This window comes from Dufourea novaeangliae, unplaced genomic scaffold (assembly GCF_001272555.1).
Source record: "Dufourea novaeangliae isolate 0120121106 unplaced genomic scaffold, ASM127255v1 scaffold23, whole genome shotgun sequence".
Classification (NCBI taxonomy): Eukaryota; Metazoa; Arthropoda; class Insecta; order Hymenoptera; family Halictidae; genus Dufourea; species Dufourea novaeangliae.
This window is the reverse complement of record NW_015373894.1, coordinates 370815-442903: the sequence shown is the minus strand read 5'-3', so window position 1 is coordinate 442903 and position 72089 is coordinate 370815. Positions and strand designations below refer to the sequence as shown.

The 72089-nt window shown below is 41.1% G+C and overlaps 1 protein-coding gene across 1 annotated transcript; it reads left to right on the top strand.

Annotated features, from left to right (window-relative positions):
* Positions 1 to 23337: 23337 nt before the first annotated feature.
* LOC107189520 (rho GTPase-activating protein 100F) lies at positions 23338 to 65309 on the top strand. The gene is made up of 19 exons (XM_015578076.1): positions 23338 to 23556; positions 51160 to 51273; positions 51913 to 52095; positions 53176 to 53334; positions 54494 to 54723; positions 54811 to 55069; positions 56314 to 56566; positions 56644 to 56904; positions 56988 to 57146; positions 57535 to 57698; positions 58201 to 58549; positions 58631 to 58855; positions 59134 to 59522; positions 60601 to 60733; positions 60822 to 60941; positions 61025 to 61185; positions 61271 to 61463; positions 61607 to 61860; positions 65031 to 65309. The coding sequence occupies exons 1-19, from the start codon at positions 23338 to 23340 to the stop codon at positions 65307 to 65309; spliced, it is 4104 nt and encodes a 1367-aa protein (XP_015433562.1).
* Positions 65310 to 72089: the final 6780 nt, after the last annotated feature.

Below are 72089 nucleotides of genomic sequence, written 5' to 3'. Positions count from 1 at the left end.
ATGGCCCGCGATGTAGGATAAGAATTAGTGATACAATTGTCGCTTCAAGCAAACGTTATTTCGACAAACATTAGAAAAATGATCATTTTCTATACTCCTGAAAACATTCAAGGATATACATTTTAAGTTTTTATTAGAGCTACATGTCTGACAGATAAACGGTCATTATCGAACACAGCAACCGAAATTCTTTTCGATAATCGATTTTTCAACAACATTTTCGATGTTCACGTTTCGTAACAATCATCGACGAATAAAACGTTCATTCATTCTGCATGTAAAATGCAACGTTAAATACATGTAATTTCCCGTGAAATACGACCCAGATTAACGTAAAAGTCACTGGGAACAATGATACATTTAAGGAACAATAGTCGTGTACTACCACAAAATGACTTTTTTAATTGCATCTGGCCCTCATTGTAACAGTCCCATTTCACAGTTTCAAGCAGGAAACCATTCGGAGAAGCTGGCAACAATAGAGACTTTCGTGTACAAGGTGCAAAAAGCAACGTCCCTAATATTAAACGGAGACGAAAAATCTACCCGAGACCAGCACAGATTCAAAATACCAAAATAATCATTACCGAAACATTCTCAGGATGCTTTCCCCATAATGGTAGAGGGTCAACCCCTGATGAAAACGTGACTCAGCGAATCATAGCTACCACACACATCGCGCAAATCTTACGCTGGTAAATGCCCAAGCCCTGGAGGATTCATTTCGGTGTGAGAGATTCAAGTTTCTAAGGTGAATTGAAGACTCCCGTAAATTAAGGTCGAAGAATCGGATTCCTCGCGCCGGTGGTTTACGTGGGGGATTTCGAGGGGGTGGGGGAGGGGGCGCTGTTAAAGAAGCGTGTTCTGATGAATGAACGAATGGATAAACGGCGGCTGGGTAGGGGTGGTTAAAAGAAGAGACGGACTGCGCCCCTGCGGGTCCGAAGTCTGCCGCCTGGGTTCGGTGGTGAGGGTAAGGATGGTATAGGACGAGTCGGCGTGGGGGGTGGCAGGGAAGGGGGAGGGGGAGACTGGGCTGGCTTAATTGCACCGCATCACAGAACGTAGTATTTCGTAGTACGTGGTGGTGGGGGTGTAATGCGTCCTCGTTCTCGTCGAGGCGTCGTTATTCGTATGTAAGCTGCACGCTCACCCGGCATCGACGTATGCGTACCAGTGACGTACCTAGACCGTCCCACAATAGGGGCCACCTTTAATTTAGGAAAATTCGCTGGAAGTTGAAATTGTCGATACTTGGGGAAATATAAATTTCGTGAACTGATTTACAGTAACTGGAATCGAATGAAGAAGAAAAATATTGCATTTTACTCAACTTATTAATCGAGGTTGTTTAATGCGAATAGTGTGACGTACCTAGATTGTCCCACAATAGGGACCACCTTTAATTTAGGAAAATTCGCTGGAAGTTGAAATTGTCGATACTTGGGGAAATATAAATTTCGTGAACTGATTTACAGTAACTGGAATTGAATGAAAAAAAAAAAATTGCATTTTACTCGACATTTAGTATACGTTACTGTGAATGGACTTAAATGCGTCTTAGACGTAAAATAGCCGTAAAATGGGTACTATCTGAGTACATTACAAAATTCTTTGTTTAGCTTAGAGATTCCTTTGTAAAAAAAAAAAACTATTTTAAACTGTTCATGTCTGGACGAACATTAAATTATTTTGTTATTGCGTTTTATTCGACTTTTTAGTATACTTTGCTATGAATAATCCACAGGTTCTTGTGTATATCCGCAATGTGAGGAATTATTTCTAAATTATTGGGTTTAGCTTGGTGATTCATTTATAAAAATAAAATATAAACAACAGTAAACAAAATTTTTTTAAATTTTAACAAAATCCGAACAGTTTGTATCTAGACCAATAATTAAATTATTTTGTTGTTACAAATATTGCATTTTACTCAACCGTTTAATGTATTTTACTATCAACACAGGTTCTTCTGTAAGTTCTCAGTGAATGGAATTGTTTCGCAATTTTTAGCTTGGTGATTCGTTTGTAAAAAACAATTTTGAATAGTTTATACCTAGACCAGCATTTGAATTACTTTGTTGTTTGTGGTAAACAGCGACGGTAATTCTAGTATTCTATAACTGATTTCACTAGGATCTGGTACAAAGGTCGCAGGATTACCGTTGAATATTGAAAGAGGCGTTTTAGTATTCTGGTGGGTGTCTTACCGGAGCTCCTAATTTTGGACAATATACGGCCAAGTGGCTTTTGTTAGCCGCAAGTAGGGGTCGGAATCGCCGGAGCAACGATAATACGAACCAATCGGCAGGACGTACGACACCGACGTAATAATCGATCGATCGAGACGTTTGACACACTTTTCGAGGCGGACGACGATTAATTTTCGACGATGCAATCCTGGTCCCGGGGTAGATACGCGATGCTTCCGTGGAAATAGCTTTCCAAGAACGAACCCCTGTATCGTAATAAACAATCGATATTATTATCGACTGTAATTAAAAAAAAAAAACAGTTTTTCAGACCGTTGAAATTGGTACATTGTGTATTTCGAAATGCACCCTCGACAAAAATGAAAAATCCTGTTCTCGACTTTTGTCAAGGACTTCCATGTTCTGTATTACAATAAATTTTTACATAAAAAGAATGAAATAATACTTAAAAACATACACGAAAATAATGCACTAAAAAATATAAAATAATTTTTATAGTTATCCGAACATTTTTGGTTATATATGACTGAAAATAAAATCGTGGAGCGCCCAGAAATGAATTATATTGGATAGTGACCATGATGGACGGTCCATGATTTTATTTTTAGTCACATACGACCAAGAATCTTGTTATAGCTATAAAAATAATTTACCAACCTAAATAAAACCGTGTAATAATAAAAAAAATGTAAAAATATGTATTTAATATCATAATATACTGTATCAAATTGTCTATAAATTAAGAACGTGAACTACATATATATATTACTGTGTCAGGCGAATAAATCACATCATTATAATTGCCTGAATTGTTTATGATATTCAATAATACTCCAAGTTTTTCCATTCTAATTGCGTTCTTACCTTTTGTAAAAGTAACTTCTCCAAACTTGACAAAGACATAAAAAATATTTTTCTTATGTTTCTTGTTTTTGAGGATTACGTTAAAAATGTAGCTAACTTGGGGATAAGAAGAGGGTGAAATGACTTATCCTTCAATCTTGGTGAATATATGACAGAATATTTTTGAAAAGAATATTTTATTTGTAGAGTATAATAATAATAAATCTAATTGGGATCTTATTTTTTGTAAAAATAACTTCTCCAAACTTGACGAAGACAAAAAATATCTTATATGTTTCTTGTTTTTGAGGATTATGTTAAAAATGTAGCTAACTTGGGGACAAGAAGAGGGTCAAATGACTTCAATCTTGGTGGATATATGACACAGAATATTTTTGAAAAGAATATTTTATTTCTAGAGTATTATAATAATACCCCAAATTTTTCGAATCTAATTGGGATCTTATTTTTTGTAAAAATAACTTCTCCAAACTTGACGAAGACATAAAAAATATTTTTCTTATATGTTTCTTGTTTTTGAGGATTATGTTAAAAATGTAGCTAACTTGGGGATAAGAAGAGGGTCAAATGACTTATCCTTCAATCTTGGTGAATATATGACAGAATATTTTTGAAAAGAATATTTTATTTGTAGAGTATAATAATAATAAATCTAATTGGGATCTTATTTTTTGTAAAAATAACTTCTCCAAACTTGACGAAGACAAAAAATATCTTATATGTTTCTTGTTTTTGAGGATTATGTTAAAAATGTAGCTAACTTGGGGACAAGAAGAGGGTCAAATGACTTCAATCTTGGTGGATATATGACACAGAATATTTTTGAAAAGAATATTTTATTTCTAGAGTATTATAATAATACCCCAAATTTTTCGAATCTAATTGGGATCTTATTTTTTGTAAAAATAACTTCTCCAAACTTGACGAAGACATAAAAAATAGTTTTCTTATATGTTTCTTGTTTTTGAGGATTACGTTAAAAATGTAGCTAACTTGGGGATAAGAAGAGGGTCAAATGACTTATCCTTCAATCCTGGTGGATATATGACACAGGGCAGTGGAGAAAAGAATATTTTATTTATAGAAGATCTAAGTATATCCAGTTCGTCTTGCAGTTCTGAAGGAATATAAAGACACACTGGTCACGAGAATGGGGGATATAGGATGATCGTGACGGCCCTGCCCGTTTGTGTGCGTGACGTGGAACCGACACGCGAGCGCAGGCTCGCGTGTCACCACCGTCGTAACCCTCGAGTACATCGGGAGATCCACGATGGACAGGGGAGGTCGTGGCTGAAAGGAAGGGGCTGAAAAAAGGTGTGAATGCCGTATGGCATTCATTCAAATGCCGTCCAATCACAGCACCGTACTCCAGGTCGAGTGGCAGGGCCGGCATACACCGGGAATTATTAATTCCTTGCTGGCTCTCTGTTGCGTTAACGAGGCGAGGTTAACCCGAATATTGGACGAAAGGCACAGACGTTTTGCCCCGTTCAAAAGACGAGCTGAAAAAACAGCTGGACTTCATCGATCTGGAACTGGATACACTTTTGGATTCAGATTCCAAAGCACCGTGAAGAACCTCTGATCCCCTAGACCTGTGATGATAGCAATTAGGGGCTAAATGTGGAGGTCAGAGTCTTGTATAGAATGGTGAAACGGTACCAATTGGGGATAAATGTCTGGAAATAGATTCTACTCGGAGGACCGACTGGAATGATCTGAAATTTTGTAGCGTAATTTCAGCTTCATCGACCTGGACCTGGACACCCATTTTGCCACAAAAAAAACAATACTTCTTTTCTGGAGGATTTGCAAAGGCAGAGGATCTATGAAGGGATTCAGTAGGTCTGGAAATAAATTCGACTTTATTGATCTGGACCTGGTCACCTATTTGGATTCAGGTTACAAAGTACCTTAAACAACCTCTGATCCCATAGACCTCAGTGATGACAGGAATTAGGGGCTAAATGTGGAGGCCAGAGTCTTCTATAGAATTGTAAAACGGTACCTATTTGGGATAAATATCTCGAAATAGATTCTATTTCGGAGGGTTTACTTGTACTGGTCCGAAATTCGACAGCGTGAATTCCGGCCCGGGTAATTCAAGTCATAGTTACAGACCGTCCTGAAATTTATGAGCCGACGGACGATCTCGTTCCTCGACGTAGAATCGACGCGACGTCTTTCTGCCGAGTGTTTTTGACACGGAGGCAGTCTCGCCAATCGATCGAGGCCAGAATAGCCGAACCGGAAGTAGGACGTTTAGGCTCGACGGGAATGACAACGGGGAGAGAGAGATCGAGTGACTTAACTTTCGATTCCCTTTTCTCTCGGGACTCAAACCGTCTCTCGTTCCGAGTAGATCAGTTGAGCTTGTGTCGTTGTTTCGACGCCAGGCTGGCCACCCTAGAAAAAACGATCATCTTCTGATTTCCAAGAAATCCCTTGATCCTGGTGCAAGTGTTCAGAATCACCTATAATCCAAAGCCAAACCATTTACTTTTAATAATTTCTTGCGCTAAGAATCTAGATACAGTAAATCCTCGATGTGTGTTCGAAGGCTCTTCGACACTTAAAGGAGAGGTCCCCAGGCGTACCGCTGACTAATCAATGAGCTTCAGTACAGTAATAGACCCTGGAATTCTGAAGCAAATTATATCTATTCCAGCCCCATACGACTATTAGTTTATGAAATATTTAATGTTCAGTGCAGAGGAGTCTTCGAGCACTCATCGAGGATTCACTGTACTCAGAACTATTTTCTACAATAGGCCCAAGTTTAGAGAAGAAATAAGGATACAATTAGGTTGAATGAAAGTCTAGAAGACTACAGGGGGCTAATAATTATAAACAAATGAAGTCACTATTTATAATTGACTCGACTAACATAGTATTAAATCAGAGTAGCCGTTTCAGTGATCTTCAATCCCGAATTTTAACGATTCAATTAAGCTACAACCCCCCGAATTACCTCGTCGATAAATCCCCCCCCCCCCCCCTCCTCTCCCGGAAGTAGATCTTCTGACTGTTCGTTCCACCGCGGGACGATTTCTCGACGGTCACGATCGACTATTATGGTTTTCCCCGAAATCCACGTAGCGGTAATCACCGTGTTTTACGAGCTGCCACGAGGTGCAGACTATTAGATCGATACAATCGGCCTAGCCTAGTGGTGCTTCTGAGACACGCTGATTGCGGCGTCCGTCGCTAATTTTTTTTCCCTCCAACTCCCCCCCAGCCCTCTCTGTCCCTCGAGTAAAAGATCGCAATCAGCTGGTGATTGTCATACGACGGTCGCGGAGGACTTTGTAGTTCGGATTCTAGCGCGCAAAGTGCTAAGTAGATGCGGACGGTTTTAGTCAGACGGCCAATCTACACTTGGGTGGCTCTTATACAGGGTGAGTCAATAAGAACTATCTAAAACCACTAATTACCTGTTGGGTGTATCAAAAAACGTTTCAATTAATTTTATATGGTTTTAAGAAATGCATGAAACGGATATAATTTGATTTATTTTTTCTTTTAGATATCAAGGTGACCTTGAGCTTTTTTAAGATCAATGCATTTTTTTTAATACCAGGATGCTGCAGGTCGTTGATTTCGTCCGTATATTGGCAACAACTTGTTATTAAAAAACATGCATTGATCTTGAAAATACTCAAGGTTACCTTGATATCTCAAAAAAAAAATCCAATTGTATCCATCCGATGCATCCCTTCGAATGCTATATAATTTGTTAAAACGTTTTCTGATACAGTCACTTTTTAAAAAATTTTTTAAATAAGAAAATAGTCTGAGAAGTTTAAGGTCGATTAGATAAGGGAAAGGGTGCTCGTGTGCCCCTAATATTTAAATAAGTAAACACACACAAAGACGATTTTATTCGATTGTCCTCTGAATTATTGTTTATACAAAGAAATACGGCAAATAAAAGTTGTAGATCTAGACAAGTAGCATTTTTTATATTCTACTACCTTATTCCGCGCGATAAACGGTTTTCGAAAAAAATAAAGAAAAGTAGAAAAGTTTACAAAAAATATTACTTCATTTTGAACATTGAAATGTGCCTTGATCATATTTTATCAATAACTGGAAGTATTCTGGGGTGCCCCGAAAAGAATCTTAAAAGAAAAATTTCGTCAAAACTAAATAACAGCTACCGTACTGTTCACCGTGGCGGTACAATATTTCCTGGCGGATCAAAGAAAAAATTCATATACCGATAAAATTACTCCCGCACCGAATTTCATCGAGGAGCCCGACAAAAAAAAAAAAAAAATACTCGTGATTTCGGCGATTCAATAAACGTGACCACTTTGTCGACGGCCGCGATGTAAAATAAACGCCGGCACCATCCACCGATCAGGGAACATTAATAACACCGTGAAACGGCGGTCGAATCTCTCGGACGTGCAATAAAATTTCCGGTGAATGGCTTTCAAATTTATTCGGGTCCCAGCAATTAAACGCAAAAACGAGAGGATCCCCCACCCCCTGCCAGAGGGGGATGAACTGGAGGGGAGGGGATCACCGAAAAAGATCGATGAAAGTTACTTGTCTTTCAGCCAGTGTATCGGTTTCACGCGTGTACACTGAACGTGAAACAGGATACAGTGGCCCGACTCGGATATAAGGTTCTTGCCTCGTCGGAATCCTGCGACCCAGTACGCTTCCCTTCAATTGGATAGCTCAGAATGTCAGGTTTTCTCAACTGACACGATAAACAGAAATATTTAGTATTGTATTGGCCACCAGTAAGTAGTATACAACTAATTATACAGTGATCTATTACTCTGTACAGTAAATCCTCGATGAGTGCTCGATGGCTTCTCTGGACTGAACATGAAATATTTCATAAACTAATGGGGCTAGAATAAACATCATTGGCTTCAGAATTCCAAGCTCTATCACGGTGCTAAAGTTCATTAAAAAGTCAGCGTTACACCTGGAGACCTCTCCTTTGAGTGTCGAAGAGCCATCGAACACTCATCGAGGATTTACTGTATCTAGATTCTTAGTGCAAGAAATTATTGAAAGTGGATGATTTGGCTTTGAACCTGTGGTCCTCTCCTTTAAGTGTCGAAGAGCTTTCGAACATTCATCAAGGATTTACTGTATAGTTAACACGGGGTTTGGATGTAGGTCAAATAACTTGTCCTTGAATCTTCGATGACATATGACCGCTGGAAAAAGAGACAATACTTCTTTTCTGGAGGATCTGCTAAGACAGAGGATCTATGAAGGGATTCAGTAGCTCTGGATATAGATTCTACTCGCAGGACCGACTGGAATGATCTGAAATTTCGTGGCGTAAATTCGACTTTATTGACCTGGAATTGGTCAGCCATTTGGATTCAGGTTCCAAAGCACCCTGAACAACTTCTGATCCCCTAGACCTCAGTGATGACAGGAATTAGGGGTTAAACGTGGGACTTTTACAGAATGGTAAAATGGTATCCATTTGGGATAAATATCTGGAAATAGATTCTACTCTGAGGACCAACTATAACGATCTGAAATTTCGTAGCGTAAATTCGGCTTCATCGACCTGGACCTAGACACCCGTTTTGCTACAAAACAAAAAGAATACTTTTTTTCTGAAGGATCTGCAAAGACAGAGGATCTACGAAGGGATTCTGTGGGGATCCAAGAGGATTCCAACGGCTTTGTCCGCTTGTCACAGCGTGACAGGGGGCCCAGTTTAAGAAATACGTTTCAAAGTGTACTTAGGAAACTGCATAAGTACACCAAAAACGGTCAGGTTCTTCCGGTTAACCCAGAAAACGGAGCAGAACGAGAATACCAAGGAAGCTCCGGGTATATCTAAGATGTTTGATAAGTATCGTTCCGGTATGAGAAAACTATTTACCGAATGGCAAGAAACGTAATAAAACTCAGACAAGTCGATGGGGGGAACCGATGTAGCCCGGGTTGCATACCCTTCTTCGCTGTACCCGTCAGCCAAAGGGGTGGAGGGAAACGGGCAGAGAGAGAAATTTCGACGTCTGCGTGCGAGGGTTCGACAGCCTCGGAAACGAGGAAAAGAAGCTAGGATATACGGAATCGAGGACGACTCACAGGATGGCATAGAATCAATTTTCTCGACGGTCCTATATTTTATTTAATCGGTTCAGCCAGCCTTCAAGATAACTTCCTTGTTCCTCTATACTCAGTAAAACATTCGAACGCAAACTAGTACAGTAAATCCTCGATGAGTGTTCGGAGGCTCCGCGGCACTGACAAGGAGATTCCTTCAGGTGTAATGATGACTTTTCAATAAGAATTTTCACAGTGATAGAGTTTGGAATTCTGAAGGCAATTATATTTGTTTCAGTACATGGTCATTAGTTTACGAAATATTTAATGTTCAATGCCGAGGAGCCTTCGAACACTCATCGAGGATTTACTGTACTTTGGTGAATCTTCTAATATCTACTTCCCTAAGTATGTAAATGATCGTACCAAAAGCGATTGTCTATAAAGACACTATCCTAGAAAAGGAAACATCATTCAAATAGGATATATTTTATGTTCTCATTAACGTCATCTTCATCTCCCCTAAGGGTAGCTACAGATCCATCCGAAACAAAGGCCCCACCGAATCCCCTTGCAATAACCTGTTGCGTCCGAATTCAAAAAATATTCTTGAAAGAAACCTAGGTCGCCTAAATCCATTAAAGCTCCCAGGATCCCAACTCTCGTGTCCAGATACCTCATAAATATACATCTACAAGGTATTTCACGTAACTTGACCACCTTAAATATATCGCTTATTTTGTATGATAGAAAATATATCAGGGGAGAAAAATATTCTGTTCGAAGGCGCCAATACGGTGATGGGCCGAATTTTTTTTCTCAAGGTCATTTTTTTCGAGAATTCAAGGTCATCGAATTTTTTTTTAATAGGACTACATATTTTCACTACAACACTCTTATAGCATATAAAAAAACAAATCCAACGAGGTGCAATATCTTGACCTTCACGTGACCTTTAGCGAAAAAATCATGAAATGTTTGTCAGTAAGCTCAGTACGCGTTCGGGGACGGTAAATGAAGGAATTTCAATTTCATTGGAACAGTCTTTAGTTAAATCTTTATTTTAGAAGGTGTTCAAAATGTGCACCATGAACCTGGATACATTTTTGGAGGCGGTAAATAAATTCTTGCTGTACATTTTTAAGTTGCTCTGCAGTAATTGATCTAGATTCGTGTAGAACCCTTTGTCGCATGTTTTCTGCCGATGAAAGGAGAATACGAATGTCTGTTTACAAGCACCAGGGACAATTACACGGTACACTGTTCCAATGAAATTGAAATTCCTTCATTTACCGTCCCCGAACGCGTACTGAGCTTACTGACAAACATTTCATGATTTTTTCGCTAAAGGTCACGTGAAGGTCAACATACTGCACCTCGTTGGATTTGTTTTTTTATATGCTATAAGAGTATTGTACTGAAAATATGTAGTCCCATTAAAAAAAAATTCGATGACCTTGAAATCTCGAAAAAAAATGACCCTGAGAAAAAAATTCGGCCCATCACCGTATTGGCGCCTTCGAACAGAATATTTTTCTCCCCTGATATTTTTTCTATCATACAAAATAAGCGATATATTTAAGGTGGTCAAGTTACGTGAAATACCCTGTAGTATAGTACAGACAAGTATAGATAAGTATAGATAACAATACCCAGGAGCCATTGTCCGAAACAGAGGTCCCATCGAATCCCCTTACAATAACCTGTTGCGTCCGAATTAAAAAAACCCCAAAACAGGTTCTAGATCCCTTAAATCCATTAATCGTGGGGCCCACCCTTTACCAAAGCCTCTACCAAGTCCCCTGATCCAGGGTCCTCCGTCGTTCCAGCGCCAGGGCCTCGATAAAGGGTAACCGTCGAGGAACCGTGGTCTCTCTCTGAACCGCCAGAAAAATTGATTCCATGGCCGGTGGTTCTCGAGGGCCGACCCCCGTGGAGGCCCTACGCATCGCGGCGAAAAAGTGCGCCGGGGGCTGGCGGCGGCGGCTACGGCGGCGGCGGCGCATGCGCAGTACCGGCGTCCAACATGTCCGCCCGGGTGCTTCAGGTAGTCGTGGTTTTGCGGCGCGGTGCGTTGGACACCGTCGTCAGGCGAATCCCCGGTGTTCGTGCTGCGTCCGTACGTCTCGGCCGGTGTGTCACGTAGGGGTCTGGGCTGTCATCGTTCCTCTCGAGGGGTCGAAACCCCGTCGCGCAGGTGTCCACACCTGGGGGTGGTGAAGGAAAGCCGGTACCCCTACGGCTTGCTGCTCCACGAGGTCTGGGCGTGTGGTAAGACAGGATCGTGTGTGGCTGGTGACGCTCTAGGACCAGGTTACAGTGCCGCAACTGGAGTCCAGGGTGAGAAGAAGACACCCCATTTGGCTGGGCCGTGGAGTATAGTAAGGGCGGAGAAGAAACGATAGACAGAGCTTGGGTGGAGGGGCAAGGGAGCTAGAGAGAGAGAGAGAGAGAGAGAGGAAAGCTTGAGGCAGGCGCGCGTATTGATTCCCGCGTGGCGTTATACGGTGAGGTGAGAAAGCTGCAACCGGAAAATCCGCGCCGCTTCCTTCGGCCGTCGCTTCAAAAATATACCAAGGACCACGCCAACTGGATCCTCCACCAGCTACTCAGGTGGACACCTGGCCCGTCTAACTGGGGCCTGGTACTTCGACGCAGGTACGTCTTGCGACACGCACACGTATACACACCTGGTGTCTATTGCTTCCATTCAGACGGACCCCTTAAGGATTGTTCTTACGAGGCACACACGCGCGTCGTCGTTCCTCGAAGAAGAGAGGGTGGTGCGCTAGTAGACCGACGGAAGGGTCGGTTGAAGGCGCTCTCGAAAAAATGGGTATATCGATCGGGTTGGTCCGGGACCATTGGCTCTGGAACGCCACCACGAAATCGTATGCTTCACTCTGCCGGCTCTCCTAGCTTCTTTTATTGCTCTTTCCTTCGATCTTCCCTCTACCTACATACCTCATCATCCCTGCCTCCACCTACACAGGCGTGTCTGTTCGTTACCGTAAGCGGGTTGTCCCTGGTCTTTCACCTGTTTCTCGTTTCTCCTAACTTCTCCCGGGCTTGTTTCCCACTCTGTTGTTTTTTTATCCACCCCCCCCCCACCACCCCTCTTTTTTTTTTTTTTTTTTGTTAAGATTCAACGCTCGCTGACAGGTGTCGCTCGTTAGAGGTTTCCCCCGGCATGATCTTATCGCGGAACGGTACGGTATCAGAGAAAAAAAAATACCCAGAGACGTTCCAGTCGCAGCAGGCCTTGTTCCTCTGTGTTACTCTCGCCCTTAAACTATCCCTTATCGATCGCCGCCCCGGCAACGAGACCGTACGATCCGAAATTGCGTCGTACGGTATGTGCGCCTCTCTGTGTGTCCCGTTGCCGCCTTATCGGCACTTCCAGTGACTACTCTCCAACGTCGGGAGATTTGTCCTCCCTCGGAAATGCTTCGAGGATTTTTTGGCTCGTTATCTTTTTCTCGTGTCACTGCCTCCGTTTCAGAGGTAATGTTGAAACATAGTAATTGGTCTTATATTCTGACATGGCGTTAAATATCAACGTAACATCGCAGGAAGGTGTTCCCTATTACTCGCTTTAATCACCGTTTTGGGTCTTAATAGTATTTGAAATTGTTTGTCCACCTTGAAAATGGCATCAGGAGTAATCCTTTAAAAGTCTTATTTAAGGGTTCTTCTAACCGATTAGTTCTTTTAATCGTATCACTTTTGGGACGAGATATTGCTACTCTTCGATTGTCTAGATTGGCCCAGTCCTCGTGTCCTTTTGTTGCTTCGTACTTGATCAGTATCATGAAAACCTTTGCGTTTATTGAGTCTACAGAATGTGGAGCTGAGAGTGTAAATGGAGAATGAAGTTCAGGAACCAGATGAATGTTAAGTTTACCTGAAATGACATACCTGTAGAGCACAATATTTTAGAGATCCCAAACTGATGAAGTACATAGATGATTCTCTAACTGTAAGGAAATGATCTCAAATCCCAGGAATGATATATCCTCCAATTGTCTGAGTAATCGACAGACTATTCTAGAGACCTTAAACTGATGCAGTCCCCAAAGTAGATAGACGATCCTCTAACAATTGTTTGAGTAGTGGACAAACTATTCTGGAGACTTTAAACTGATGTAGTCCCCAAAGTAGATAGATAATCCTCTAACTTCAAGGACCTAAAATCAAATCCCTGGACTGATCTATCCTTCAATTGTCTGAGCAGTGGACAAACTATTCTAGCGACCTTAAACTGATACAGTCCTTAAGTATATAGATATTCCCTTAACAATTGTTTGAGTAATGGACAAACTATTCTGGAGACTTTAAACTGATGCAGTCCCCTAAGTAAATAGATGATCCCCTAAGAGTTGTTTGAGTAGTGGATAAACTATTCTGGAGACCTTAAACTGTTGCAGTCCCCAAAGTAGATATATGATCCTCTAACTTCAATGACCTAATCTAAAATCCCTGGACTGATCTATCCTCCAATTGTCTGAGCAGTGGAGAAACTATTCTGGAGACCTTAAACTGATGCAGTCCCCTAAGCATATAGATGATCCTCTAACAATTGTTTGAGTAGTGGACACACTATTCTAGAAACTCTTAAAACTGATACAGTCCCCTAAGTACATAGATGTTCCTCCAACTTCAACGACCTAATCTCAAATCCCTGGACTGATCTATCCTCCAATTGTCTGAGCAGTGGAGAAACTATTCTGGAGACCTTACACTGATACAGTCCCCTAAGTAAATAGATGATCCCTTAACATTTGTTTGAGTAATGGACAAACTATTCTAGAGACCTCAAACTAATGCAGTCCCCAAAGTAGATAGATGATCCCCTAACTTCAATGACCTGATCTCAAATCCCTGAACTGATCTATCCTCCAATTGTCTGAACAGTGGACGAACTATTCTAGCGACTTTAAACTGATGGAGTCCTCAAAGTAGATAGATGATCCCCTAACTTCAATGACCTGATCTCAAATCCCTGAACTGATCTATCCTCCAATTGTCTGAACAGTGGACGAACTATTCTAGCGACTTTAAACTGATGGAGTCCTCAAAGTAGATAGATGATCCTCTAACTTCAAGGACCTAATTTCAAATCCCTGGACTGATCTATCCTCCAATTGTCTGAACAGTGGACGAACTATTCTAGCGACTTTAAACTGATGGAGTCCTCAAAGTAGATAGATGATCCTCTAACTTCAAGGACCTAATTTCAAATCCCTGGACTGATCTATCCTCCAATTGTCTGAACAGTGGACAAACTATTCTGGAGACCTTAAACTAATGCAGTCCCAAAAATAGATAGATGATCTTCTAAGTTCTATCAGTCGTTCATTATAAACTTTATAAAGACATTTATCAGAATCATTCAAAGTCACGTTCCAAGGCCTGTAACAAAGAATCTGAATGTCCCCGATGTCCATGAAGGATTAACAAGTTTTTGTGTCCTTGTTTCGTCTAGCTGAGCCACCCCACAGAAACGTGGTTGACACCACATGGACCGAATTGCGATCGAACTGCCCCTTAAGATTGTGCGCAGTAGTACGGTCTCCCCTTTTATTCTACGACGCCACCACCGATTTTCCGTGCAGTCCGTCGCGTACCCCACGAAAATCGTCTCCTCGGCCGAGTAGGGAAACGGTTGAATCGACTCTCTGCGATGTTAAACGTTAAGTGGCGTGCACGCCGCTATTGAGTCACGGTTCGCGTGTGCTAGTGCAGTTATTTCTCGCGTGCGTGTCCCCCCTCACCCCTTGTGGACAAGTTTTTATCCTGTGTTTCTGGTGGACTAATGTGTGAAGGTAGAAATTCTGTCGGTTTTGTGATCCAACGTCGTTAATGGTGCCTCCTGATGATGATCTGCTCATTCAGTGAGGCATTCGACATTCCTTCATTGTCTGTAGTGTATAATTTGATAGAATTGCTTCAGATACCATCAGATTTCAGTGGAATCTACTCGAAATAGTTAAGGGGTTAGATACCTTTAAGCTGTTAATTAAGAGGGAAAATTCAAAAATTTTTTTGTATATATGCAGAATTATTGTTTTTTAAAAATTTCATACACACATCTTAGTATATGTTGTTTCCTTAGTAATTTCTGAAAAATTGAGCTATATACCTGTTAACAGATGAAAGTGGCTGCCATTTAATTATAACCCGTTTCATCAAAACACCATTTACCAGGTATATCTCTGTGGGCTTTTATCTGAAACTAGGTTTTTCAATTTTATATAAAAGTAGGCAAAAGGAACTAGTACTCTTCAAAGCCAATTTTGGAAATATCAATATTTTACAAAATGGTGGTTGTTTCAACTTGAACGTATAGTTTCCGACATCAATTTTCAACTTATGTCGATACTAAAAAAAATCCACGAATTAAAAATTCGCTTCATCAAGCACTAGATTCTAGTCTTAATAATATTACCACAAAGTTTGATCCAAATTGGTTCAGTAGTTTTTAAAATATTTGTGGTACCGATTTTGAAAACTACATTTCGAGTAAAACGTTTTTAAATGGCAGCCATTTTCTTCTGTTGATATCTTGCTCAATTTTGCAGAAATCACTATAGAAATAACATATAATAAGATGTATATGTTAAATTTTTAATAAACAACCAAATTTTTAAATTAATCTCAAAGATATGTAACCATTACTTGAGAGACTCTGGTCGAAATCAAGACATCAAAAGTTCACACTCTTCAAGGTTTGGTACAATAGAAGTTTGGAAAACTAGATTACAAATATTCTAACTGTCAGCCTATAAATTCTCCTTTTCAATCCTTCTGTTCCTATGGCAGAGTCATCGGGGACCCATCATTGATATCGACCAAATCGAGTTTCAGTAATTTAGAAAAATCCCCATTTTGATTACTATAGTTTTTGTATTATTTTTTAAATATGCTGATCGAACGTGTTCTTTCGTTCTATTTCAGAAGGGCGGGTGAGGGTGACCTATAGACTGAGAATGAGAGAAATCACCCAGGTCTGCTCGAGCAGGGACCCATCGGCCCTTGGCACGAGAAATGATTTTTAGAAGGTAATCCATCCAAACGTTCATTCAGCTTTATATATATATATATATATTTTTAATCTCTCACTTTTTCTGTGGCCCATTACTCGGTCGGCTCTCAAGTGTGTGCCCAGAGAATTGCTTCGCCCCTGGAAATTACTCTGGAAATACGAATCACCTGCATGTAATTTGTCGTTTTTTCTATCAATATGCCAGTTTCTTTCAAATTCTAACTCTGTCGCTGGTATATACAGGGTGTTCCATATAACCTGAACACCTTCCCAGATAGCACATAGATGGCTTAATGACGGCTTAAAAGCGTCTCAGACCTGAAATGGGCGTCTTCAAGGCGTTACGTGCTATCTGGGTAGTATGTCACTTGTTTTTGATTTGCAGAAAAATTACTTTAACAAATACTCTAGGTGATGTCTATCAACAGTTCATAATTAGTTATTATTTTATTATTTAAATCTACTTGCATGCATTTCTGGATTTTTCGAAAGGCTATACCCCAGATAACACATGACGCCTTGAAGACGTCCATTGTACGGCTATTTCAGGTCTAAGACGCCTTTAAGCCGTCTTCAAGGCGTCATGTGCTATTTGGGATGTCTCCTTCAACTTCTTTGACCATCGGAAAGAAAATTCTAGACCTCGAGTAGAAAAATCATCGAATAAACTGACACCATATACGAAAGATTTTTTATTAATATTATATGGAAATATCGAGCTTTTAAGAGCGTATAGCAGAGGGGGGAGGAAAATGGAATTCGTAGTTCCCTGGGGGGGGGGGGTACAGTTTTGCTTTTCGTTGCATCTGCATCATTATCATTGCCTTGCACGTTTTTCTGCCTGTTTCCTAGCAGGGAACACCACCAGGGACCGATTGGTCGTTTACTATATAGAGGTGTTGCGACGTTGTTTACGGGAAGCATTAAGCTGTGCGGAACTTAGGAATAGCGTGCGCTAACAAGGGTAGGATGGAAGATTAAAAAATGTGATGAAACTTTGGAAATACTAGTTTTTCATAGGATGTATGCTTAGTTCCCCTTCACAGGAAACATTTATTATTGTTTATCAATAGACTGCGGATTTTAGGGATTTCTAGCCTATAAGGATCTGTAAAATACAATAAAGGATTAAATTTCCATTAGATCCGACGAGATTTCTAGTTTATTCTGAGTTCAATTTGATACTTGTGAGAAGAAAGAAATTCCTACATTCGATCTTGTCTTTATGAATTACTTTAGAAAATATCATTTTGCATTAAAATCAGCTGTCTATTTGTCAATTTCCTTGGAAATATTTCTATCATAGAAGCAGGCAAAAATTGACAACATCTTAGAGTATAGGTTAGGGTGGTTCTTATTTTGAACTCTCGAATCTTTTTCCAATTAATAAGAAATCTAGTTAAAAATCTAGATTGGATGAGAAATAAACATTTAGATAATTACTTAAACGCACACAAAGTTGATTTTATTCGATTATCCCGTAAGTTATTGGTTATATAAAGACATATGTCAGACAAAAGTTGTAGATCTAAACAAAGAACATCTTTTATGTTCTACAACATATTTTCTTTCGCGACAAACGGTTTTTAAGAAAATGTAAAAAAAAGAGCCTGGAAAAAATTGTATAAATAATTTTTCTAATCTTCTCCAGACTTTTTCTTAATTTTCTTCGAGAACCGTGCGTCGCACGAAACAAACTAGTAGAATATAAAAGATGCTTCCTGTCCAGATCTACAAATTTTGTCGAACACGTTCTTCGATATAAACAATACCTTATAAGATAATCAAATAAAATCGACTTTGTATGCTATTTGAATGTTTAAGGGCCTAGGGTGACCCTTCCCATCATCCAATCTCCCTAAAACACCCCACAGCTTATTTCCTCATTAAACAGAACTATTCTGTGCAGAGCCACGAAAAAATTCTTAAAAAAAACCCCCGTCAAGAGTAAATAAGTTTCACCCTAGCATAGATCCACATCTCACTGGATATCCCCAAGGGGAGAATGATCCAAGGAATCTTGCTTACTGATCATTAACAATGATCATGCCTGCTCGAATGGAATCGTAGTAAAATCCCTAAAACTGGGTCACGCAGGGGGGGGGGCATTAATTGCTCGTGGAAGTTCAAGCGAAACGAGATTATCCAACAAATTGTCTCGATGCACGAGGGGTCGACCCCCTTTTTAGGGGAAGATCCGTCAGGGGAGGTCAAGGTTGTCGCACGACAGACCCCCCCTCCCTCACTTTTAACCCCCCCCTACGTGGTTGAGGATTTCATTGATTCTTAACGAGGGAACGCGGAGCTTGACACAGAATGTCGTATGAATAGTAACCCGATTGAATTGAAGACCGAGACATTCGGTCGTGATGGACGTAGCTTATGAGATTCCTGGCATAACTCCTCGGTGGCCCCTAGGTCAACTGTGATTGCGCGCCGGCCCCCACACGTGCGATCGATTATTCGGTTACACCGAAGGGAGAGCAGTTTTTGCCCCCCCCCCCCCACCCCGCCCTGGAACCGTTTCAATTCGAACCAAACAGACTAGCCAAACGTCAACCTGTATTGGGCGATTTGACTCTCGAACCCCTGTCCACCCTATCCTTAAAGATTTTATCTTGTACAATTAATTCGGATTGTTTTGGATATTGTCTAGGTGTCTTTGTAACAGAGTTGGGCAGAACTTTATTCGAATAATACACAGTGAAAGGCAGCAGTATCTAAGGGTGTCATCTTGAGCTTTAAACAGTTAATGAGGTTAAATAATTCTTCGACAAATGTCGATTCATTCATAAAGAAGTATTATTAGGGAATAACGCCGTTGCTCGTGTCGCATTCATCGAGGCATCACTATATCTGGTTAACAAACCCTCGGTGAACTTTTTCGCTAAGGAAAAAGTTGTTTCAAATCACCCCTTTCGAAGATTGACACCTATTTTGAGACGCCCTGTATATCGAGACTTGTCCTAAGTCCATTCAATAGTTCGAAAGTAGCGAGTGTTTCTCATCGAATTCTTACCGAACGATTCTACAGTTACAAGGTTTTTGCACCGTTGATTTGTTCTTCTCCCCTAAAATTTGATTTATTATTATTATTAATAAGTTTATTTTTGTTTTTTTTTTCAGGTTTTATTTGTATGTATTAAATAAGGTTATTTTTATAATTTTATAGAATTCTATAAATTTGATATATTTTGTTTATTTTGAAAGTGTGACGCTATACACTCTTGCTCTGGGTCTCAGATACAGATATCAAAATATTACAACGAAAGTCGGCAGATAATTCAACGAAATATCAGTTTCACGGAAAAGGTAGACTGACCTAGTATTTTAATTCTCCAGTCGATAGCGACAGCCTGTTAATTTATTAATGGGCTGTGGATTCTCCCATCCCTCGAATCCCCCAAATGATCGAGTCATACTTCAATCCAGCAATGACCCCGTTCCATATTTTTGCACATCTTTTATTCCCAGTGTCTCGATGGACCCGCCAATCCGGGATGCTTCTCGTACTCCGGTTTAATTAAATTTTCAGTCAAAACCGTGTGCTCTACTGTCAATTTCCCAAAGAGTATAATTTTCTCATTATTGGGGCGTGTATACAATACAAGGAGAAAGGTCGAAGGTAATAAAATCGGTGCGTAAAACTGCGTTGGTCCATAATTAAGTTCACTGAAGTAGAAAATTCCAGTATAGAACAGTGTCCCTTAGGGTTACAGGCATATACAGGGTGTCCCATTTAAATCGATCCTCACAAATATCTGTGAAATTATTTTTGATACCGCAAAGTGTTTCAAACAAAAGTTGATGTCAGCAGTTTTTTTGTGGGTGTCGGCGTAGAGGACATACGAAGGTCAGCTGTATTTTTTTAATTGGAGTTATATATTTTTCAATGCATCGATCGATGCAGCTCGTCATCCCCTGCGAAAAATTATTAACCTATTTACGTCGAGAAACCATTAATTTAGGAGATATTTTAATTTCAAAATTACATGCCAATTTTCGAATTAAAATATCTCATAAACTAATGGTTTCTCGGTATAAGTAGGTTAATAATTTTTTACATGGCATGACGATCTGCATCGATTTATGCATTGAAAAATATATAGTTCCGTTTCAAAAAATCAAGTTGACCTTCATGTCTCCTCTACGGCTCCACCTACAAAAAAACTAGTGACATCATATTATGCCCCCCTCGATACCATTCAACTTTTGTTCGACACATTTTATGGTGTCACAAATAATTTCAGAGTTATTCGAGGGCATCGATTTAAATGTTACACCCTGTATACGCTAACAAAAGTTTAGACACGTGGGTATAAGGAGGGGGGATAAGGGACAAGGGTTCTGGCCAGGCAACCTTGAGGGTGCACGATCCTAGGGGCGATAGTAAAAAGACGCTCGATTTCGGGCAGTCAACTCTCGACCGTCGCAGACAACGGTCGCTTTAGCGTTGTGATCCTCGCGAAGCCATATTACTTTTCCTAAAAACAGTGTTGTGTGACCTTGTGCAACAGTTTACAATTACTATTCACCATTCTCTACTTTAACTTTGGGTAAGCCATTCAGTGAATGATCGATTTGTTGAATTTTTGGATGTTTGAGATTAATATCTGAATCCCAGATAGCACATGACGCCTTGAAGACGCCCATTTTACAGCTATTTTTAATCAGAGGCGCCTTTAAGCTGTCATTAAGCCGTCTGTGTGCTATTTGGGGTGTATTTATTTATAACAACAAAACAGCTGTTGAAATTGTAAATACATCTATTTTTCTTGACATTTTTATAAAAATAATCACTTATTCTTAAATTATTTATAAAATGCAAAACGTGTAGAAATCCAATAACTGCTACATTCCTGAAATATTTTCAATAAGAACTGTACTTTGTTAATGTTTGCTTAATACGCTGAACTAAAAATATGGGATATTTAAAGTGCAATTACACCCCATTTATAAACATTTAATAATTTTTAAATTTATAATTTACATTTCTATCCCTAATGGTCATTTACTGGTTTACCCTGTTATAACATCCATTCGAATCTCTGTGCAACCTCGTCAGTTTTACAAGTGTTCCAAAATCGATAAATCTTGTTCACCTGTGTGTACAAAATTGAGAATTTTTCCAAGTTCAGTAGACAAAGATTATTAGTTTCCCGTTTGATTAAAGTTTCGAAATGCAAAATTACATTCACGAAGGACTGCAGTGATGTTGATGTTACGGTTTGATGATGTGGAAAAGTGTTGTTTTGAAAGTTTGCAAACCCAACAAGTGTATAACCGGTCTCAGTGCTGCGAGTATTAGTTGAGATTATAGAGGACATTTGGCCGTGTGTATACTACGAACGCTTCGGAACCGGCGGATTCTCCCCCCTCCCACCCCCCTGGTACGTATCGATCGTCACGTCCTCCTTTCACGGGGAGGGAAGTAACTTCTGGCATCCTTAGTCTCAACAAAAATTTGCGACTATGAGGCACTTCGCTAACAAACTGCATTAGCCAAACGGTAATACCCCCGGGAACCCTTTTAGCAACGTGTTACACACACGTTGATTGCTTTTAGCACGCGAGATCCGGAGGTCGAGTCAAATGTGACTCGCCTGACGTAGACACGTGTCTGGTCCAAATAGATCCTATATTGTTGAACGATTAAACAATTCTACGACTTTACGTTCATGCAAGTGCTACCAGACGTTGTAATCAGAGAAATTCTGTAACTAAATGTTCCTCTTATCTCACTAGAAATTAAGGTAAATGTCCCAGTTTCTATTCATGCCCCGATTACTACTCATTTCGTATTTTTCTTGTTAGTATAAATATTACGTTTATACTGTCGTTGTAACGAAGCAATACTAAATTATTGGAACTTAAATTATTAGGATCAAGTGAATTACCGGTATGACCTCACTTCTACTCACCCAAATTTTAGTAAGGTAACCTCATAAATCAGTGTATGTTGTATAAACGCTTCATTTCTATTCTAAAACACTTTATTTTTTATTTATCGTTAGTTTATGTATTAAGAATAATTTTGTTTACATTTTTCATTCTTTTGAAGATAGGAAATAAAAAATCAGGAAAAATGTAGTGAAATAAAAAAATAGAAGAATTACCAGAAATATATTAATCCAGCAATTTTATGTACAATTCCTATTCACCATTCTCTACTTTCACTTAGGGTAAATCAATCATTAAATAACAGAATTGTTGAATTTCTGGACATTTCAGATTAATACTTGTTTATACAAATAATCACTTATTCTATATATATTTAAAAAATAGATTGTATATATATGTATATATATTTCCAAGAAATTATAAAGAGCTTTATTTATTATTATTTTATAAAACCTATCCATAAGAGATATAAGTTATTTTTATCTGAAAAGGCAACATATGTGAGCATAAATTGGTACATTTTACCTTAGTACTTAGAAGTTTCGTATCAGGTAGATCAGGGATTTCAACCAATTCTTGACATTTACCTGTTTCCACTGACATTGTGCTCATTTTACTCCTACGAATTAGTATTTCACGTAACAGATCTCCTAAAAGGTTCAGTAATAATTGCTATTGATCTTTAACATCCTCTAATAATCATTAGACAACAGAGTCCAATTCATTATTGAAGCACTTAGTATTTAGGAATTAGATCTCTTATCAGATTTACCAATAGGTACCCTACTGGTTCATATCATTCACCAACATATGTGACCCTTACCTCAGAATGGATTAACACTTAGGAAGTAGGCCTTTTGGCAGGTTCACTAAGAACCGCTACTGATTACTGACATTCACTGATGTTCACCAGTGGTCAATTTGTAAATAATAACTAGATCCTCTGCCGGGTCCACCAAAGAAGTTGATCAGTGGAGGTTTCCCTCAGAGGGGGTTAGCACTTAGGAACCAGGTCTTTTGGCAGGTTAGGAATCAGGTCTTTTGATAGCTTCACTTAGAATTCCTACTGATTACTGACATTCACTGATGTTCACCAGTGATCAATTTGTAAATCATAACTAGATCCTCTGCCAGATCCACTGAAGAAATCGTCCAGTGGAGGTTTTACCTCAGAAGGGACTAACCATTCAGGAGCTAGGTGTCCTGTTAACCAGCACCATGATACTACTCTACCGATGATTTGCTTTCAGGAAGAGGGCATGACGCACCGAACTCATGCAGTGGCGAAAACACGTGCGCATCAAGTACGGTGGTCGAGTCGGTGTCGGTCAAGGGCAGCGGGAGCGGGAGCAGGTGCAGCTGCAGGTGCGCGTGGTGCAGCTGCAGCGGGAAGGGGGCGCACGACTCAGCTACGTCTGTCATCAGCCTCAACTCTCGTCAACGGCTCGCCGCAGCTGCAGCGCAGCAGCCATGCTCTGCTGCGGCCGCAGAAAAGTGAGTACACTCAATTCCATCGTCGGTTGCATGCTTGTCGCAGCTGCAGTCGGATAGTCCAAATCACAATGCACATCCCATACGTCAGTGGGATCAGGTTCTGAGTTGATAGTACCTACAACCCCCTAAGATTATGGCAATTGCTCATACTTTTATTTGCTATTTCAAGTTAAAATCCCCTGCAGCTGCAACCAGTTTTCCGAGGAGCTTAAGTAACCTAACCCAAACCTGCACTCGGATAGTCCAGCGATGTTCAGATCACAATGAACATCCCATACGTCAGTGGGATCATGTTCTTAGTTGATGGTACCTATAACCCCCTAACATTATGGCATGAGCCAACTGCTCATACTTTTATTTGCTATTCCAAGTTAAAATCCCCTGCAGCTGCAACCAGTTTTCCGAGGAGCTTAAGTAAAGTCTCCACTTTGGGCTGGAATTTGCTATTTATTGCTATTTTATTAAAGTAAAGAAGATTAAGGGCTAAGAGCTTTACGTTCTGACATCTACTGAAATACCTCTTGTTCCAATTCGAGGTTATTTTGTACATTACTGCCATATCAAATGGTACGTTTCAACCGAGCGAAACTTATGCTCAATGAACATGATCGTTAGATGCTATAGTTTAAGCGCCATGGATCCTAGTTGTAAGTGGGTCTATAAACTGTTTACTGTCCAGTGTCCATAAGTTAACAATTGTTTTACGATTCCAAGCCGAGGTAGTTCAACGTCAGTCCTCGTCCACACAGATTAGAGATATCCAAGGCGCTTAAATGGTGAAGCAACAATCGATAGTCGGAGGGACAACGGAATCGATGGTGTGGGTACGCGCGTTTATTTCGTCGATCCGGCATCACCGATAGAATAGAAAATAACGGCAAGCTGCCGGATATTTGTGGGCCGGGGGAGGGTGACAAATATATATGATAAAAGCCGACTGTTCCGCTCCGTATCGCGATATTGATTTACAACAAACCGATACCGTTCAACCTTTTCGATTTCCACCGAGAATCCGTTACTTCGCTCCGACGGTTGGTAGGGATATAAACCCCCCAAAAAAAGAATTTTTGCAAACTGCAAATTTAGTGTTTAAATAAATAAATGTACAAACAAATTTTTAACGATTTTATTAGACAGTTTTATGGAGTGTAAGGAGCCATTTCATTTTAACAGTTTTTTGATATCTGCTATAGTTTTCAAGATATATAGGAAAACAGGATAAGCCGTATTAAAGCAGTGCCGGACCAAGGGGGGCTGCTACCCGGGCCCCACTTTTCAGGGGAGCCCCAGTCTAAGCATTCGATTTATGTAAATAAAAAATTCAATGAAATTTTACTTACTGTTTCCTTTTTGAAATAATTAGAGAGCGAACTAAATATAGAAATAAATCGGAACATAGTTATTGAAATATAACGAAGCATTGTTCGTTATGATCAAATGTTATTTAAGTTCAATTTTTAACCACCTTTAAGAAGGTTACTGCAATAAGGTTTCACCCTGCAGAACCGAATACAGTGGATCTACAAAGTTTTTAAGGAACACTCATCGAGGATTTACTCTATCAGCAAAAATGAAAAATTGTTCGATGCTTCTATAGAGGTTCCCAACAATTGTACAAAGTCTTTATAGGAAACACTCATCTTGGATTTACTGTATAAAAATGAAAAATTGCTCGATACTTCTGTTGAGGTTCTCAACAATTCTACAAAGTTTCTGAAAAATCAGATATTTCGCGATGCCAAAGCTCCCTTGTTGGAGCCTCGCTTTTGGTCACACCACTCGAATCATTCGTGTGAAGGGGGCAGGGAGCAGTACCATAGACTATGAAGTTTCACGCTGGATTAGATAAGGGTTAATGAAACTTTACAGAGAGGACAAAGCTCGCAGATGATAACGCGCGATAAGGAATGACGAAAGTCTCTCTCGAATAGGAATGCTCCTACTACGTGCTGGTGCTTCCAGGCCGTGGCTCCCCGGGGGTTATTTTCACGGAACAATATAAAAAAATGACGCGGAGTCGGGGGGCGGTGCGTAGGCCCGACGACGCCGTTTCTTTCTCCCTCTCCCCCCCACTCCTATTGTCCCATGCTTCCGTTGAACTTGCGCACACGGCTCGTTCTCAAAAGGCGAGTTAGCGATTCCACCACGCTCGTCAGACGTGTCAACGGAGCATAATACAAGGTGTCTCAGCTAACTCGATCACCTCGAATAATGATTTAACGGTATACTTTATGAAAATATTATCATACGATGCAATTATATGTGAGACACCCGGTAGGTTAACGCTAGAAGTACCAGCATTGAATGTATGCTGAGTTAAATTATGTAATATATTAATACGTGTAATGTATAGTGCAATACATATAGCTTAGTATACTATAATATAAAGTGTATTTAGAGGTTAACATAAATTCCGATGAAAGTATCTTTAGGATTTCAATAGTTGTTAAATAAAAATTCCGGAATTTGTTATTTTGACGGTTTTGATAGTTCTAGTGTTAAAGCTAACCTAGAATGTATGTATAATACGAAATTTGGTTTGGTAGCATAATAGTGCAGTGATTGGGTCGTTACGGACCCGGCCATAGGAAATACTATATATATAAACAAATAAAAGGAAGATATAAATAATTGACACGAGATATTGCAAAATTATTGGAGTGTTAAGTGTCACTTATTATTTATTGAATTTTGGTTACTTGTAAATGGAAAAATAGACAGATTTTTGTGCGTAGGAATAGGAAATCTGTACAACGAGGAAGTGGCACTAAAATCGTTGGAAAATCTCACGGGGCGAAATCTTAACATTTCGCTCTTTGTACTCCACCCTGGTATCCAGAAGACCTCACGGTCGCGATGCTTTTGATACTAGCTGAAGGGAGTGTCCCTCTTTGTGCTACTGTAGCACTTTTAACACTCGTGTGAAGGGTGCCTTCCACTCTGTCCCGCAAAGAAGTACAATGTTTACAAGTTCACCATAAAAGTTGTATGAAAAAAAAAGGTTAAAAAATATGTCCAGATAGTTTAATTAATAATTTCATACGAATACTTGACAATTGATTTATTTGTCTTGTGTACTGCCAGACATAATTTGTACAGATCGAAAATTTGACTTTGGAAAGAATCTAAATTGGATTTTGGAAAAAATCCAAACTTGACTTCGGGAAAATCCAAATTTGGCTTTGGAAAATGTCCAAATTTGATTTCGGGAAAATCCAAATTTTATTTTGGAAAAAATCCAAATTTAACTTCGGAAAAAATCCAAATTTGACTTTGGAAAAAGTTCAAAGCCGACCAGATTCAGTATTTCGAGATATATATAATAAAATTATTCCGCGGACATTTAAAAGATATCAAGTGGACGTCCTGCGGAATTAGCAGACGTCATCGCGCGATGTTTCACGAAAAATAAGACACTAATGGCGCTGTAAATGTAGCGCGGAGTCGCCGAACGGTCGGGGCCGAGACGGCGAATAAAACTCCCGACGGGAAGGACGAAGTGGCTTGCAGACAAGTTTATTTAAATTCCACTAATGACGTCATTAAAATAATAAACGATGTCGTTTACGGTGTAGAATGTAAGCCGACCCGTGGTTCGTAACTTTGCCAGACCGGCAGAAATTGTGGGGAAAACTTTTTATTTTTCCCAAGATTATTTCGTCTACGTGTTCAGTTTTCATTTCGCCGAAACATTTCCAATCGAATTCATTCCCGGAATCCACAAATTTTCAATGAAATAAAGAAAAACGCCTCGCGACGTGTTGATTCGAAGGATTTCACGATCGATAAAGAAGAGCTTAGCCTTATCGATTTATAATTGTTAACTTTTTACATAGATGCATATGTATATCTACTATTAAGGAACTCCAACAAACACTATTAATATCCAAAATTTCTTTATTGGTACGTCACAGAAATAATTTACAAAGTAAAAAATTATTTATTTGTTAAAAATACGAATTACGTATCTCCTATTAGGATACTCCAACAAACATTATTAATATCCAAAATTTCTTTATGGATACGTCACAGAAATAATTTACAAAGGAAAACATTATTTATTTGTTAAAAATACTACTTTTGTATGTACTATTAGGATACTCCAACAAACATTATTAATCTCCAAAATTTCTTTATGGTCATGTCGCGGAAATAATTAACAAACGAAAAAATTATTTGTCAAAAATAGAACTTAATAAATCGATCGTACTAATTCGATAAAAAGAACGGATAATTTGCAATCGGTTTCGTCGAAGGTGAAACAAGAATTTTAACTCGGCCCCCGTAAAAGTCACTTCCGGTTCGATATTACCATAAATACGGTGTATGTAGGTTTCCGGAAGCGGGCTTTACGTTCCTTCCGCGTATCACGCGTGTCGGCGCAGACCCCCGGATATTTTGCATGCTTCCGCGAAAAGTCCTGGCGCAGCGTGCACCTCTTCAAGGTACACTCCGGTCGGTGGTTGCATTACCGTGCAATCGGATTCCAACGGGCACGCGAACCGGATGTTTCGTAAGGATGGCCGGCTGGCGCAACCCAAGGGCCTCCGAAAGAAATCGTCGAGAATAATGTAATTCCGGCTGATTAGCAGTCAACGGACTTATCGGTATCTCGACTGAATCCTTTGTAACTTGAATTTTCCATCGGCCCCCAAGGAAGATTGATGTGCCTTCTGGGAAACCATTACAAACTCCATACAATCTAAAGATTGAGGCACCTGAAACAGGCCAGCTGAATATCTTGGCTCGTACTGGTCATTGAAAGAACTGTGTCAGACTATACTTGAAAGAAAAATGGTAAAATGTTAAGCAGGCGTCAGGTTTTATGAAAAAAAATAGTTAAAAAATGTAAACGACGTTTCTCTCCACGCAACAAACTGAATTCGAATGATTCCCGCCATATGCACTGGGTGCGCGGGAATTTTGAAAGTAATTTCTTCGAAAAGGAAGAAAAATCAGTTTCAATTGAAAATTCTCTTTACTGGCCACTTTTTACGACGATAACGTAAATTTAATGGTAGAATTTAAATTTTAGAAGAGAAATTGACATTTTGGAAATAAAAAATTGACTTACTTGAATATCTTGGCTGTTATTGGTCATTGAAAAATGTTTTCAAACCAGATTTGCATGGGATCGAGGAAAACCTAATTTGATGTAAATAATTTTTCGATAGGTGGACGCGTAGAGGTCATATGAAGGTCAACTTCATTTTTTGAAATGGAAAGACATGTTTTACGTACCATCTACTTGAGTGTCTTAAAACACCTACAATGATCTATTTATGAAGTGACGTAGAAAAATGTCTTTCCATTTAAAAGAACGAAGTTTACCTTCATGTGACCTTTACGCGTCCGCCTATGAAAAAACTATTCACATCAAATTACGTGCCCTCGATACCATGCCACTTTAGTCTGACACATTTCTTTTTATTAACCAGAAACAGTCGAGATATTGGACTATAGATATACATTAGTCCAAAATCTAACCCCAAATTCCATGTATTGTAGTAAGAAGTGAACTGCAAGGAGAATTTTTAATTAAAACTGATTTTTCTTTCTGTTCGAAGAAATTATTTTTAAATTTCGCTTGCTTCGTGCACGCAGTGCGTATGGCGGGAATTATTCAAATTCAGTTTATCTCGAAAATAAAACCTTTTCGAAGAAAAAATTGATTTACTTTTTTTTTTTTACTAATTTTTCACAGCACCTGATGACATGCTGAACACTTTAACCTTTTCTCGTGTCGGTCTTTCAGCGTGCGAGCCGGGGTTTTTTTTTCGCCGTTGTGCCCGTTAATTGGCCGATATACGGGTGGATAATTGGCGTGCTAAATATTCAAAAGGGTTCTCGTCGCTTTCTTTCGACATTCCGTTTGTTCGACCTGTTTCACTCTGTAAATTCCGGTCGATCGTTTCGCTTGTCATTGTCGACAACAAGGCCAAATTTATCGTCGTAACGAAACATATACAGGGCGAGTCACCTAACGTTTGTACCTGAAATATCTTTGTTGTTTTTAAAGATACTTCAAATGTCTTAAGGACACAGTTGAATGTTTCAATGGAGCTCACACGATGCCGAAAAAATGTCTGTTTGTATGTCATTTTTTAGAGATATCAAGGTCACCTTCGTTTTTTTAAATGGGACCACCTTTTTTTCCGTGACCTTGAATGACCTTGAATAATTATAGTCACTGAATTCCTAATGAAAGGGACTATCATTGTAGGTGTTTAAAAAAGGGTGATTGCATTTAAAAAAAATGAAGGTGACCTTGATATTTCTAAAAAAATGACATAAAAATAAAAATTTTTTGGCATCGTGTGCGGCCCCATTGAACCATTCAACTTTGTCCTTAAGACATTTGACGTATCTTTAAACACAATAAAGATATTTGAGGTGCAAACGTTTGGTGACTCACCCTGTATACATATACATATACACGTATCGTGATCAGTAGATATCATTAGATGTGTTCCACTGTATATAACGAAATGTTTACAAACAGTAGGCAAGAGCTTAACGTCGGAACGCGTACAATGGCGTGGCATACGATACTCTTTGTAATATTACAGTTCGAGTATTTCTTTAATCTTTTGTCGACCCAGATGAAAAAAAAAGTAACACATGTTATGTTTTGATACTTACCGAATTCGTCTTGAAATCCTCTAACAGATAGGCGTAACAAAATTATAGGTGAATTTGCAAAAAATTGAAGGTGACCTTGAAAAATCGTTAAAAAAAAGAGTTGACAAAAAATTTGTTACAATCACGTTAAAGGTCTCTTGAAACCATGCTATGCCTGATAAAAACATTTTCGATCGAACTGCTAATAACAGAGTAATCTCTACTGATCACAATTCGTGGTTCACCCTGTATATATATTATTTTTTTTCGTAAATAATTTCCTTTTGGTCAAATTCTTTTCCCGGGAGTCTTCAGTGGAATTTCCACCACGTTCCCGCGATATTTTTACACGGATCTTCCCTCTGAACGTTCACTCGGAGCATTCGATTCGCCTTACTTACCCACTTCCACGAAGATATTTGAATATTAGATTGCCTTTCCAAGAAAGAAGTACACCGCTCTACAATGTAATCTTCTCATTTGCCTTTATCATTTCCCGAGAAATTCTCGTTCGTTCTTTTATTCACGATCTTCTCGAAACAGTTCCCCCACCCCCGTCTACCCATTGCTTGGATCTCTTCCTGAATGACGAACAATAGCGAAATTATTTTCTCTTTTGTTGCGCTAAATATAGAGAAATTCGAATTGTAAATTAAAATCACATTTGCATCGTGTAATATTCCGGGTTTGTCAAACTATACGCGAGTGTTTCGATCACTTTTTTTTTTTTTTTTTTTTTTTCGAGAAACAGGGTTGAAATATCTATTCTAGGCAGCGCACCGGGGAGTTCTTTCACAGTTCATCGTCGAGAGACAAGACTCGCTGGTAAGGCACAAGTCGCATTGAGACAATAGAGAGGGAGCCCTTTTCAAAGGGGGGAGGGCCGAAGAGAATGGAGAGAAAAAAGAAGGGAGAGAAAAGGTTGGACGAGCGGATATAATATGCAGAAGGTCTCGACCATCCTTTGATTTTAATAGATCGGCCAATGAACGAAGACCCCTCCGTTATAACACGTTAATGAATAGCCGTCCGTCTTAACGCGCCTCTAATGCAAAATCAATATCTAATTATCTTTCGCTAGCCCTCCCACGGCCCTTTTTGCCTCTTTCATTCCCGCGACCAACGTACCGACAGTCTATCCAACCTACAGACGAAACGGGCACTTTTTATTCCTTTCTCGAAATTGCACCAACCTACAGAATAAACGATCGACACAATTGCGCTCATCAGTCCTTCACGTTGTATAGGGATCTTCAGAAACCCTCATAGGATAATAAAATGTAGCTTATTTGTTGTGTCGTTTTTACTATAATATTGAAGGAAAACAAATTGTTGGTTAGTTTTAGGGAAATCGAAATGGTTTTCAAATCGATCCTATCGTTCCAACCAAGAATTTAGTTACAAGTCCAGAACTAAGTAGATAACGACCTGACACAGATCAGACATGGACCACACACAGGTCAGATATTGGCCCTAACAGAGATCAGACACTGGGTCTGGGTTAAGTAGACCACTCATAGGGTCTAACATAGATCAGACATTGGGTCTGGGTTAAGTAGACCACTCACGGGGTCTAACATAGATCGGATATTGGGTCTAACATAGATCGGATATTGGGTCTAACATAGATCAGTCGTTGGATCTAACAGACCAGATATTCGCCTTAACAGAGATCAGACATTGGGTCTAACATAGATCAGACGTTGGGTCTAACAGAGATCAGACATTGAGTCTAACATGGACCAGACATTGGCCTTAACAGAGATCAGACATTAGGTCTAACATGGACCAGACATTGGCCTTAACAGAGATCAGACATTGGGCCTAACATGGACCAGACATTGGCCCTAACATAGACCAAATATTGGCCCTAACAGAGATCAGACATTGGCCTTAACAGAGATCAGACATTGGGTCTAACATGGACCAGACATTGGCCCTAACAGAGATCAGACATTGGTCTTAACAGAAATCAGACATTGGGTCTAACATGGACCAGACATTGGCCCTAACAGAGATCAGACATTGAGTCTAACATGAACCAGACATTGGCCTTAACAGAGATCAGACATTGGGTCTAACATGGACCAGACATTAGCCTTAACAGAGATCAGACATTAGGTCTAACATGGACTAGACATTGGCCTTAACAGAGATCAGACATTGGGTCTAACAAAGACCAGACATGGATCTAGTATATCACAAAGGTAAACGTAACATATCCCAGACATGGGTGTACCATGAACCTGGTCTGACTCTAACATACAACGGGTATTATACTAACCTGGACTAAACATCGATCTAGTATTATGCTACAAATGGAGCTCCAGAAGGGATCAGTACCTTCCCCAAGCTGTTTCCGTGGGTGTCCTAGCCCCTAGCATCCCATGTTTCAGGGGTGCTTTACCTAGAGTACTTCTACCACATTTTCAGATCAGTCTACGACTTTATTAAGCCACTCAAAGACATGATCCTACTCTATGGCGTGGGAATCATTAGGTTCTAATCTACCTAATTTTTATCTATCTAGTAAGAAGTTGGGTCAACAGAATCTTCATCCAGATTCAACCAGCATGCTACTTGAAAATCCAAAGAAAGGTTCTCTTACGGTCGAGTCACCCCATAGAGAACGGATGGTTCAGCATCGACAGAAAAAGTACATGCACACACAGACACGGAGGTTTCGATCGGTTGCACACACGGTCCCTAGACACGTAGAGGAAGCAACCCACTGGCGGGTTGGGGTGCCAGTTGCTCGTGTGTGACGCGTCCTTAAGCGGCATTCCGCCACCCTTCCTTTCCGGATCACCCGTTACCCTGCCGAGGGAGGTTTCATAATTGAGGACTAATTGTCGCGTCGCTGGGGCATCGCCGGGACTCGAACCGAACGGGAGAAGCGAAATAAAGAGGCTGGGGCAATAGGGGAAGTACAGGGGTGTACAAGGAAGTGCTTAACGTGCATGGTGGATCGATGATCGATTTTGTATACCCAACCTCGTTTAAAAAATCGATTTTTATCAAATTTGGAGTGGTGACGTTAAAAAAAATGTGAAATCGAATTTTAGAGTGTTAATATATTTTATAGCTGATATGGATCCTCGATTTAATTTCATTTGACAGATAAGGTTCCATTTTGCCAGTAGGAATCTTCATTAAAATTCTTAGAAATGCCCAGTCAGTCAGACCTGCACAGCCAGATTTTATCCAATTCTTGTTATAAGCTTCTGTAACCAGAATGGCTACAGACTTGATCCAGGATCTGCCGTTAATCTGCTGCCAATCTGCTTCACAATGATTTTAACGTAGTCTGCCTGTATGCAGAAGTAGCTGCAGATTTGTACACAGATTTCGTCACTATCTGCTGCCAATCTGTACGCAATTGGTTACCTGGTTACTTATTTATCTGTTTGTAATTTCAAGTCAGCGTAGGAACATTTCATTGGTGACAATAAATTGTAGTTCAAAGTTTCCTGTAACACTAAATTAACACGTGACCACGACGTAATAGAACGGTGGACAGAAAAAACAAATATTTCGACGAAAGCGTCAACCGTAAAACGATTTAAAAGCCCCCTCGAAAAATTAATCATGCCGTTCTGGATCTGTTCTCGTAAGCGCACTACCTACGGTGATTTATAGGCGGGAGTTTATATGGAATCGAGAGACACTCGAGACTCATTCTTCTCGTATGGATTGTTTCGGCTATCGCTGTCACCGATATTTTTTCCGCTACGCGCGACAAGTGCGTCACCCTTTCCGCTTGGTTTTGTGGAAAAATTTTATTCGAAAAACAATCATCCCCCCGGGGGCTGCGGAGTCGATCGATTCATAGAAACATCCCCTTCCCCCTGGGAACACACCTGTACACCTGGTGAGTTCGATTGAAAAATTCCCATGTAAAAAAAAACTGATACCTAACCTATAAATTAACAAAACCCATAATCTTCTATGACACACAGTTTCCTCTGAAATATGTTCTCTGAAAGACAGAATCAAAAAATTTCACTATATTCCCTATACGTATCCTTGACTTTCAGAACACCCGTAATATTTTTCGAAAATTCCCCCACTGTCTCCAGACTCTCCCAATGAGAAGTGAAACGCCCCGGCACACATGTATACCTAGTGAGTTCAATTGAAAAATTTCTAAAAAAAAAACTGATACCTAACCTATAAATTAACAAAAACCTAATCGTCCATGACACATCTTCTAACAAAATTTATTCCCTGAAAAACCGAATCAAAACTAGCCACGAGCAATTCCACTGTATATTCTGTCCTGGACTTTCAGGAGACCTGGTAGATTTTTCGAAAATTCCCCCACTGTCCCCAGACACTCCGGGCAATGGGGTAAAACTACGCGGGGGGGTGAAGAGGGTGAAAAAAATGGGGCGAAACAGGGGGAATGCCGGACGAAAAGGAAGTCTCTTTGATTTTCAGGCGAGCCGCAATTATCCCTCTCGCACGTTCCACATACCGGAACTGGAGCACTCGGATCGTTACGATGCCTTTTCTCCTCCCTCCTTTCTTTCGCCTGTTCCCCCCTCCCTCCCTTCCCCCACCCCACCGCTGCTGCGTGGCTCTGTGGCTCACCGCGAAAATGCACGAAGAGATTCACGGAAAAGGCGGAGGGAAGCATCCCCCCGCCCCTTGGGGCCACGGGGACTTAAAAGGTGTCAGAGGGACTGAAAAAGGAGAGAGGGGTGGGGGTTAGATCGGTGCTAGCAATCGGGGAGACAATGGGTGAAGCCCTGAATGAGAGAGGCCTCGAGTTCCTCGTTTGTCGAGGACGACACCATCGCTTCGGATTCGGCGTCATTAAAAATCATCCAGGCGGATTTTTTCAAAGCTGATTCGGAAGGCCACAGTTAATCACCCCGAGAAGGAAGGGGTGGGCCACTCGTGAACCCCTTTTATCGGCCGCTTTGCTACGTCTCCTTTTGTCTTTTACGCCTGATCGCTCGGTTCCGTATCCCCCGGCTTTCGAAATGAAGCTGGTTTGCTACGAAATGAAATCTTCTGACACTTCTAACTCTGTAATTCGAAGATTCTTAGTTGTCGACTATGGTTCGTCATCCTTCGAGCGGGTCGAGTGATTAGTTTGATGAGGTTTGAGGTAGTTGGAAGGTTGCTGGAACCTGTTGACGAATCATTAGCCTTCTAATGTTTGTTTAGGAAGCACCTACAAGTAGGAAGGGGTCATTGAATCTCTTAGACAATTTGTTTGAGATAGTTTGAATCAGTTTGATCACAACTAAAGCTTGCTGGAGAAGTACGTAATTCTCAAATTGTATGAACCCTGTAATTTGAAGATTCTTCGTTGTCGATTTTGGTTCGTCACCCTTCGAGTAGGTCGAGTGATTGGTTTGATGAGGTTTGAGGTAGTTGGGAGGTTACTGGAACCTGTTGACGAATCATTAGCCTTCTAATGTTTGTTTAGGAAGCACCTACAAGTAGGAAGGGGTCATTGAATCTCGTAGACAATTTGTTTGAGATAGTTTGAATCAGTTTGATCACAACTAAAGCTTGCTGGAGAAGTACGTAATTCTCAAATTATACGAACCCTGTAATTGGAAAATTCTTAGTTGTCGATTTTTGTTCGTCATCCTTCGAGCAGGTCGAGTGATTGGTTTGATGACGTTTGAGGTAGTTGGAAGGTTGCTGGAACCTGTTGACGAATCATTAGCCTTCTAATGTTTGTTATAGAGAGCACCTCTAAGTAGGAAGGGGTTATTGAAGCTCTTAGACAATCTATTTGAGATAGTTTGAATCAGTTTGATCACAATCAAAGCTTGCTGGAGTATAGTACAGTGATTCCTCGATGGATGCGACACAAGCAACGGCGTTATTTCCACCATTGGGGGAGTCCCTCTGTGGAACGAATGAAAGCAGAGTAAACAGAAGCTAAGCAGAACCCGAGTTTGTTGCACTCATCAAGACATTACTGTACATCGAAGTATTCAAGATTTCCGAATTGTACTAAAAATAGAGTTTAATTCAGTTTGATTTAGTTTGAACAACAAGACAGAAGTCTCGAAAAAAAGAACGATTGTATTTCTGTTCTGGTATCAAAGAAAATGATGTAAAAGCCTGAAATACGGGAAATAATCCGTATAAATACCGATATTGGGTTACGAATGGACAGACCGTGGATTTGAACTTCCAGTAAATAAGCCGCACATTGAGCTTTGAAGCGGACTCCGTTTCGTATATGGCTCGTTGATGAATGTTCGATATCTTTGTGATGCAGAACGAAAATCCGATGATGGAACGATCAAACGACGTAATTTTGAAATGAAGAAACAATTGTTCGTTTCACATGAGAGAAGATTGTGCTTAATTCTCCGGTTAGGTTTGAATATTACTTGAGCATCGTGATTGGTCCCTTTTCGAGGCCATCAGTGGAAAATCCTATGCACAGAGTTTCGAATTATTGGACATTATCACCGTAACCGCAACGCATAGGTTCGTTTCGGTGCGATACATTAGAGATAATATGAACGTTCGTCGACATCTCCTGTAATCGTATTACCTTCGCGAATCAACCGGAATAAATTTATCCCCACGTGGCCTGGCGTGATGCACTTTGCACACCGAACTACAGTTACCTTCATCTTTACCCAGAGATCTCTATAGTCAGTATTCCTAAAAATCTCCAATCTTACAAAAGAAAAAAATATTTGTTAGGATTGATACTAAAATAACTGTTTAAGATCATTGTAAAGTTTATGACTCAAAGTACAATAAATCCTCGATTAGTGTCCAAAGCTACAACTAGCATTAGGTTCAGAATTGAAAATAAAGCTCATTAAAACGTTACAACTGGAGGCCTCTCCTTGTCAGTGCCGAGGAACCTTCGAACTCTCATCGAGGAGTTACTGTACCTGGTCTGACAGGGGAACACGGTAAACGCTGACTCGCCAATTGAAATTAAACTGTGCAAGTTTATAGAGTGATTCGAGACAAGAATACAAATATGTTTCATTCGTGCCCAATCGCTCTTTAAGGGTGAGAAAACTAACCTCAAAGTGAAACTGGCACTCCCACTTTTTCGAGAATAACTTGTAAAGTACAAGAAATAGAAAAAAATGGTTCAAACAAAAATTTAATGGTATAACAAGCACTATAAATCTACATTAACAAAATTTTGAAAAACAGAGTTTTTTTTTAAAATAGTTTTCAAAATTTTAAGGCAAGTTTATAGCGCTTATTGTGTCATTGAAATTTGGGTTGAAACATTTTTTTCTATCTCTTGTACTTTAAGAGTTATACGCGAAAAAGTGGGACTGCCTATGCGACTTTCAGGTTAGTTTTCACACCCTTAAAGAAACATACCGTTATCTAGACATTTTTTTCACAAGGACCAGGCCAGCAACAGTTATTTGGGCTGACGTATGGTAACAGGTTCACCTACTAAACGATGGAGATTATTGGATCATTGTCCTCCTTTTCGATCGCAAAAACTTTTCAAAGAGCGCCGCACCACGCTTGACATTTAGTGGAGGCATTGCTCCGAGCAGTTGGTCGATTATCTACTTCCCGAAGCAGCCGATCGATCTCTCGGCATCATTCCACAACCTTTGTCCGAGATGCTTGGTCGGATTGAATTACTTGTGTTCGTTCGATTACTGGTAATCTTATGAACTTGCTATGTATCCCCATTATTCCTCTGATCTGATCAGTCAGCAAAATGGGATTTCGCCGTTTGTACTCTAAAGTGATTATTAGACTTCCATATAGTGATTCTCTGTATTGAAATTTTATCTTATAAAAGAACTTGTGCTGGTAGTGAAAATATCGGAAAATTTTTACCATAACTTCGGAGAAGTGATCTGACAAAATTTAAAAGCGTTTGACAATGTTTGACAGGGTTTAACATGGTTTGATTCGAGGTAAACTTATCGGAACATTATTATTAGATCCTTTCGTGTATGAGCATCAATTAATTTCACATTTGAAAGATTGTCACAAATTTCTGGCAAATCGCCAGGTTCGAGGTTAAAGATGGAATTTTCTGACAGCAAGAATGACCCACTCGCCAGTCAGAATTTTCGACAGCTGGGTGAATAAATGCCTCGAGTTCACTCGAAGTTCTCAAACCCCTCGAGGAAATAACGACGGCGAAACGAGCGAGAACTGTCCTTCGACATGAATCACTTTTCGTCTAATTCCTAGCAACTCGAAACAACCAGACCAGTCCCATCGAATGATTTGTTATTGCTAAGGGAAATTCTCTAGAACCACCTCTGACATAAATTGGGGATCCACTGAGGACTTTATCCTAAAGAAAAGAGCACACTTGTACACGATTATTCTTGGTCACGTAGAGATCGCAGTATTTTCAAAATAATCCATCCTGAAACGAGTCGGAGAATCCTCGAAAGATTTTCTCGAACCGAGGCAAATCGAGCCAGGGCAGAGGAGGATATTCCTGTGTTTTTCTTCGATAGGATTATAGGCGTAGCTTGTGCACGGACGAGCAGGATTACCCAATAAGCGGCTCTTTCTTTTCCCGATAAAACCTCGGGATGGGTAGCCGATTCCGGAGCGATATCTTCCGAGTGACCGACTCCAGCTACGGAGTCGAAAGTTCTCTTCAGACCTGTTCAAAGCCCCGGCCAGAGTGTTCCTTTTATCGGCGTCGCATTCTAGAGACTCTTTTCGAGGAGCAGACACACACACGTATACATAGGCACACACACGTACAGGGAGCACATCCACGGCACAGTCGACAACGTTAATTCTCCGCGAAGGGAAAACGTTCTTTCGGTGGTGGCGATGAAACAAGGGGTTATTGAATGTTCCCCCATCCTCCAACTGCTACCCAGAGAGTAGCAACTATTCTATATTGATTTATTTATTGGCGTTCGAACGAAACGGAAGGCAGATGTAGATACCGCGGGGTTGAATGAAGAACAATTTGATTATTGCTGTGAGTGGCTGTTGTCGAACTAGAGCAAACCAATAGCGGGTGAGTGTCTCTTCCAGAAGAATTTTGTATTCACAAAAATTCGTACGTCACGGTTCATCGACTGAAAATGTTCACCTATGAAATTTTTCAGTGACGCATGCCCTAAGTCAGCCTCCATGTCTTTTTTTGCCCATTCGTATTTTTACTGTTCTTTTTGTGCTACGACTTTACAAATTGTTTTATCCTAGTCAGGACATCAAAAACTTTGTGGAAATATGTATGAAAATTGGAAACAATTAACACTTATGTATGTTTTTCGTTCTTTAGCGTTATGTTAAATGCTCAGCTGGACAGAGGGACAATAAGATATTTTGAATGTTCTCTTGTCCCTCACCTGCCACCCAGAGAGTAGAAACTATTTTATATTGATTTATTTATTGGCGTTCGAACGAAACGGAAGGCAGATGTAGATACCGCGGGGTTGAATGAAGAACAATTTGATTATTGCTGTGAGTGGCTGTTGTCGAACTAGAGCAAACCAATAGCGGAAGAGTGTCTCTTCCAGAAGAATTTTTTATTCAAAAAAATTGGTACGTCACGGTTTACCTTGGACATTTTTTAGTGACGCATACCCTAAGTCAGCCTCCACGTCTTTTTTTGCCCATTCGTATTTTTACTGTTCTTTTTGTGCCACGACTTTACAAATTGTTTTATCGTAGTCAGGACATCAAAAACTTTGTGGAAATATGTATGAAAATTGGAAATAATTGACACTTATGTATGTTTTTCGTTCTTTAGCGTTATGTTAAATGCTCAGAGACGAAGGAACGTGTCGTGATCAATAATCGCCCTAACTTCGACAACGGTTTTCTTCAATATTAAGCATTGCTTCTCTGCAAGACAAAACCCAAAAAGTGTTCGGTCAGCGTCTCGGTGTCGAGGATTACAGCCCCCGAGGTCGGGGGTTACTCGAGAACCCGTTATTAATTTATGGAAACGCCGCTCTTTCGCGAGTTCGAACCGGTTACCAGCAATTTACTTTGCTAATTGCGAAAGTTTGACGGCCCTCTTCGCACTCCTGCGCGGGAAGGGTAGGGGGTCATTAATGTCGCCCCGGTGTACGCACTCGTACGACGGATATGCGCTTTTCCGACAGTTTACTCGCATTCAGTTGCGATCGCGTGAGAGAAAGAATTGCGGAAGCTCAATTAGAACAATAATACATCGCCCCAGTTCAGAATTCACTGAAGGTTACGAGACCAATTAACGCCCGATATCCTAAGGCTCTGTTAAAATATATTATCAACACTTCAGTCTAGGTCAGCTAATCTGATCTAGCAGTCTCAATCCTGATCAATAATTAGTTCTATTATGTCCATTACACTACATCCTCGATGAGTGTTCAAAGGCTTCACTGAGTGTTCAGACGTTGTCCTCGACAATGAGGGGGGGGGGTCTGTCGTGGAATCAGTGAACCTCCCAGTGGTGATGATGACATCTGAACATTCAGTGGAACCTTCGAACACTAATCGATAGTCTTCGGATTTTATGAATTTTTAACCAATGTCTAATACAAAAGAGAAAAAACTTTTGTCACATGTAATGTGTTTTCCACTTTATTCTAATCCCAATAAGATATTTAAGAGGAGAAATAAATTCCTATCTTTGGTGTTGTCGTAAAAAAATTATTTTAGAAAATGTCATTTGGCATAAAAATGCGCAGTCTACTAATCGATGATTTACCGTACCACATTGATGCCCAACTTTGTGCCCTTCATGTCTCAAGTTCCTGTCCGTGACGCAAATCCACAACGTTCTAAGTACGTGGAAAATCATGATTATGGGTCACAATTGACCCAGCGATTTGGGTCCTATGTAGAAAAGTCCACCATCCATAGATTAATACATGCAACTTATCAATATGTCAATCGTATTTGGTCGAACAATGATGGGTCCAAATTGACCCAGCCATCCAGAAAATTCCATTATCCAAGTATTGGTGTATGCAGCTCATCAGTCCCCTCGATCGTCTTTGGTCGAACTATTATGGGTCCAAATTGACCCAGTCATTGTAGCCTATCCAGAAAAGTCTACCATCCAAGTATTGGTATATGCAGCTTATCAATCCTCTCGATCGAACGATTCTGGGTCCAAATTGACCCCGCCATTGGAACCTATCCAGAAAAGTCCACCATCCAAGTATTGATATATGCAGCATATCAGTTCCCTCGAACTTCGTCTTTGGTTGGACAATAGTGTGGGTCCGTTCACCATTTCGTCCGCCCCGAATCCAGGCCACGAAAGGTACCACACGAATAAAGTCCCGTGGAAAGAAACAGAATCAGACCTGGAGGGGGCAGCTTTGTTGCGAATCAACCGTTTCGTATTAACTCGGTAAAAAACCGGGTGTACATCGTCACAATATATGTCACGTATTCCGCGAGGTACGTACGTACATAAAGAGGATTGGGGGGGAGGGGCACATACTTCTCCGCGTACTCCTGCATGTACATATATACATAAGTCCGGTAGACACATAGTAGTCCACACCGGCGCGTGCATCGACCTCCGACGTGGGAGGAGCGCGCGCACACACACAGACTCAATGTGGAAATGTGGTCAACACCCAGGATAGAGAGGCGCACTGGGTAGAGTCGTTGGGTGGCAAAAGAGAGAGGGGACGCCCCCCCCCCAAGTCTACACACGTCTAGGCTGTCACACAGACGCGCTGGCAAGGGTGGCGAGATTCAGTTCGGTTCTCCGAGCCACTTCAGGATCGCAAGACGCAGGCGCACCAGCGGAACATCGTATTGCAGGACCATCCCTTTCTCGCCATCCCCCCCCCCCCCCCCCCCCACACACTACTTCCCTTCCATCTTCGCGAATTTTTCGCGTGACCCTGCCTGTTTTCGTTTTTCAACGACGTTTGGTTTTGCCTCGTCTACTTCTTCGATTGTATCTAGCTGCTCCTGATGCTTTGTCTTGCCAGCACATCCCGGTCCTTCCCAGGACTCCTAGGAATCTTCTTTGGGTGCGGGGATTGCTTTCGTCTAGGGACATTGTGTTGGTAACACTGGCCGATGTTTCGTCTACTGTACCTTCACGAGCAAACTCGGATTCCACTAGGGGAAAAAGTGGCGTAGAAGAAAAGTCTCCTACCACTTAATAAATTTATTTCAAGGACTGAAATAAATGTTAAATCAAATGTTAATTTGGCATAAATTTCTTATTCGTCTACCTCACTTTTTCCCCCAGCGGAAGCCGAGTTTGCTCGTCAGTGTACTTGTTGGGTACCGCGGTCTTACACGGTATTTCAACCGTAATTTGGCTTACGAGGAGGGGACCCCAAATTTATGTCTCAGATTTCGTGCACACTTTGCTGAGTTAACGTACAGACTATCCTTTTCAGGGTTTTCTTCCATGGGCCTTCGTTTTTGAGGAAATTAAAAGGTATAGATGTTCAACTGAGTTGTAAGTCGTAATCTGAAACACTAAATGCAACGACGTTTTAGCCTAGTCGATTACAGGGCGTATCCCGCAATACGAAGGTCGGCGATTCGCTTCCTCATCATTACCCCTATATAATTTTTTGTCTAATTCTTGCATGAATTATTTCTACCATTTGTCCATTGAAGCAATTTTGAAAGTGTTTCTAAACCAACGAAGCATTGTTAAAATAATATTTTATTTATTTCTAAGGAAAATGTGCCATAGTGTATAGGCACCAATCTGGGGTTCTTTCCTTGTTAGACTAGGAACACGAAGACTGGTCAAGGAAATGTTAAATTTTCTCCAAATCTCCCTTCCCAACAAACTACTATCTCCATTTCAATTATTTTTTTCCACTCTAGTCTCTACAGAAACTCCTCCCTCAACCATTCAGACTCCATCGCCTCCTTATTTTATATTCATCATTCTGCGTTCCATATTTCTTTTTTCTTATTAACCCCCCCTCCCCTCCCACTTTCGTTCTTGTCCCACTCCCTCCACCGCAGCTTCCCCCGCTACGTCACTCATCCCCCACCATCGGCATCCCCGCGTCTCCTTTCGGAGAACCACAAACGATCCTCTTTCCCGCTCCGTTTCGTCCTCGAATACTCACTCCCCACCGCTGCTACATTTTTTGCGACCCCGAACGAGACGCCGAACGTGCGTACGCCTGCGTACCACGCCGTTACTACTTACTACTACGGTTTTACTACTGATACTTCCGGGCTACTACGCGCAGTAGCGTAGCCACCCGTTATCATCGCCCTGCTCCCCTTCCCACGAACCCCCCTCCATTGGTCCGGGTCGTTCTTTTTCAGACCACGTATCCCCTAGCAAGCTTTTGACCAGTCTGTTATCACTTCTTTATACTAGTTTCGAAGAATTTTCACCCAGTTTCGGCTGTATTTCCACAAACCGAACATGCCCGATTTGACTGAAAATTTTCAAATACATTCATTTTGCATAAAAACAACGTTCGCGAGAAGGATTTTTGGCGACTCGAAAGTTAAGACAGAAAATTTTAAGAAAATTGTTTTACTACTGTAATGTCACTCCCTGTGTTACCGACACAGCATTATACTGATCAGAGTTGGTTATAGGCAGTTCAAAGAAGAAGGTATCATTATTATCTTAATAATTGAAATATTTTTCAACAAAATTTTAGGTCTGAACTTTCGATTCGTCAAAAATCCTTCACGCAAACGTTGTTTTTCTGTAAAATGAAAGAATTTGCAAAATTTTGTCCGATTTTTGGAAACGCAGCCAAAAATATTTCAAATTTGAGGAGTAAAAAAAATATGTAAGATGTGTAGTTAAAGAATGTAAATAGGACCAAAGAAGTAGCAAATAACACATTTAGTGGTTTCTACCCTCAAGGGTATGACACAGCACCTTATAGGGTCACACCTAAAATCACTATAGCTCAGGAAGGCAGTATACTCCGAACGGTACGATGAATTTTTGCCTGGTTTCTTTTCTCCTCCAGATAGCAGCATTGTCCCCTAATGTCCGAGGACATCAAGTCGAAGAGATATTTATTCAATCATTGAGAATAAATCGGTTTGGGTCCAAATACATCGAACGTGGATCAGATACTCGCCTCCGTCCAAAAGTGTCCCAAATAGTTTTTTTTTTCTTTCTTTTTTTTTTATATTGGACCATGACTTTTTCCAGTTGCCAACCGGGGTTAGATACCATCGGGAAGTGTACGTCGAGCCAATGGACCGGTGCCAAATTGAAACAGAACCGTGGCAAAGCGGGCCGCCTTAAATCCAGCACACCGGGACACATTAGGGGTGACCCTCTGGCTTCCTTTTCGTCCGTTCCTCGACCCTTCGAGGCGAAACACGTCACCCTCTGTTTTTTTTTCAGTCTTCCACAATTATTAAACAGAGACCTGAAAAGTGTCTGAACATGATTCATATAGCACCTTCTTCGTGGTTCTAATATTTACGAAATTGTGAATTATTTGATTTCAGTGATAGAGGATATACAGCGTGTTAAGAACTGATAGGCGCAGTCATAGTTATGGTAGTAATTTATAGACAAATGTATCAACCCAGATAGCCCATGACGCTTTGAAGATAGCTTAAAGACGCCTTGAAGACGGCTTAAAGACGCCTTAGACCTAAAACAGCTATAAAATGGGCGTCTTCAAGGCGTCATGTGCTATCTGGGAAGAAATTTGAAATTTTCAGGGTATTAGGCACTTATACTAACACATTTCTATATTGAACATTATATAAAGGTATGTTAAAACAAAATTAAGTAAAAAATAATTTAACAAAGTTAAGTTTTACGACCCTAGATCGTCGAGTGTAGCCATAATAAATATTGCATATACGCAATATTGGTCCCCCACTAGTACTCGCCTGTTCGCATGGAATAAGTGATGTGTGTATTATTATAGAGTACTTTTCTTATTATCATTTTCACTACCATGACATGTTAAACTAAGAAAAGCTGAATTTTTCATAAAAATCGACAAAAATAAAACAGCGAACTTTGCACTTTTGACAAGATATTCAGCAACCCCAAAAACACGAAAAAACTGATTTTTATGAAAGTCCGATGAATGTTGGGCTGCTTTTCGGGGAAAAGGACCACTGTGCGTCGTGTCTCACGCGCAGTGTCGAAACCACTGGAACTGAACACACCGGAGAATCCCAGTGGCGATTTAACGACATTAGGTCGCGACGACACTACGACCCAGACGGGTATTAATTGCGTTAAAACACTGAACAATGGAAACGAGTATCCACGAGAGCGTAGGCCGCCGAAGCGTGGACCCAGTCAAGGCACGTAAAATCCACCCCATTTCGCGAAAGGTCGTCGCGCACGCGCGCGGACAATTCGGTTCGAGACTCAATGAAAACCGCTACGCCTCGATAGCACAACTAGCTCTCTACTACCGAAAGAAAAAGTGGCCCCATTCAAATTAATTCCTAGCCAGATCGTTCGTTTCGATTCGTCGGAATATAAAAGCTCTCTCTCTCTCAGAGGGTCAGATCGTATTTTCGCGTCGAAATGCCCGAGGCTAGAGAGCAACCGTGAATTTTATTTTACCTCGTGAACATTGAGAGGTTGCTAAATGGAACGGAAGTTCGTTGTCCCAGTGGCTGATGCTTCTTCCCATTTCAATCAGGGAAGTTTTGAGTATCTTTTTTTTTTTTTTTTTTGTAGTTTTTTTTATGTAGACGAAACACCTGCGCCGGATGAAGGGAGGAGCTAGGGGACCTCCTTCTAAGTCTTCCATTTCGCTATGATTAAATATTATTTAATTTTATTTAGAATAAATTTTAATTTTTGGAAAAATATCTTACCTCCCCCTTCTTTTCAACCAAGAGTGTCCTAGAAGGTTTGATAGTCCTGGGCCCCGTTATATATCACTAAAGACCACAACATATCCAATTGTCAAAATCGGAAATGTTACTCCAAAAAGTGTCCTATTTCGCGTGGAATGATCCCAAAGGGATAGGGTAGGCATGCAGGAAGATCACAGTTCAGTTGTCTCGGAACACAGAATCCGGCAACAGAAAAGGCAAAAGAAGGCGTAAACATAGAGTAGCAAAAAGGGCAGAGTATCCAAACAAGAGCCAAGAAACATTCAGACAGAACGAGGTGGGGACGGTTGGGAGGGGCTGAAAGAAGAGAAGCCAAAGCTCTCAGTTCACAATGTGAAGCACCCTCGTGCGGGGACGAGAAAAAGAGGGTGGGGGGTGGGGCTGTAAGTGCCGAAAATTTCAAGCACCTCCGACGGTAGAATCGCTTACCTGTGTGTCTTTGATCAGGCACAGGCTGGCGACGATGCCTGGGCACTCTTTAGACCTCCACTTGTCTTTCATCTTAAGGTACGTATCCATTTGTTGCGTATCACCGTTGCGTATCACTGCTGCGTAACATCGTGTCGTATCACCATATGATACATTTTCAACGATGCAATGCTTGCCCGTCCACATTGACACACAACGGTGATACGATACGAGGATACGCAACAAGTGGATACGCAGCTTTAGATGTATCTTGAAATATAGGGGAGAGTGGGTATGTTGGATCAATTTTCGATTTAAACCTTTTCGTCTTGCCACGAATGCTCTGAAGAAAACCCGAGTACGTCGCACTCATCGAGACATTACTGTATCTCTAAAAAATGTCTCCGAAAAAAAAAATGAATTTCCTCTCAGCATATTGCGCCCATCAAACGGGTGCAACTCAATACCGAAACATCATAACTTCATTAAGTTTATTAACTTCAGCAACTTTTATAACTTTATATCCAAGTAGATACTTAGGCGCTCGGTTTCAGGTGGACCACCCAGTATATAGCGTACAAGTATGTACATGGGATCGAGAGCAGAAGTGCCTACACACAGATCCTCGAATGGAAAACCATGAGAAACGAGGCGAGACTAGATGGAAAGATGTCAAGAGAGGGAAGATGCAATTAGGGGTGAACAACCTTGCGTGGATGAAATAAAACGGGAAAGGGAGGGGGGGGGGATAAATGAATATCCCCGAACGGGGATATGAAATAGGTCGAAGTAAAAATAATGAGGAGTAGGAGGAAGATCGATGGGGATTCAGGCTAGAAAGAGATACAAATACGAGGACCAGGTGGTGTCGTCGGAAAAGGGAGGGGGGAGGTTGGCAAGACTCGTAAATCGTGAGATATGAAGAGGACGACTGGCAGAGAGGACATTTGAACCAGATAAAGAGAGGACTCGAGAATCGGAGTATTGATAATCCCTCTGACAATCCTTGTTAAATGTAGTCCGACCAGATTACCCGATTGGGCGACGTTGCCTTTCCCTTTTTTGCATCCTCGTTGTGGTACAGAAAAAGACACCAGGGTAGGGGTTGTCCTATCGCATTGTCAAGGCAGGAGGATAGGTACGAGGCGAGGAGGAAAGGATACAAGCAAACAGCAGAAAAGTAGCACCGGGATAGCAGACAGAGAGTGGACGTGATAAGAGAGAAGGGGCGCAGGAGGAACGGTAGCGTAACCAGGGCCGTTACTAGATTGTTGGCCACCCGTGGGCATAAACAATAGCGTCGATGTTATTAATTTAATATTATTTAATTATTGTTGTGTTTACTTCCATATATATAGAAAGATAAAAATAGTAATATATTCAACTTAAATAAAATTATTTATTTGTTTAGGATCTTGGTTTCATTTTGTGCAAATGAAGACTAAAAAATACTCCTTTCGCATGGTAACCGTTAAACAACTATATACAGGGTGTATTTGCATGAGGAATATGCATATTTCGAATTCCTTTTACATATAATCCACCAGCATTAAAGAATTCGTTTCTTCGTAGTGTCAATAATTAAATAATATACTATTTAATAATATACAGTAAACAATAATATTATGATTATATTCTTATGTAACTTTGTACTAAATAGTATTTATCCCGTCAATAAATAAATAAATAGAATAAAGAATAAACGGTCTACGGCCGCCCCTGGGTTTAGCCGCCCACGAGGGGGGGGGCACCGTTCGCACTTTATACTACAGGGTATTTATCCCGTTACTAAATAAATAAATAAAATAAAAAATAATATAAATATTTCATAAACTATGTACGGCTGCCACTCCGGGGGCACCTTTTGCACCCCCTGCCAGGAACGGCCCTGAGCATAACCGAGAATCAACGCGAAAGACAGAGTATGTACGACATCGCCGGGAGTGGGGCGATGGGGAGGGGGTTAAAAGTGACGTCACGTCGGGTCGATACTCACCCACACTCCCATTTCCCGGCATCTCGTGACCGAACGGCGGGTGGCGCAGGCGCGGCCTCGTACGCTCCTGAGCGGCTCCTTCCCGCCATATTAGCCCAGCATGGGGTAGGATGTGTGCGACAGGGGTGGCTGCTCGGGCTGCTTCATCTCCCGTAAGGTAATTTCGCGTACTCTGGTCGCGTGGTACCTCAACTCGCGGCGGTGTCCACTCGGCTGGGAGACCAACGAACCTCTCCGAGGGTGCCAAAGGGGGTTCAGAGCCGTTCAGGCCAGAGAAAGTAGGGTGGCGGACATCGTACAGTGGCACGAATCTATCCACGGTGTGCTCCCTCTCGAATCCTACGAGCTGCGAACGCATGGATACGTGGGACGCTGAACTGATACGCGCGGGGAGTCGAACGGTGGAGGGTGAAACCAACCTAAGGAAAGAGGAACAGGCCTGGACACCAGCCAGGGCCGCTGGGAGCTGGACGAAGTGCGAGGAGATCGGGCTGACCGAGGACGGCTCGGACAAAAGGGACTGCAAAACGGACGCGCAAGTGTGGATGTCCTTGTTGTCCATCTGCGGACGGATGTGCGGCTCGGCCGCGTGGCTCGTGCTCTTCACATGCCTCCACGGGGTGCGTTTCTTTGCGTGCTTCCTTCTTCCATTTTTTTTTTTTTTTTTTTTTTTTTTTTTTTTTTTTTTTTGTGGAACTGGTACGTCTGGAGATCCACCAGTTGTACTCGTGAGCCTGGTCATTGCAAACGAAGTGGTCTTATTTTTTAATGAATGTAATTTTTTGTGTACGTTTACCCTTACATGTTGACACTTCGCAACTAGCGTCAATTTGACCTTATGATTTTTTGTTCACACGTAGGACGTGTATTTGTGACGGGCTTGCGTCATGTGGTTTTAGGGGTTCGTGGAAATTAAAATATCTCAGTGGCTGGTAATCGTAGGAAGATGGGACAAACAAGATCTTCTTCGTAAAAGAACAGGTTACAATTATTGTCCTGTAGAGTTTTATCCTAAACCTAACTCGAATAGCCAAAATTTGAGTGTAGTTTGCAAGTTTGATTGTTAGAAAAATGAGAAGTTCAATTGGAAGATTTTTTCAAAAAGGAGTAAAGTATCGAACTTAATTCTTGTATTTCTTGGTAGAGCACATGCCAGTTTAGTTGACTGATCAAGTGCAAGTCCGAGACTTTCAATCCCCTTTTTGTTCTGTAACTTTTCAAATATTCCAATTTTTCCAGGTTCTTTTCTGAAAAAGATTCTGTTTATCCCTTGTTACTATGATTAGCAAACACTGAGCTATTTTAATCAACAACAAATTAATTAACTGACACTGGATTTGAAGTGTCAATATATAGGGATAAACATTTACGACGAATTAGACTTTTTAAAAAAGACATTGGACCACTTCCTTTGGAATGACTACTACCAGTCTGCTGCTTTGAAGACTATGTGAACGAGGGTATTCTTCTGATTAGTTTGAAAGGATCATTGGTGTCTGGGGGTTGATGTAACCTACACTGAACATCACCTGATCATCAGGAATCTAGATCCACCACTTGGACACTTTATAGTCTTCAGTGATTTAGGGGTACCATGATACCTATGCCTATGAATCATCTATGATCTACCTCTGAAGCCTATATGAAACATTGAAGAGTTAGGTTATTCTGCATAGTTTGAAAGGATCATTGGTGTCTGGGGGTTGATATAACCTACACTGAAAATCACCTGATCATCAGGAATCTAGATCCACAACTTGGACACTTCATAATCTTCAGTGATTTAAGGGTACCATGATATACTATAACTCTAGAAATAGAGCCATCTATTTCATGTATACATTATAGATTTCGATTGGACTTGCTAGCTACTTCTGAAGCCTGTGTGAAACATTGAAAAGTTAGTTTATTCTGTTGATTAGTTTGAAAGGATCATTGGTGTCTAAAGGTACCACTACTCTGAGAGTTGATGGAACCATACTGAACATTACCTGATCATCAGGAATCTAGATCCACCACTTGGACACTTCATAGTCTTCAGTGATTCAGGGGGATACTGTAACTCTAGAAATAGATCCATCAATTTCGTATACATTATACAGTAAATCCTCCATGAGTGTTCAAAGGCTCCTCGGCGTTAACAGGAATAGATCCCCAGGTATAATGCTGACTTTTTAATGAGGTTTGGCACATCGATAGAGCTTGGAATTATGAAGCCAATGATATTTATTCCAGTCCCATACGATTATTAGTTGATGAAATATTTCATGTTCAGTGCCGAGGAGCCTTCGAACACTCATGGGGGTTTTACTGTAGATTCCGTTTGGACGGCTGACGATCATGTGACCTCATGGTTCTCTGCATCAGTGTTTAACAAAAGAATGCCTACTCTGTTTTTTTGGGGGGGGGGGGGACACATCGAACGCGTGCATCCCTGAGGGGTTGCACTGGCTAAAAGCGCTTGAAATTTTTACGAGCCTTTAATCAGCCTACCGATTGAAGTCTCGCGTGTGACCACCATAAAAAAAATTGGTTCCCATTTAGCCTGGTTTACAGAAGCCTTTCAATCTGCTACTTTCTACCCAAAAACCCTTTCGTGCTTGAACAAACACGTGAAACTGTATATTAATCCGGAAAATTTTTTTATGTAACTATTTAGTCACGTGTGCGTGGGTCAATAAAAATTGAATGTGTTTAAAATATTTTAATAATTCTATAAATTTAATTGTTTTTTTCTTCGATTATCATAGAGACCCCTTGGACAGAAATTAATCGATGTTCTAGGTGGTGTATAGAGAAAGTTGTGCTAATCAGTGCTATTAATTTCGTTGCAGGAGGGCCGGGGAGAAGTGACAGACATAAGCGCAAGTCCTGGGAGGCAAGCACCTGCCAACCAGTTGCGCCCCAAGGAACCACCCCCCATGGTCATACAAGGAGACTTCAGAAAGGTACCCCAGTGACATTTTCTTACTAACGAATTGCCGCGATACATTCGACAAAGTGCAATAATCCCGTTGTTCCAACCACTGGTTGCTAAATGATACCAGTTACGTATATCTCCAACCAGAAATTTTATATACGGGGTGTCCCATTTAACCCTTATCAATTTTAAAAGTGTTTTTTTTTTAATATAAATTATATAATTATGTTGTAGTCCATTTTTTTTTTGAAATACTTAAATTATCATAGGATTCACAGTATCGATTGAAATTAAACTCAACCCCTGTGTAGGCAACCGGATACCCGGGATAACAGAGTAATTTCTACCGATCACAATTCGTGATTCACCCTGTATACTGTCTGAAGTAAAACAAACACCTAGAACGAAGAAGCAATCGATCGGTCGAAATGATTGGCAAGCTAGAAAGAAAAATCGAGTTAGAATGAAAGTATCCGATCGATTTAATCCCCTGCGTGAAATTGTTCCGTCTAGAATGAAATTATCAACGTTGCGTTTCAAGGCAAGTGAATACCAGCCTTTAATTACTCGTGCTTCCGAAGGTAGCTGGAACAGTTTCACGCAATACTCGTAATCAGTTTCCACGTTCTCATTACATCCGTTGAAGTAGAAGGACCCGACGTTCCAGGTGAGCGGGATCAGCACAGAGATCTTCAAGCAAATCGAGACCGTCGAGAACGATCATGACGCCTCGACAGCAGCGGCCCTCGAGGCTGTCGAACGAAGGGGTGAAATGGTCGTGCGTGTCATCGAGCCACCACAAATGGGCAGGCAGGCATCTGCGGCGGCGAAAAAATTCATTGCCATGCAGGTATGTCGCAACCATCCACGAAGTCATCGAAATCCCTTAACCTCAAAAACACTTTTGGTCCAGATAGCCTAGTAGTCCTAGGCTGAAAAAATACTACCCTGGACGAAGTACTTACAAGAGAAGGCACGGAAGTGTCCCTCTCCGATTTTGATAAAATTTCATATGTCTGTTAGGCAGTCAAAAATAAGAGAGAACTGAGACACGACTTTAAGGGGTGAAACCGCCCCTCGAAGTTTCGATCTGAAATTTTTTTGTTATAAACAAATTATATTTCGAACAATTTGTTAGTACCATATTATTCTACATAAAATACCGCAAATCTCGTGCATTAGAAGTTTTCATGTATCTCCTATGGTTTTCGAGATAGTACTTTCGGGTCGAAACTTCGAGGGGTGGTTTTACCCCTTAATGTCGCGTCTCAGCCGACAAAAAAAATACGTATCCCTTATTTTTGACTGCTTAACGCACATACGGAGTTTCATTAAAATCGGAGAGGGACACTTCCGTGCCTTCCCTTGTTAGACGTAAAAGAATCACTTTGCGAAGACCCTAGTACCTCTATCTAAACTCTGAAACTTTTGGAAGATGGGATAAGAAATCCCGCAATTCCTAAATTTCACTGGCCCAATAATAATATGTTAACAAGAGGAGCGCCAAGGTCTAGACACTATACAGAGTGCCCCAAAATAGTTGTGAATCCTTGAAAGGGATGATTGAAAGTTGTTTCAAATCACCCCCTTCAAGGATTCACAACTATTTTGGTACACCTTGTATACAAGTTATATAGTACACAACATAGCATTACAAAAAACCCTTATTGGTTTTCGCAGAATGGGCCTTCGTTTTCGAGATATTCTAGTTTAAAGTTATTTTCGAGAAGCCTTCGGACAATGATCGAGGGTTTACTGTATAACGTCGTAAAAATCCCGGGTCCATTTTCGTCCCTCCTCCCCCATTTGGCCGACCGGTGTAATTACTCCGTGGACAATGAAGTAATCCCGGTTCGGCGCGTTTTCTTGTTTTGTCGCCTTAATACCATGGAATGTTTGCTGGCAATGTCACCAGCTTCGTTGCTTCCAGGACCCAAAGCACCCTATCCACTTTGTCGAGATAATCAAAAGGCCGGGACAAACGCTCGGGCTCTATATACGGGAGGGTAACGGGGTCGACAGGAACGACGGTGTCTTCATCTCGAGGATAGCCCTGGAGACCGCCGTCTACAACAGCGGCTGCCTGAAGGTGAGATGCTCCTTTCTATATATTTTTTTCCTCCTTCTGCAACAAGCGAGAAAACCTAATTGCTGCCTTCGCTTCGTACCTCGTGGCTGGGGACAATTCGGTGGTTCACGGAATTTATTAAAACTCCAAGCTCCCTTTGGGGTACTGAACAATTAGGTTAACTTGTAAGCTGGACCCTTGTCAGGATGCAACCGTCTATGGGATACACTTTTTCATTTTGTATAGACTCTAGTCCCCAGGAGGATATGTGCCTGTACTGTGAGGTTATGTCATAACGATGCATAGTGTTGAGTTAGGGCATCTATAAATCTATCGATACTATAGATCACGAGTATTGAAACTATAGGACTATAGAGACTCTAGGAATATAGAGACTCTGGAACTATTGACACTCTAAGACTATAGAGACTCCAGGACTATAGAGACTCTAAGACTATAGACACTCTAAGACTGTAGAAACTATAGGCAGCACTGTAGATCTATAGATTCTATAGATTAGGTTTATGCAATCTAGGACTACAAAGACTCGAAGAATACAGAGACTCTAGGACTATAGAGACTATAGGTAGCCCTGTAGATCTATAGATTCTATAGATGAGGACTATAGGATCTGGGACTATTGACACTCTAGGACTATAGAGACTATAGGTAGCCCTGTAGATCTATAGATTCTATAAATGAGGACTATAGAATCTAGGACTACAAAGACTCTGGGACTATTGACACTCTATGACTATAGAGACTATAGGTAGCCCTGTAGATCTATAGATTCTATAGATGAGGACTATAGGATCTGGGACTATTGACACTCTAGGACTATAGAGACTATAGGTAGCCCTGTAGATCTATAGATGAGGACTATAGAATCTAGGACTACAAAGACTCTGGGACTATTGACACTCTAGGACTATAGAGACTATAGGTAGCCCTGTAGATCTATAGATTCTATAGATGAGGACTATAGAATCTAGGACTACAAAGACTCGAAGAATACAGAGACTCTACATAGGACTACAGAGACTATAGATTCTATAGATAGAGTCCTGCTAGATGTCCTACATTTTAGTTTACGGTTGACCACCTGGCGATCATCACTTTATAGGAATCCTTTAATCCCTTGCAGATACCTTTACAAATCTTTCTCTATTTTTGTCATTAGGTAGGGGATGAGATCCTCGCGGTGAACCTGGTCGATGTGACGCACATGAGTCTCGATGACGTGGTGATCATCATGTCGATACCCAGGAGGCTAGTCCTCGCGACGAGACACGGCCAGCATCAGCCGATCTCGCATAGTCGTCAGACCGAGCACAAGGCACCGCCTGTGGTCGTTATCAAAAGAGATCTGAACGAGGATGAGAACGATCATTCGACGAGCAATCACATCAGGTATCCAATTGATTCAACCCAACCCAGACCTAACCTAATTTAGTACCAGAAAGAATACAGAAACTGATGACCTTGTTTCGTTCACAGAGACGGTAATCGTAGACGTGGCGACGGTCGCGAAATGCTGCCATCCAGGTCGCGATTGGGTCTGACAGGTCTAGGATCCAGTCAGGATCTTGGATCCAGCAACGGTGATCTGTACTACAATTCCAGACCGGAAGGACATTGGTCCTACCAACCTCCGCCACCGCCAGTCATCACGCATCAGCCTAAACCCTCTGCGACGCAACATTTCCAGCCGTACGAGCGTGGATACCCGAAAACATTGGAGAGTTTGGCTGAAAAAGTAAGTCCTTCAGTGATGATTCGCTTATTGTCAAAGATTCTGACGCAGGTCGAGATTTTATTTGAAAACAGGGGAGGATTCTGAGGCTATCCGATACACTTCGATTAAAAGTTCACTTTTAAACTATAAAGTGGAACCTGGTGAAACAGCTAGATCCTAAAATGCTAGGAAGACCTCAATAAAGTTAGAGTACTGTTATAGATCTCCACCTGTCGTCAGAAGTAGATCACACATAGATGTTCTAGACGATGTGGATCGAGCACCCTTTCACATACCTGTTTGCACCAAGTTGACACTTGTTTGCCTTTCTCTGTCTTCGATTGCAATCGCGATTAATCAGAAAATGGTGAATTCGTGGCAATGTCTCGAGACACTCTTGATAGTAAATCAGTATGATATGCGTACCGTCCGTATGCTCAAGCCACTCGGAGCAGAATGATTTTTGATCGGTGAAACGGAAGTATTAAGCATCTGGGTATCGTATAAACATCCGAGCTGTTCCAGTGGTTTGAAAAATTGAACGGTACGCAGTTCAACCGTGTTTCGACGACGTAATTTCACATGACTAATTGGTTCTGTGAATGAATGCTACATTGATATTAACCAGGATTTCACAAAGGTAAAGAAAACCACAAACTCTTTCTTGATATCTAGACTTGTGTATGAGCGCAATATATTCTGCACCGTATCCGACCTGGACAGACAAGTATTTGTTTACAGAGATTCCTATTTAACCGTTTCATTAAAAAAAAAAAAAAAAAGAAACACTATGTTTTAATGTTCAGATTTTTTCAAAAAATAGCGACACATCTGACAAAGACAAATATTCGTTAATGTCCACGTGAAGTTGAACTCGCCTATGTGTATATCCCCACTGGTAATGTGAGAATCCTACTTTATGTTGCCTCATCAGCTTTGCTATGCGTTCGTTCGTTTCGATTTCTTTCTTTCTGAGTATTCTCTGCCCACGACGATCCGTGATTGTCATTAGTCACACGATAGATGGATCCGACAAAGCCAAGTAAAACGATTCAAAAACTTCTGATAAAGTCCTCTAAATAATGATCCATTGATCGTGATGACTCAGTACTTAAGAATCCCTCGATCACAGCCTGCCCGAAGTTAGACTACTGAAAGTAGATCCTGCAAGGATGTCTAAGTGAATGGACTGTGAACGAAGGGTCTGACGAACCGTTATTGTCCGAACGGAACAGGGCTATACTGATGGTCGTTCATAAATTTAGGTACACTCGTTTTACACGGGGCCGGTAATGCCCTCGAACGGCGGCCGTCGGATGTCCACGGGTGCAGGGATGCAATCGGTTGGAAGTAGATTGTCTGGTCAAACACAATCCTCCCATTACGGGTACGGTCAGCATACGGGAAGTGGACGAATCATGCCCAGAAGTGGCTCGGATCAACATCTGCCCCGTGTCGATTACACGAGCATAACCACTCCAGCTCGGCACACTCTTCTCAGATCCAGTCTGAAGTCAGGTTAGCTGACTTCCGTTGATTCGCCAAAATAGTTGGTAGACTCTTGAACCCTACTGGCTTCTTTCCACCTCCTATAGGTACATCAGGGTTGAGATACAACACGAGATACGCTACACAAACGGACTCATCGACCACGCAACGACAGGGCCAATTTGGCACCCTGACGAGGAGACATCGACCCTCGTTGGACTATGCGTCTGACACCGAGGCGACCTGTTCCAGCTCGCCGAAATCGGCGTACTATTATTACAGGCACAACATGAACAATCCAACGCAAAGCAGCGCTGTCTCCCACCTGGCGACACTCTCCAGGTCGCAGATTGGTCAGAGTTCCTCCGGTTCGTTAATGTCACTCGCATTATGCCAGAAGCGACTTGTCCAAGTTGTCTAAATGGTACTAAAAGCGGCCCGTTGTCCCCAGGCTTGAGATCCAACTCGTTGCCCCGCAGTGGCAGAACGTTGCCTCAACAACCCGGTCTCAGGACTGGACTTAGCACAGTAGCATCCGGATTGATCGATCAGGAGGACAGCGACGGGGCACTGTCGGCGCCTGAATTGCCTTCCATTCGACGTGACAGAGGTAGTAGACTAATTTACATTCCGTACATAGGATGTTCCAAAAAGATGGGACAAGTAATGTGCATATTCCTCGTGCAAATACAAATCGAAAAGTCCTTTACCGTTTTGTAATCCGATGCTCCATTCCCGAGATATTAGTAGTTAAATGAACTCCAATCAGCTGAGCGGTGGGACACACGCGTACCCGCCCACCGCTCAGCTGATTGGAGTTCGTTTAACTACTAATATCTCGGGAATGGAGCATCGGATTACAAAACGGTAAAGGACTTTTCGATTTGTATTTGCACGAGGAATACGTATGTTGCGGGTTGTCCCGTCTTTCTAGGACAACCTGTGTATTTTTGGAGCTAACCAACCGAGGAATACAACGGTACATGACTGTCCGACAGGGAGAATACCATTGTCGCCTAGTGTGTTCACATCGGACGAATACAAAGCATGGTTGAGTCGAACACCCAGCACAAGCGCCTTATATGAACAAATCAGGGCGACCACTACCAGGCCGCCACGTTATACCTACAGCGCGGAGAATATTCACGCGGCTGCGAATCAAGTACGTGGACTTGGAGGGTAAAGAGTATTGCAGGATAAGAGGATCAAAAGTGATCTTACACCGATTTGGACTTGTGATATATCATTCGATAGCCTGTCAAGAAAAAACAGTTTGTGCCAAATTTCAACCCTCTGTCTCGACCGAGAGGGTAGTAATAAAGAAAATTCGGATTATTACCTGTATTCTTTAGCGTTTTTGATTTTTTACAACTAGGATACTCAACTAAAAAATCGCAAAAAATTCTCCAACGCGTGCCCCAGTAAGTACTATCCATCAGATTTTTTTACAGAATTTTTGCACGTCATGAAACAGGAAAAATAGAGGAAAACTACCCCCCTGGTCGAGATACGGAGTTGAAACATTGGCACAAACTGTTTCCTCTTGACAAGCTATCGCATGGTATATCACAATTCCAAATCGGTCTAGGATCACTTTTGATCCTCTTATCCTGCTATACTCTTTCGAAGATTAAGAGCGTTCTAATCTCTCGTTATGATAACAGGGTGAATATGGCAGCTACGGTGGCTATAGACCGCTCTCGAGCACATTGGACCGCCTCTCAACGAGGTCAGCCTCGGCGCAACAGGTGAACCTGGCCAATTTGAGAGCATCGACGGCGATCAGCTCCACGTGCCACCGCGGAACGATAAACCCAAGACCGGCCTCTGTGGCATCAAGCGCCCGTACATCGTTGACGAGTCAGAAACCGTCTCTGAGCAGCTCGACCGCTCAGAGGGCGACATCGGTCAGGAGGATCCGAAACCTGTTGGACCTAGAGTCAACGAGAAGTATACCGACTCCCACGCCTACCAGAACTCAGGATCAAAGACTGCTAGATATTAACCCTGCAGGTGGGAAGAATCAATGCAGTGTTCTGAGATGATTATCCTTAATTCTCTATACTGAAATATTAACTTTTGTTCTTGCTTTAGAGTTCCTCAAATATAAAATAGAGAAGCCGCCCACTGTAGGGACTCCGAGCTCGACCAGTTCCCTCCTGAGTTCGCTCGGGGAGACCAGCGGCGGCAGCGGCGATTTGGCCGGTGGTGTCAGCGGATTGCTCTGGGTCTATCTCCTGGCTGGACGTGGACTTCGGTCGACGACGTCCTCGTCAGCAGCCACCACACCCTCCACGCCATCAGGTCAGCCTAACTTAGGTACGTTCGGGAGTATGCACATCCTTTAGTCGTTTCTTTCCCATTGCACAAAGAGACCTATTCTGAGAGAAGGATTGCTTTGCTTTCTCTAAAAGCCTATGGTAGATCCTCTATCCCTAAACTCTCGAATATTAGAAAATATTCTACAGTTTAAGGTATAGCCTTTCTTAACCCTAGAGCAAACCGTAACACAGAACTAGGGTGGCTCTGGGGTTAGAGCGACACAATTAAATTGTCAAGTCTATCGAGCATTCTCTGTTACTCGACTACCAAAACAGCTAGCTGTGGGTTGAGAGACCTGTACTGCGTGCTGGAGTGCGACAGGGTGCACAAAGCCAGAACAGTGGTACGTACCGGTGACCTGATGTTCGACTGGGACGAGACCTTCGAGCTGGATCTCGTTGGTAACCGGCAGTTGGACCTGCTTGTCTATTCCTGGGACCCGCAGTACAGGCATAAACTTTGCTACAAGGGATCCGTACACCTGGCCACTCTTCTGAAGGAGTCGCCTGTCCACCAACTGGCTGTCAAAGTCGAACCACGTGGCACAATCTACTTAAAACTACGGTATACCGATGCTCAACAAACCTTCAGGAGGAGAGGACTTCCGGTGATATCTCTGGCCACCAGAGTTGCACCTCTTTTCGGAGTTGATCTCGACACTGTGGTGAGTTAACCTTTTCATTACTGCTGGCGCCTAGAGGTGCTTTGAAAATTTCCTTCCAATGTACTGTTGGCGCTTATCACATTACCTAGTTGTTAGGTTCTGTAGATTCAAGAATCAACAGCCAAGGAACTATTATTAAACAGTTTAATCACAGTAGCACATTACATTCATGGAAAATAGCAAAACTCTAATAGAATAACGTAACAATTTCTTCTGTAACGCTGATCTAAGGGTAATATTAATAGGCTTCTTATCTATAAGCACTGAAATTTAAAAGCCTAAAGGGCAATAAAGTGTTAACTTATAATTAGTTCTGTCCGCTGATACGAGGGGCGCCTATAGGCGCTTACTTCACATTGCTCGAAGCAAACTGAAATCTCGTCTACAGGCGCCCCGCAAACGGCAAATCTTATCGGCAATGATAACAACAAATTTCGCTTGTATTAGACGTAAATAAATTTTGATTCAGCAAGTACATTTTCCATTAGTCATATATTACTTAAACTTGATTACTTTATATACAGTTATTTCGTTTTGTACCCTTAAAATAAAAAACGGTGGTGGTAGATTAATCACGAAAAGTACACGTTGTAAATATGACAGACGGGGTAAATTCAAGATCAAATTTTGAACACCCAAGTAATTTTGAAATATTTGTCCATCTTTATAAGCATATATTTTAAAAAACGACGTGTGTTGAACATTTCATCGGAATCAGAAAATAAGACAATGCAAACTGCACCAAGCAAAAGAAAATTTGTAACCTACAATTCACAACTTTGATGATGAGAATAGTGGAACTAATGCAAATAGTTCCACTATTCTCAGCAGCTAATGATCTATTTTCGATATTTTTCAAGTTTTCTTTTACGAAGAAGTTGTGGAATTCATTAGATATATTTTTTTTAAATAAACCTAATTAACTTTTACTGTCAAATGTTTAGTATGTGTACTAACAATGCAGTACAGATACTGTGTATCAAAATCTGCTGTCGCGAAAGTGTTAAGTATTCCAGTTTCAGGTAATTAAAGATCACGAAGTTCTTGCATTTCTACAATGGTAGGTGTATGTTTTCAGGTGAGTCGAGAAAGCAAGACAGGTGGAGTTCCTGGAGGAGTTTCCACTGCCCTGGCGATGGGTGTGCCAAACGTTCCCATAATCGTCTGGCGTTGCGTCGAGGAGGTAGAGAGAAGGGGTCTAGACATCATTGGTATATTCTCTTCCTTTTATGTTCTAAGATCGCCTACCAATTGTACCTTTCAGTATCAATATTCATGGAGGAATTTTCGATTGAACAGGTTTGTACAGACTATGTGGGTCAGCAACGAAGAAGAGGATATTGAGGGAAGCCTTCGAGAGAAATGCCCGTTCGGTGAACCTGTCGCCTGACAATGTGCCCGACATCAATGTCATAACAGGTGTATATTTAATCATAGTAGCTAAGAGTAGACTGATCATAGAATGTTCATCGAGATGTTAACATTTTAATGGAATTTCTTAGGTGTACTGAAGGATTACCTACGAGAACTTCCAGAACCACTCTTCACGAAGTGCCTCTACCAAATGATGGTCGATGCGCTGGCCGTCTGTCTACCGGATGATCCGCAGGGCAACGCTAAACTAATGTTCAGCATACTCGATTGTCTACCAGAAGTAAACAAGGTTCGTATATGTACTAAAAATCTCCTAATTCACCTACACAACTAACGAGGGTGCTTCGCTGACACAAGATTACTCGGAATTACAGTGTACGCTAATTTACCTGTTGGACCACTTGGCAATGGTAGTGTCACAGTGCAACAAAATGTCCCCGGCCAGCCTGGCGGTCTGTTTCGGCCCTGTTCTCATGCTACACTCGGAGGAGACTGGACCACCGTTAGATTTCCAACAGCCGATCGCGGTGCTCAAATACCTTCTGGAGATATGGCCGGTTAAGTCAGGTAATGTCGTCATTTCTAACATTCCCTTCTAGACTACCTGTCGTGGCTTAGTGATTCGTTGTGATGCATTTTAACCCGGCTTGACGGAACACCCAAACCTGAACAATAAGAGCCGAATAATCAGTCGCTCCTTTCACAGACAGTTCGGAAGATTTCTTCAGTCGCTTCAGCGCTACCTCGAGTTACGCAACCAGTCGAGCACAACAACACTCAACAACAAATGCATCAGCAGCAGCAACAGGTACATCAACAGGTGCAGCACCAGCTGCAGGGAACATTGGGACGCACAGGGCTGCCCTGGCAGCAGCAACACTCACTTCATCAACAGCCCCCAACTACAACGCCCGGAGCCCTCGCGGCCTCCACTCGTCCGCCTCCGCCGGTCAAACCTCGACAGGTCAGTGGGTCTCTAGAGTTCCCGTCTTATCTCCACGACATTCGAGTTGATCTCTCTGGCCTCTCTTCAGCCCTTTCATCTATTAATGTACACGCTGGCTTCTGTCGTTCAAAGACTCCTTAACCCCTTGCCTTATAACATCGAGTCAGGCTCATGGTGACGTTATCAAAATGGATTCAACAAACAGAAATATTATTCGTTTTCTTTTAGTCAAAATGAAATATTAGTTTGCTGATATTAATATTTAACTTTTAGAGTAAATGTACAATTGCGATAAGTACAGGGATTTCTTTTGTTTCTGGGGGAATTATTAATGGTAAAGTAATTCTGGACACTGCAGACATCTAGAAAATCATAGGGCAAGGGGTTAATACGTAACTGAAACCTTTGGTAGTCCTTCGAGACCGATAGGTACTCGAAACAGAAGGACGAGAAGAGAAGCGAAAGAGATTCGACAGCTTCAAGTTTTCTGGTCTTAATGGTAAATCGATCCAAATAGTAACCTGAACTGGAAAAGAGTTCAGACCAGGAAAGTTGAACGAAACCATTTAAGACATGCGATAACTATCTCGCTATCTGCTTTTCTACCCGTGTAAGGTAGGTCAAGTAAAACGTCTCTTTCCCCCTCGTTTCGCTTCGCAGAGCTACACCCTGACGCGCTTTCATAATGTCAAAGTCAATAATACGTTCGATTCCATTCATTTACTCATTCATTCATTCATACATTCACTGAGATCGTGTCCAGATCACCGTGGCTCTCTCGTGACTACTTGTGTGTCTTGACGTCAGTCGTTGCAAATTATTCTTCTCGTGCAGCTTAACTGCTTGGTGACAACAGGAGGTAGCTTTGAGTGTAGTCTCCATGCTAGAGATGGAGAAATATCGATGGCATATCGATTATTGAAAAAATGAAAAAATGACTTTTTTGACGATGAAAAGTTAGAATAATATTTCTTGAAGAAGAAATGTTATAACTTTTCATCGCCAAAAAAGTAATTTTTTCATTATTATACGAATAGGACAATTTTTGGAAAGAAATAATTCATTAGAAGACTCAGATTCATTTATTTCGGAAGGTAAATGGGGATTTGAGAGAATTATGTAAAAAATATTTATCTTGACCAGCAACTTCTGTAGAATAATAAAAATCAGTGACTATTTTCTTAAACTATATACTACAAATATTTATAATTTTACATTTCTTATAAACATTTTATAATCATTTTTTTAAAAACGCACAATATCGATCAAACATTTGCATTTCTACGAGCTCCAAAGGTTTCTTTTAACAAACAAATTTTGTCGAATTTGAATTATCGGAAATAATCGATTATTATCGATACTTGGGAATCAAACTATCGATATTTCTTCACTTCTACTCCAAAAAGGTATAACGTTTTTTCCATTGGTGCACTCTTGAAGTTCAGCAAGCAGAGAAGCGGATCACATGTGGCGAAGAAATTGCAAAAATTCGTGGTCCGAAATGAATCCGTGTAAATATCAAGCACACCAAGAACGCCTCCGTGCATGTCTCGATGTGTCAGTTCTGTCCGTTACACGGGGTGGGTGATTGTTGTTGTTGTTTTTTTTTCTTTCTTTTGCTACTCGCCAGTCTCGACGTGTCTTTCCATTATAGTGAAGATTTACGTTGTCTTCTTTATCTTTTTTCGTTTTGGGCACGTATTCTTCAGAGCAAGCGCAAATTGCCGGCTCTACCAAACCGCTGACAGCACAGAGACGCCGCTTCTTGCACAGGTATTATCGTTATTATCATTTTCATTCCGCGTTTACAATCAGCCTTTAGTTATCGTTATATCACTTGCATGGCCCAGGATCAGATATCAGAGAACCGATACACACTCATGTCGTCTGACACTTCTCGTCACAGTTTTCGCAGACAGTCTGTGTGATTTCGGAAAACAATTGATGTGTAGTCTTTGGTTAAATGGTACAGAGTCTAAGAGAGTGTAAGAATTTTACGTGACACGAAATATCATTTTTATAGGAAAATCAATCTTTGATAACCTATGAGGTAACAGTAGAAAAGTCAGAATGATGCTTCTTTACGACTTTGTACAATGTATGTAGTGCAACTAATGGAAGGACTAATAGTCAGCATTCTATCATTCACAGAAAGAATTCTCCTCTTATACTAATTAAAGAACATACTTCAAACAATACCTCCAATAAATGGCTTTCATGAAGTCACTTGTTCGATATAAAGTGAAGACAGAATATATTCACTTGCAGTCTCTAGCATCCTTGCAATCTAGAATCACATGTCATGATATAAACCTTACAATTAGATAGCAGAGTGCGTGGAAGGTACGGAACAAGTGGTCTTCTCACTTCATTTAATTAGTGATGATACGACCCTTGGAAAAACTATGTAATCACTGATAGTCTGATGAACCGTTACTGTACCCTAGCATGTTGTACTCATACCACAACCGTTGCATCTTGAATTCAGTTCAACCATTCCTTCAACTCTACTACGTTTCAGCATTTCAAAGAAATACGCAGTATTCAGAATGTTTCAGTTGAACTGAGATCAAATGTACAATGTCATTCAGTCATCACCATTCAAATATTCCAGCCTCACACTAAACAGTCATCATTGAGAGACACTAAAAAGGCACTCCAGAATGTACAATCATACACAGTGACATACCATATCTCCTATTCTCAGTCAACCAACTTTACAAACACAGACTTTTCAGAGCGCAGGGTCTTCATTTGCAAAGTCACTTCACAAGAATCTTTCAATACCATTGACACCCATAAACACTGTGTATTCACTCTGCACATAATCACAGAACATCACGTCAGCTCTTCCCGTTCCACACTTTTCCTGATGCTTAACCCTTTGCACAGCTGAGATTTACCCGAGTGGTAACCAACCTGTTTCTACGTACAGTTATAAAAGTGCAAAGGGTTTTCAATTTCCTGTGAAGTACTTTAGATCAGTGCTGTCCACGACCAGGGCCCTTTTATCTGTCGTTGTTACCCTTGTCTGTGGGGGACAGAGTAAGCAAAGTGGATGGATGCACGTGGAAAGCTCTAGGCCTTTAGAGGTTCACGTTGGACAGCACTGCCTTAGACGAGCTTCGTGACCTCAGAATTAACGACGAAACGACGCTGACCGTGCGGGGCGTCCTCTGTCTGCACAGGTGATAGTCTCGTCACCCGGTTCACCTAGCAGTGAGGAGTCGGAAGCCTCGCCAGAGCCAATTAACAAGAGCCTTCTGGGTGGCCTGGGACTCGAGAAGAGCAACGACGGTGCCACGGCGGACACGACCGGTCCTGGAACAGAGCAGATCACACCGACCAGCAGCGTTGACACGGAGGAGGGTAACACACCGCATCTGGAAGAGGGCGAGAGAGGCGTCGAGGGTGACGCCGAGGCCAGCGACGACGATCGACACCAGCATGTATCAAAAACGCATTGAAGTCTTGTTGATCATGGGAAAGAATGGGGGTTAGGGAGGTGTGTGCGCCTTGAGTAGCTTGAATGTCTTGATCCGACTAAATAATTGGATAACAATCTCTTAGTTTTTCGTGAGAATGAAAGATTTAGCTGATGGGAATCACGAGGAAGAAACGTAGCAGCGTTGGGCATTGAACATATACCTTTAGTAAGCTGAGACCATGGTCCTGATTCAATTGATCGGCAATGCTAGATCAGAGACTGAAAATGTTAATAACTAATTGGTTGTTGATTGTTAAACTAATCTTCTGTCTCACTTTGGTCTAGTTTCTGTGGATAGGTTCAGTGTTAACACATTTTGTCGGAGGCAAGGGTAGTAGGTAACTTCTGGAACTATGACCAACCTTATTGTTGGTTCTCAGTGATCGCGGAGCAATTGAGAATTTTCGTTAATCCATGCCCACCTCTAATGACGAGTACAGATGTCTGATGAGGATGTTATACGTAAATATTATTATTATACGAGGAATCTTATTAATCCTAGCCTGTTGGAACAGGCGTTTATTGATGTGTTGGGAAGTTTTTGTTATCCGTAGGCATATTTATTTCGATATGTTCAGTGAACGGAGAATGAAGGTGATTCCTTAAGACGTTGCATGTACACTAATCTGATATCGGTTTCTTGATTCGTTGTCAGATGTCCTTATCTGCGACGATTTATCTTTCCTCCTTCAAGACCATTGGGTCTCTGTCTTCAAAAGATCTAGAATCTAGATCAACCGACAGAATTAGTAATTCACTACAGAGCAATTGTCTTAAGTGTTTCTCTTCGTCCGAATCCAAGATTTTCACGGCATGTTGGTGAAAACTAAGATGAAAAGAGACTACATTCTTTCTTCTTTTTATTTCTATCAACGATGCAACACGTTGCCATGCATCAGCATGGAGATCTGCTGCATCAACGGTTGCATCTGAAAGAACAGAAGACTTGCAAATCTAGTCAATAATATGTTTACCATTTTCTAGTCAATGATTTCTTCTTTGAAACCAAAAAAATATTTATTATTGCGATGTTGGTACGTTTAGAAATTTGCGATTTGTTCGTTGTAACGTTGTGTTTTCAAATATTTATGCGTGCTTCTATGGTAGTCAGCGCGTCGAGTTCCATCGCGTACTCATGTACACAGATATTCAAGGCTGAAAATCCTGTCGGCAGACGCACAATAAGAGCGATCATCTATAAGTTTCCCAAGAAAACCAAATGGAAAAAGAAAAACAATAACAAAACTGGAACGACGCGCATAAATGGGACCACCGCGACTGTTCTTCGAGAACTGATCCACGAGGACCGCGATCCAACGCTGAAATTGACGATCTGACGACCGCGACTGGACGCCACATTTGAGAGATTCTTTTTCTACACGTCGACGACTCTATACACACACACACCGATCTAAGGAAGATTTTTTGCACCCAAGCGGAAAACTTAAAGGACCCATTGCCAGAGCTTCAGGCTGCGAACTACTCTACACAATCATCAAAGACTGTATTTGATCAAACTGGTTCCTATTTCGCAACACCCTGCACAAAATTCGACTTTCAGACTGACTACGAATCGTCCATTCCAAATGGCGACACTCGTACACGCAACTGAAGCAAGTGGTCCGTACAAAAATCTTTGCATTTCGCGTGCGCACAAAAAAAAAAACACGACTTTTCCATGGCAGACCCTCTTTTTTCTAACCTATATTATCCGTGGGACCCCGCCTAGTCGATCGAGATCGTGGCAAGAGCCACCGAAGAAGAGAAACACGCTCCGAAGAACGTCTCGAATGCGTCCCCGGTGCCCTCAATACTGCGCAGATCCGCGAAACGACTGACAAACGAGGACCCTGGACTGCTTGTAGATCACTGGAACAAGATAGGGTCCTCTACTGATCGATGATCCACCGTGCTCACCCCAGAAGCCTCCACCGTTTCTGCGGTCGAGCTGTCACCCAGAGTTTAAAGTTATGTTCCGGCCTGTCGAGGCTTCTGAATCCTCAAGAAACACTTTCCAGATGCAGATATCTGGCTCCAAATGAGAAGACAGGTGGCTAGGACTAGTCAGAGTGACAGGAGATAAGGTTGCGCAGGTAGTACAAGGGGAGGACTGTTAAAGGATACGAAACCAGGATGGAGTATACACACACCCGGAGAGGACAAACGAACAAATCACACAGGATACGGCATTCGGTTTATATACTATATATATATATATATACATATTATATATACACATATAGGCTAGTCACGATATACATGTGCTTTTGATAAAAAACTATTATTTGTAGCGGGTAGCTACCCCCTCGTATACAGAACATCGGTGGGAACCGCTCTGGCGTACACATATACGACGATCTGCGTTCACATATACCAATTTAAAATGGCCCTGGAGAGAGAGAGAGACGAAGAAGCCGTGTGTGGTGTATGTGCACGCAGAACTCTAATAGGTATACATAAATATACATAAATTTCACCGCGGCAAGAGCCGAGGAACCGATTCCAAGAAGACTTGTACATGTTGACAATAGCGAAATCGACGAACAGAGAGGGTCAGAATGATGTGTAGATGGGGTTATATATCGGACCGATCGGGGCCCCGGGGAAGAGAAGTCGAATTCACCGAGAAACGATAATAATTACGAGTAATGAGTTAATTGTAACTTGTAAACGACTAAACATAGCCAGTATTATTGTGTACACGTGAGGAAGGAAGCATCGTTGGCAGAGCCGGGGAGCTAACCTATATTGGGTACCCCTGGAGTTCGTGTGTTCTATGGTCTCGATGAGGTGGTCGTGGAGCATTGATCATTATTATTACTACTGTTATTTGGTAATGTATGTAAAGTAACAGCTACATATATATGAATGCAGGCTGAGTCACTGAAGCTCGTCAGCTGGGTCCAGGTTTGTTGGTTCGGATAGAATATGTGGGACCTTACCAGGGTTCAGAATAGGAGTGATTATGTTTTATTAGATAAAGGTATTACAATTGATTCACCATCTGTCATTAGGTATAAGGAACGGGGTATGTTCCACTGGAGGAAATTCTGTTTGAAATTTATAGGGAAGAAGAGACTACAGCTGATGGTTTCTAGTGAATCGTAGGGTAAGAGTCGATAACTTCATTCACCTTGAATATTGCTGTCATTTAGAACATTGTGGGCAACAGGTCTCTCAGAAGACCTGCAAGTACATTTGAGTCGATGTTAGATAATGGGAATTTCATCTATCTCAATTATATGCAATGTTTTCTAGGTAAAAGTACACAACTTTTTATACAATTCGCTCTCAGCAGTGGCCAGAATGACAGAGATATTTTTGGCTGGATGGGATAGAGACTCGAACCATTATAAATAATGTATAAAATGTATGAAAAACAGTACGGCTAGGGTTGCTGAGTATCAGTGGACCCTTTGGAGAAGCATTACTCCAAGAATATACAGTCTACGTGTAATAAGACATATTTCTTTTTTTTATGTAAAGTTGATCACGAACAAAAGTTTCATTTTTAATGAGAGTACATGTTGGGACTGTCTGGGTCTTCAAAGGGTTGACTGTCATTGCCATTGCTTTCCATTACTCGTGTCCTCGTGAATAAAATGCAGTATGTACAAACGGCATACAATTTATCTTTTCTGTACCATCAGTGTTCAATAGAGAAAACACTGACTCGAAGGAAAATATGTTTATAGTTCTAAATTAACCGGATAAATGTTTCATTAAGTAATGAACATGGTTTAAAAATACACTGACAGTGCTCCCTCGCTATAGTCACGTCGTACACTACAAGCAACACGTTTATAGAGAACATTGGACAGTGAGTCACGTCCTGTTCCATCTAATTTGCTCATTACATCTCTCCCATCGTTGATACAAACTGAATAATGATATGCTTATATAAAGGTCAATGAAACGTGTTTATAGAGAGGGAATATTGTACAATTCAAGACCTGAGTAAAGAACAATAATTCAACGAGTCTCATTGATCAAAGACTATACAACATCTGCTGGGTCATCCTTTATTGGACATTGCTGTTATGGGTGTATTTGTATGCCTGTTGTATATACTTATATGCATCTTGCATATACCAGTGCGCTCTCTTCTTCCGCACAGAGTTACAAGTTGTCGGTGGCATTATCAGCCGAGAATCGCCGATCATTGTATAGTTCAGTGTACCATAATTCGTGTAGCCACGCCCTAATCGTATGGAACCCCGAATGTTTGGCTATCGTTCGATGTTCAAACGCGACGGAACGTCGGATACCAGCCGTTTTACGCTTCCCTGGAGAACATTTTCTCGGATTTTGTGTTATTTTTGGTCTCTCCGTGAAGTTCCATGTCAGTGGTTTTAATTATAGCATTGGTAGGGCTGGAGGTCTAGTGTGCTGCAGTGTTGGTAGGCCTGGAGGTCCGGTCTGCTGCAGTGTTGGCAAGACTGGTTGACTTGAATCACTTATTACGTTGGTTAAACTAGGGAGTGTGTAAGATATAAGATTGAGGGGGATTTACAGTCACTTGTTAGTTTGACAGAATGTGTGTTTGGAACATGGACATTATCGAGCAAACTCGGCTTCCGCTAGGGGAAAGGCCTCCTACCACTTAGTAAATTTATTTCAAGTACTGAAATAAATATTAAATTGAACGATAATTTGGCATAAATTTCAATAATTCCCAATACCAAGTGGTAGGAAGCCTTTACTTCTACGCCACTTTTTCCCCTAGTGGAAGCCGAGTTTGCTCGTGGGTGGACATCGTGAAGATAAGGAATTAGCATTGAGTAAGTAAAAACTTTGTGTCGAACAAAAGTTAATTGACTCGATATTCCACGGAAGGAACAGAAATGACGCTAATCTGTTGACCAGTTTCTTACTAAGAATGTTAACATAATCCTTATATTGTTATACTCTTCTGGTTTCTGTGTTTATACTATTGTTTTATATATTTTGTATATTGGGACGATGGCACCTAGTTCTTGTCGCTTTGAGACGGCACAAAGTGACTTGTAATGGATTTCTCAAGTAATTACCATAAGATACAATGTATCACCAGTATAGAACATTGCAGTGGAAAGTATTGTGGAAAAACAATATTTTACTAATAATGTTACAACGAAAAATACTGTTGCAAAGTGTATTGCAATAAAACATATTGCAGGGGATAGTATTACCAGAAGCTGTATATTACAATAGAAATTATTGCTGGAATACTGCACTAAAACATTTTCCAAGAAAATAATATTATGGTAAACGAATATTGTACAAAAAAGCGTTACTGCCATTAAAATTATTGTAAACAGTTGCTATTGTACCAATTGCAAACGAGAAAGTGTAGAATCAGGCCCAGATGTTACAGAAGTCAGTCTCACTAAATTATCCCATGATTGTTCATCAGACCCTCTCAGGACAGTGATATTTTCCTGGTGAAAAAAAACCATCATGGTATCCGGCGTTCCTCAACGTTTTTAATTTTAATTAACAATAAAATCACACAACTAAGGCGTGTACTATTAATTATATTATACGTGAAAGCACACTGCCGCAATTTTGTATGATTGACTGTTATTATATATACCTATACCTATATATTGTGCTATGCATATATAATTATTAACGGAGACTTGAATCGAAGGACTGATACATGTCTGTTGAAGGATTCCAGGTTATGCAGCTTAAATATGTCCAATTTTCTTTGCATTCTTCTCAGGACTGTTAGGTCTGGGTTAGGTCCAGTACCGAAGGAAGAAATTTCCCCAGAGCTATTAGTGAAGTGTCAAAAGACAAATTCTTCAAGAAAATAATTATTTAACTGGCCTGTGTACAATTGTGTAAATAATATTAAACATTGAATCTTGGTAAAAACTGGAGTTTCGTGGGAAGGGTCGGTGACAGTTTATAGGAAGGTGCTTTTTCTCTAGGGATCTTTAAGTTGGTACTGAAATGATGAAAAAACAAAATGGCGTGTTTAAAAAGATGGTATCAAAGAAAAACAGCAAGAAACCTTGCACAAAAAAGGTTGAGAAATTGTTGAGTATTGGAAAGTACAATGACAATCAGTTACGAACGATAAGTTAAAGCAAATCGCTTTGGGGTTGGAACAGCTACATGTAAACCTAGCGATTAAATTAAACTATTTTAATAGTTCCTAAAAAAAAAAGCAAACATTGGTAAATTAAAATTCTCATCCTTTCAGTGTCCATTTGAAGATACCCTTTTTTGGGCAAGGACCCACATGCAATAAAACAGCGACAGCCATAACCTGGAAAAGGTACACATCTTCCTCCAAGAGACATGGTATCGCGTCTTAAGTAACCCCTTGATTGAAAAAAAGAGCCTGGAGCAGACTACGGTTCGTGCTCTGCGACTTTCACGGAATCCCCCTCTCGCCGATTTTCAGTTACTTCCTTGCCTCGGTTCAGAAGCGCACATGCACACAACTTCGTCGAGAAACGAATCGAACGTCATCGAAGCAGGGAAAAAAAATGGGGAGATTGCGATCCTTTACAAATTTTTCCTCCGCAATTTTCTTCTCTCTTCGCGTATACTCCATATCCTCTCGTTTCTTCGCTCTAAACGAAGAGTCAGACTTTTTTTTTATTATTGTCACTTCCATTGGTCAAGGACTGATTCCCAATTTGTTTCCCATCGAAGAAATGTGGAACGAGGTTGGAGGACCTAACCTAAGGACGCGTTCGCATAATTTCTCGCTTCACAACGAAACTTCGGGGGAAGAGAAGGGGCCGAGGAGCACGTTTGAACC

Bases quoted from the DNA above. Each gene is read 5' to 3' on its own strand.
- LOC107189520 (XM_015578076.1), top strand. From the start codon at position 23,338: ATGCAGTGGCGAAAACACGTGCGCATCAAGTACGGTGGTCGAGTCGGT. The intron at 51,274-51,912 runs GTACCCCAGTGA...CCGACGTTCCAG, and splicing joins TACAAGGAGACTTCAGAAAG to GTGAGCGGGATCAGCACAGA. The intron at 56,905-56,987 runs GTTCGTTAATGT...CGTTGTCCCCAG, and splicing joins GATTGGTCAGAGTTCCTCCG to GCTTGAGATCCAACTCGTTG.